This window comes from Oryx dammah, unplaced genomic scaffold, assembly GCF_014754425.2.
Source record: "Oryx dammah isolate SB20612 unplaced genomic scaffold, SCBI_Odam_1.1 HiC_scaffold_24, whole genome shotgun sequence".
NCBI classification, from domain to species: domain Eukaryota; kingdom Metazoa; phylum Chordata; class Mammalia; order Artiodactyla; family Bovidae; genus Oryx; species Oryx dammah.
The window spans coordinates 50,470,448-50,530,066 of record NW_024070208.1 but is presented as its reverse complement, the minus strand read 5'-3'; the positions used below and the strand labels follow the sequence as shown (position 1 = coordinate 50,530,066).

The 59,619-nt window shown below is 37.2% G+C and overlaps 1 protein-coding gene and 1 non-coding gene across 4 annotated transcripts; one reads left to right on the top strand and one right to left on the bottom strand.

Annotated features, from left to right (window-relative positions):
- Positions 1–5,430: 5,430 nt before the first annotated feature.
- Positions 5,431–54,761, bottom strand: UCHL3 (ubiquitin C-terminal hydrolase L3). 3 transcript variants are annotated; one of them, XM_040266877.1, is made up of 10 exons: positions 54,432–54,761; positions 54,306–54,317; positions 41,808–41,936; positions 39,193–39,349; positions 38,757–38,842; positions 36,874–36,921; positions 15,851–16,042; positions 11,319–11,394; positions 6,262–6,320; positions 5,431–5,652 (listed from the first exon to the last, which is right to left on the bottom strand). In XM_040266877.1, the coding sequence occupies exons 1-10, from the start codon at positions 54,471–54,473 to the stop codon at positions 5,569–5,571; spliced, it is 885 nt and encodes a 294-aa protein (XP_040122811.1). In that variant the 5' UTR covers positions 54,474–54,761; the 3' UTR covers positions 5,431–5,568. The 3 variants fall into 3 exon arrangements, with proteins under 3 accessions (XP_040122811.1, XP_040122813.1, XP_040122812.1); XM_040266878.1 differs by lacking the exon at positions 15,851–16,042 and having other exon boundaries at positions 5,436–5,652; XM_040266879.1 differs by lacking the exons at positions 41,808–41,936; positions 54,306–54,317; positions 54,432–54,761 and adding an exon at positions 41,029–41,093.
- On the top strand, positions 22,486–22,558 carry TRNAR-CCU. The gene has a single exon. It is a non-coding gene; the product is annotated as a tRNA-Arg (tRNA).
- Positions 54,762–59,619: the final 4,858 nt, after the last annotated feature.

Sequence of the window (59,619 nt, the reverse complement as noted above, 5' to 3'; positions counted from 1 at the left end):
GCAAAGAGTCAGACATGACTGAGCAACTTAGAATGTACACATGCAATGCATGTAAGGGGTCAAAATTTGAAATCAGAAGAAACAATGGGGGCTTCCCTGATGATACAGTGGTTTCACATCTGCCTTGTAATGCAGGAGACATAAGTTTGATCCCTGGTTGGGGAACCAAGATCCCACATGCTGTTGGGCAACTAGGCTCATACACCATCACAACTACTAAGCTGGTATGTCACAACTAAGACCTGAATCAGCTAAACAAATAAATATTTTTTATAAAAAAGAAACAATGGAAATGACAAAACTTATTTTCTGCTGTCTGAAAACTCAGTATATTCCACATTTGGTTTTTGGTAGTAATCTTGTTGAGAGCATAAGAAATCTAAGATTTTACTAGAGAATTTCATAAGATTAAAACATTACTAACATTTACAGGTGTACAAGTCCATCTAAATTAGCTCTAAAAACCTTTACAATGATTACACACTTTTCAGAGTGGTTTTACTTTAACTTCAGTCAGGGATTTTCATAATGTGCAGAGAATTTTAGACCAAAGTTAGTTTCCTCTTCAAGATATGAATGTGTATGTACATACATACATGCACATATGTGTATATATACATACATATATACACATATATACTTGTTAATTCCCAGATAATTTATATACACCCATGGAAATACACCTATATACATATACATATAAACTTTCCCTAGAAGAAATAACTTCTATAAAAAGAAAAGTATTTTTAAAAGTAGTTAAAAGTATTTTTAAAAGTAATTAAACTATGCCTCTTTGCAATTTTCTACAAGCATCAATATATGTCTCTTAAGCCTATAGATACTTCTTTTGAAAACTACAGTAGTAGTTAAACATTAATGGCTAAAAATCTCTTTTAAACTATATTATTTTCATTAAATGAAATAAACAGGTTTATTGCACACAGCTCAGCTATAACACTTAGCTAACAAGCTCTGTCTGTACACAAATCTAAGATGGACATTAAATGTAAATCAGATTTCTTTGTTTAAATAATTTTTACACTGAATTAAAGATACAATTTAATTACATATAATCTATAAGGTTTTCATTTAAGATATAAGGGCTTCCCCTGTGGCTCAGCGGTAAAGAATCCACGTGCAAAGCAGGAGATGGAGGATAAGCAGTTTCAATCCTTGGGTCAGGAAGATCCCCTGGAGGAGGGCATGGCAACCCACTGCAGTATTCTTGTCTGGAGAATCCTATGCACGAGGAGCCTGGCGGGCTACAGTCCTTAGGGTCACCAAGAGTCAGACATGACTGAAGCAAATGAGCATGCACACACACAAAGTTTGATTCAGCATAGAATACAGATAACTTTTGTTTTAGTCACAAATGAACACAAAATATTAGGAGTTAAACCTTGTAGAGTTCATAAATTTCCTCTGATTCATTAATTTAAAGCAAATCACTATGTCTAGTGAAAGGTGATGTTTAGTCAGCTCTTAAATGTCCACTGAGAAAAACATTTAAAGTTTCATTTTAATCTCACTTCCCCAAAACATATTATGGTCCTTAACAGCAACAAGCAGAAATGACTCATAACTAGACATACAGTCAACAGACACGTGAAGAGGTGCTCAGCATTGCTTGTACTGCTGTGCTCAGTCATACCTTACTCTTTGCGACCCAAGGGACTTTAGCCCAGGCTCTTCTGTTCATGGGAATTTCCAAGCCAAAGTACAGGAGTGGATTGCTATTTCCTTCTCCAGGGGGTCCTCCTGACCCAGGGATTGAACTCGTGTCTTTTGCATCTCCCGCACCGGAAGGCTGACAGGGAAATACAAATCAAAACCACGATGAGATATCACCTCATGTCTGTCAGAGTAGCTACCATCAAAAGAACCACAAATGACGAGTGTTGGTGAGGATGTGGAGAAAAGGAAACCCTCATACACTGTTGGTGGGAATGTAAACTGGTTGTAGTCTGGAATGTGCATATGGAAAACAGTATGGAGGTTCCTCAAACAATTAAAAATAGAACTGCCATATGATCCAGCAACTCCACTCCTGAACATATAGCTGAAGAAAACAAAAACACTAAGTCAAAAGATAAATGCATCCCGCTATCCATAGCAGCTTTATTTACAGTTGCCAAGATACGGAAACAACCAAAGTGCATATCAACAGATGAATGGATAAAGATGTGGTATCTTTACAATAGAATACTATTCAGCCAAAAAGAATGAGATTTTGCCGTCTGCAACATGGATGGACCCAGAAGGTATTATGTTTAGTGAAATGTCGGACAGAGAAAAACAAATGTTCTATAACTTATATGTGGATTCTAAAAAAATGAAACAAAGGAATGAATATAACAAAGCAGAAATAGATTCACAAAACAAACTAGTGGTTATCAGTGGGGAGTAGGAGAACGAAGGGAGGAGGGGCGAGATAGGAATAAGGGATTAAAAGATACAAACTACCATGTATAAAATAAACAAGCTCTAAGGATATACTGTACAGCACATGAAATAGGACAAATATTTTAGGACAACTTTAAATGGAGTGTAAGCTATGATTTCGAATCATGTTGTACACCTATAACACGCGTGCATGCTCAGTTGCTCAGTTGTGTCTGACTCTGCAACTCCATGGACTGTAGCCCACCAGAGTCCTCTGGATTTCCCAGGCAAGAAAATGAGAGTGGGGTGCCATTTCCGCTTCCAGGGTATCTTCCCAACCCAAGGATCAAACCCACGTTTCTTGCATCTCCTGCATTGTCAGGATCTTTACCACTGAGCCACTTGAGAAGCTCCATACACTTAAAACATACTGTAAATCAAATATAACAATAAAAAACATTGAGTTTTTAAAGTTAGTGTTCAACCTAGAAAACTTTGAGAAACTACATAAATTCTTGCTAATATGTCATTAACAACTAAGAAATTATATAGGAGAAACCCAGCAAGGCAGAGGCAGAACACTGCTTAGGAATGTTTAAAATATTTAAGATGATATACAAGACAAATGTGAGTACCAAATGCAAACAGTATAACAAGAAAAACAGAACACTTGGTTGTTATTGGCATGACGAAGCATCATCTCTATATACTATCCATTTACAGAACTGTTTCCGATTTTTTCTTCATCCTTACTGCCAACATTTCATTCAGGCCCTCTTCAACATACATGGGTAGTACATTTAATAGACAGGTCCAGAATGACTTATAGTCTATTTTTTTCTAATCTGGTGCTTCCCAAACTTATTATGACTCACTCAGGGATCTTAAAACACCGGTTCTGTTTCAGTCTCACAAGTTCCCCAGATAATGTTGATGTAACCACACTTTGAATAACAAAGATTCCATGTACTCAACATGCCTATTACGTCAAAAAAAGGGGGGAGGGGTCTTTTTTTTTGTTGTATCTGGTCTTAGTTGCAGCAGGCAGGATCTTTTACTGCAGCCCACTGGCTTCTAATCATGGCAGGCAGGCTCAGTAGTTGGGCATCTGGGCTTAGCTGCTTTGTGCCATGTGGGATCATAGTTCCCTGAACAGGGACTGAACCCATGTCGCCTCCATTGCAAGGTGGATTCTTAACCACTGGACCACCAGGGAAGCCCCTATTACTTTTCTAAGTTGTACCATTTGTTTAACGTATGTATTGCAAAATCACTACTACCATAGTGTTAGCTAACACCTGCATCGTTACTTAAAATTTCCTTTAAAATTAACTTTAATTGGCGTATAGTTGGTTTACAATGTTGTATTGGTTTTGCTGTACAGCAAAGTGAACCAATTATACGCGTACATATATCCACACTTTTTTAGCCCTTTTTTTGGCTGCGCTGTGCAGCATGCAAGATCTTAGTTTCCCAGACCAGGGACCGAACCCTGCCTTGGGAGGGCAAAGTCTTAACCAGTGGACCATCAGGGAAGCCCCTCTGTTTCATAGTTTTAAAACACCACTTATCTCATGTTACAGCCTCAGGAATCCACCCCAACTCAGTGAAGCATGTATAAACATCTACATTCAACTTTATGGTTCAGAACTTTATTTTGGATCAATTTGATCTGTTTCCTAACTGCTATTCTCATTCCAGTTCATTTCTGGTTTTGTTTTTGGGGGTAAAATACATATACAATGAAGTAACAATTCAATGAGTTTTGCTAAATGTATATACCAGTGTAACCAATATTTTCCTAAAAAGATGGACCATTACACCAACCCTGTGTTGATCTAACTCTACAAATACCTTTCCACCTTCCCCCTATCCTTTTAAGTTCCTTATTAAAAACACACCCAAATTTACCCAGATATCTCAATCTAAATTACTACTAATTTTAAGACCCTAGCCATCATCATTTGTCACTGAACCAAAGCAGTGGGCGTCTCACAAGTCTCTCTCCTCCTTTTCTTACCCCCTGCCCCCAATTTATTATCCACAATCAATGACCTAAAATTATAAACCAAATCAGGTCACTTTCCTGTGTAAAACTCTCCAATGGCTTACCTTCACTGCTGTGCTAAGTCCAAATGCCTTTTCCTGTATTCTTGTATCACTAAGCTCTCCAACTCTGACCTCATCTCTTGGAGTTTCCCCCTTATTTTCAATGCTCTGGTTATATGAATCTTTTTTTTTTTCCTGGTCCTAAAACCCAGCAAGCCTTGCCTACTTTAGGAACTCTGCAGTAAATAGTCCCTCTTCTCTTCCCCACCATCTTTCTATGACTAGCTATGTTTAGCTGCTCAGATCTCAACTTCAAATTTACCTTTCACGGAAGCCTTCTCTAACCACAATAACCTAAAGGATTCACTCAATCACTAACACAAATCCAACTTTTTCTGTATAGCTATTATTACTGGTATCTTATTAATGTGCTTGTGTGTGTGTATGTGTGTGTGTAGGTTCAGTTGCAAAGTATTGTCTGACTCTTGACAACCCGATGAACTGTGGCCTGCCAGGCTCCTCTGTCCATGGGATTTTCCAGACAAGAATACTGGAGTGGGCTGCCATTTCCTCCTCCAGTGGATCCTTCCTACACAGGGACTGAATCCGTATCTCTTGCCTGCGTCTCCTGTGTTAGCAGGTGGGTTCTTTACCATTTGAGCCACCTAGGAAGCCCCATTAATGTGCTTATCATTTGTTCTCACAGGAACATAAGCTTCATGACTATGGAACTTGCTATAGTGTTCACTGTTAACTCCAGCCCCCAGAACAGTATCCAGCTCATTACAAATAGATGATAATGTCTGGTAAATAAATATGTATGTTTGTACTGTGCATATGGAAATTGTGCCTGTGTACCAATACAGACTCTCCTATGAAATTTAAAGAGAAGAAGAAAGATATTGCTAGTCATCCAACAAGGCAAATCCTTCACAAGAAAGAAAGGGAAGAAAATAACTGCAGCTTTAATTTGGGGCAAAAAATAATATAAAACACAGATTAAGTCAAAGTTTAGTTCACATAAAGTTTAATCAGTCAAGTTAATGAAAATATCAAAATTTGTGAGTTAGTGTGTGGCAGAGGAAATTTAATTTTGTTGCAAATAATACAGTATTTGATGTTTCCATTCTGGATGGGCTATGCTGCAGAAAGAGCAATGGCATTGAATCTCAGTTCATCAGGGTCACGTTCCATAAACTTCTTGCAAACTTCTATGGCATCCTATGGGGAAAAAGGATACATAATCTTTCAGTTTAAAAACATGTGTTTTACTTACAAATGATAAAATGCTTCATAGCTTCCTAATTCATAGTAATTTTATACTGCAGACTTCTTCTCTCAAATGCAAAATAACTCAGAGGACACCAGAAAAGTGAATAGCTGGTGGCCTAATTTGCTTAGTACAAAAGTATGAGATATGCTAAGTGTTTCTTCTTAAAAGGCTTTTAAGAAGCTTTTAATCTGAAAATTACATGTTTCATAGATCTAAGCCATATAATTTTTTCATAAATTTAAAAATCTTTAAAATCAAGAAACAAATGATGGTACCTTGGATTTAATGAAACATGGAATACGATGTGCAATGCTTTCAATACTACTCTTGTTTTTTTTTTTCAAATTTGATACTTGTTTACACCAAGAGTTTTCCAAACCTCTTTCATTGGCTGTAGATTTTTAACACTAGTTCAAATTTTTCTTTTTGGATTTTTTTCCAGAAAGCCAGGACAAGAAGATATACAGAGAAAAGTTACACCGGTTCTCTTTAGAGATGTTTTAAAGATAATAAGAATATTAATGAACTGAAGGTGGGCCAACAGGTTTTACTGTTACCTCTAGTAAGGTTTCATCACTAGTTTCCCCATGGTTAATTGGAAATGGTTTTCGTCCATCTGTGGAAAAATAAACAGGTGAATGGTTAGTTGTTTGTATAGGATAATATGCTTTTTAATAATATGAACAATTAATGACATTTATTTCATTTAGAAATTTTTCCAGCTGACCCAGAAATATCCTTTATCCATGCTGTTTTGTTCTATGTGGGATCTAATCAAGAATCACATGTTTTATTTAGTTGTCCTATCTCTTTAGTCTCCATTAATTAAGAATGACAGGATAATGTATTAATACTTTCAACTTCCATTTTCCTCTTCCCATAGTGAGGCAAAAGTTAAAAGATAAAATAATATATCCTAGAACAAACCCTTTAAATGTGCTACATATGAATATTTTTAACACTAACGGTTGTTTAGAACGTTGCTTACACGTTTGAATGTCTAACTTCATAAACAGATGCTATTAGGAATAAACACTATTGGCTTTAATTTCCTAAAAAGAATACTCAAGACTAATGTCAGCTTTTTAAAATCAGAAATATAAGAAATTTCAGGACTTCCCTGGTGGTCCAGTGGCTAACTCTCAACATTCCCAGTTCAGGAGGCCTGGGTTCGAGCCCTGGTCAGGGAACTAGATCCCACAAGTTGCAACTAAGAGTTCATATGCTGCAACTAAAGATCTGGCATAGCCAAATAGACATTTTTTTTTTTTAAAGGAAATATAAAAAATTTCTTTCTTCACTTTAAAGCCTTCTGATAAAGGCTCCTAAGTAAAACTGACATTTATACCAATGAAAGGGAACCACTGCAAGGTTTATATATTACTACTACTAACCATGTACCAAGGTAGGAACACAAAATAACAATCTAAATAACCTAGGATTATTTTATTGAACACCAAGAGTATTATCACCTTGAATAAAGTAGTACTTTTGCAACACTATGAAAAAATGAAAAAGTTCAGAATTACATAAACTCATGCAAACCCAAAGTTAACTGATACTCTATATCCATAATTTCAGATGTTTTATAAGTGGCACTTCAAGTTCAAGCCATAAAACACAATCCCCTCTGTAATTTCATGGCTTCTAAACATAATAAAAATTTTTGAATCAATATGCATACACAGTGATAGACCTGGACTAAAAGACACTACTTTTAAAGAAAAATATGAGTGAAAATGAACCAGACAAACCAAAAAGCAAAACAGGACAGTTATTAAATCCAGAGAAATAAAAAAGTGGAAAAGAAAAGTACATTAACTATGGCTCATCTGAGAAAAACATTTCTGTAGTCATAAAAATCTAAACAACCATATACTGTATAACACAGGAATCTATGGTCAATATCTCATAATAACCTACAATGAAAAATAATATATGTGTGTATGTATAACTGAATCATCTTGCTGTAAGTAGATGATTCAGTTGCTGAAATACTGTAAGTCAACTATACTTCAATAAAGTATACATATTAAAAAAAAAAGAATCTAAACAACTGTAACAGCAGGAAAAAATAAGTATGTATTTTGTGATTTGGAGATAGAAGTAGGTAAAGAGTGACAAAGGAAATAGATTCTTATCTTCCTTGTGGGAGGCCAAGGAATAACAGTTAGATACTCTCCCTCTCCAGCCAGGATGAAATAATGTACTGGACTAGGCTTTCCACTGAAAACAACTAAAGACCTGGACAAAATACCTGAAACGGTTGTTTTATAGACTGGGAAATATGTAACTCAGAACTGTTAGGTAAGCCTAACAGTAATACTAGCTCTCTGCCAGTGCATGAGAGGAAGACCCAAGCAGCCTACAGCCACCTTAATTAGGAGACCAAAGCAAAAGAGGGCAGACTTTGAGGGGAGCAGAGTTCAAGTTGGCTGAGGCAGTTGGAATCCGCACAATGCCAGGAAGAAGGTAGCTACACACTTGGGAGAGCTCCGGCTATTTGTCTGGGCCAATCCAGGATCAGGGGGCCAGGTTGGGGCGGGAAGCAGTGTGTCTAGAACGGAGCTTTAGGCTGAGCAGCCAAGAGCTTGTTTATATATCAGGGAAGGCGTAAGTCAGAAAATACATAAAGGACAATGAGAGCTAGATTTCCCCTGTACAGAAAAGGAGTCACAAATATGGTAACACTAGCACAAAATGTATAATATTAGCTTAGAATTAGAAATGTAGATGTAAATAAACGCTCTTTAATATAGAGAAAACATATAATTGATTGTGTGTCCATGTATATTCTTATTCACACATAGGTGTCTATTTATATAAGACATACAAGTATTTACTAGCTCTGTCCTCTGAGAAAGCCTGAAAGTGACAGCATCTTAATAACAACGAGCACCCAGATCTTAGTTCTAATCATCATCTTCCAATAGAAAGAACCAGGGCTCCTTGGAGAAGGCTTAGGCATGGAAAATAAAAGATGAGCCAGGAAATGCTGTTCTACTCGAAAGTCAGAAAGAGCTCAAAGAATGACAGGGACAAATTAAAAGGACATATGCCAGGAACTACTTGAAGCCCTAAGGACAAGGACAGGATAATAAAAGAAACATGAATAACTCAGTCCCTTCCATTAGTTAACCTTACAATTAGGTACAGAATGGACATATTAAAGGCTATCACTACCCTCTGTTATATAATGGTCCTGCAGAGATTCACCTGTACCGTGTCTATAATCATACAGCCTTATTTTAAAAATTAAAGGTATTCAGAAGTAATTTTTTTCTTAAAAACCATATGCTGTTCTCTTAACCACTATTTTCTATGAACTAACTCAATACTTCCCTTGTTCAACATTCCTTTTAAATTAGGAATTTGCATCAGGGCTACCACCAATTCCCCTTGCAATGAGTCAGTAACTGTCCATTTTAATTTGTCTTGTCTTTATCCCTATCTTCTATGACATCTCAAAGATTCCCAGAACCCGGAAATTCTTTTAAACTCATTTGAAGAATGTAATTCCCAAAGGGCTCTAATTCTCTGTCAGCCACATTGATCATTCTTCCTGCTAAAGAATACTTGAACCAAACAAGACCTTAGTAGCTCTGCCTTTCTTTTCTGATGTTCTTACTTCAAGCCAATTTTAAGATCCATTCATGTTGATCTTGGCGTGCTACAAAAGAGAACCATTCCTGCATACGTAGCCAACCCTTGATATATGTGTTTCCTTCCACTGCCCTTTAGCCTCTGAGCTCAGAGAGCCAGCTCATCAGTCAAACTGGGTTTTCAGACAATGTATTCCTTCTCACTGAGATAATCACAGATTTTTTTCTTCTAAGTGTCTTTCACTGTTGTTTGTTCTATTATTAAGCCTCCCATTCTGAAAGTCACCATTACATTTTTATAATCTCTGGTTATGGGTCATATTTATCACTCTCTGGCCTTTCCTAAATCTATGAGAATGTGTCTGATCAGTCTCAGCACTCTCTTTAGACCTCCACTTCTACCAGTTATTCTTTAAAAGTATATATATATATATATATATATATATATATATAAATGTATATATATATTTATTATTTCTTTTGGCTGTGCTGGGTCTTCGTTGCTGTGTTTCTCTGGTGGCAAGCGAGGGCTACTCTCTAGTGGCAGTGCAAAGGTTTCTGCTGTTGAAGAGCAGAGGCTCTAGGATACTGGGCCTTCAGCAGTTGCAGCACATGGGCGCAGCAGTTGTGGCTCCCGAGCTTAGGAGCACAGGCTCGATAGTTGCGGTGCATGGGCTTAGCTGATCTGCGTCATGTGGTATCTTCCCAGATGAGGAATGGAACCTGTGTCTTCTGCATGGGCAGGTGCATTCTTTACCACTGAGACACCAGGGAAGGCCTACTAGTTATTCTTTAAGAGTGGAAACTAGCTTCCAGCAATTAGACATTTGAAATCCCCGATTCCTATTACATCTTATCTCTATGTAAGTTCCAGAGACTGAATTAAGAAAGCATACCTTCTAAATTGCCCCGCAGGTCTCTTATATACTCCCGTGACAATGACTTCATTTTAGCTTGATTTCCTACTCAAATCACTGTACTACTGTAGATCCACAGGGTTGTACGCTTCTTTCCTTTCCTGTCCCCTTTAACAGAGCCCCTTCTTTTAAATAAAGTATATGATTCTGTTGCTGTATTCCAAATATAAAATCCATCTAAATTTTATGGATCACGTTTACAGTCACACTCAGAGTCCTTTCTGAACTTTTCTGTCTTTATATAGGAAAAGGAAATTGTGAAAGTGTAAAGTTAATATTTAACAGCAAATGAGAAGAGAACTAAAAATCATGGTATCTAGAAACTGAAAAGGACTTCACTCTTTTGTTTTCTTTATTTAGTCTTTTTTCTAATCTAAGAAGTTTTCATAGAGGGCTCATAAGTACCGTAAGTATTATGAAAGAATCATAACAAGCTTATTCTGCTTGAATGACCCTATTAAAATTAGAAGAATCTCCAAATAGTCCCTGAAGTAGTCCATTGATAGTTACACTTTTAAAAGATAAATGCAGGTATAGGCCAATATCAAGTAATTAATCATAGGGACTTTGACACATGCCTGAAGGAACTGTTGCCAGAAAACACAGATTCCTGTAAAGTCTTTTGAAAAATCAGATATGATACAAAAGGATGTTACAAAAGCTTAAACACTAGTGATACTCATTGCTGAATACAAACAGTAACCATTATGAATAATAAACTATGTTTTAAAACTAGTTTCAGGATCAAGAAACTAATTTTAAATGGTCATCCAAGATGTTGCTGATACCAATTCAAAAATTTAGTAAAGAATTCTGAAGTGATTATAGGAGTTTCCTATAATAATTTTTACTTGCCTGTTTTACAAAGGTGGTTGCAAGCTTTCTTGAATTATATTAATAAGTCACTTGAACAACAAAACATTTTTACTTTTTCTAGTAAGAAATCTTAAGCGGAAAACTGTTATTATGCCAACTCAGTGCTGAAAGGTAATCAATTTAAGTGAACACAATAAATATCAACAGTCATGTTTTTTATAAATACAGATTTTCCCATTTACTATTTTTCTCCCCAGGATAAATTAAAATAGTTCTTACCTAATTCATAGAGATGCCCATCTACATGAACTAATGCAATAAAATGAAGGTCTACTTTTTCATCTATATTTGGTGCCTAGGAGGGGAAAATACATAGTACGTATGTTAGCAGTCAAAACAAATCAATCAATTTACATGTAAACACATATAAATAATATTAAATGACATGAAAAAACATTTATAACAATATGATTCAAGGCTTAGTCTTTGATATGGTGGACAGAGAGTGAACATGCCTACATTTATAACAAATGTGTTCACCCATCAACAAGAAAAACACTGACTCAAAGTACATCTCTCTTAATCTCAACTGACCTAAAAACCTAAGGTTTTGTTCACTTTGGAAGCCTCAGCCCCTAGCACAATGCTTGCTACACAGTAGACATACAATGTATATTTGCTAAACGAAATGAATTCATGAACTAATTTGTCTAATTCTTGAAATTTGAATAAACTTTTTAGAAGTTAAATAACATAAAATGAGTTGAAGAAACTCTTTTCAAGTTAAATTTGAAGACATCAAGAAAGTGAGTTGTTTCCCTTAATGATTTAACCTTAATAATCTCATTTTTTGAATAATGCAATATAGACTTAGAATATTTTTTATTCATCCTAGATTCAAAAAAGTATATTCATCCTAGATTCAAAAATCTAACTGGTTTGAAATGTAATATAATCACTGCTAAATTTTAGAGGTAAGAGTTTTAAAGAGGCATAAATCAAATTATATCTCATATCATTTAATATCCAGTAAGTAACACAAAGTATAGGACTGATGCTGAAGCTAAGGCTCTAATACTTTGGCCACCTGATGTTTAAGAGTCGACTCACTGGAAACACCCTGATACCTGGAAAGATTGAGGACAGGAGAAGGGGACAAGAAAGGACGAGATGGTTGGATGGTATCACCAACTCAATGGACATGAGTTTGAGCAAACTCCAGGAGACAGCGAAGGACAGGGAAGTCTGGCGTGCTGCAGTCCATAGGGTTGCAGAGAGTCGGACACAATGACTGAACAACAAGGAAAAATTAACTTTCGCTAACTTTATTAACTCAAATTTTTATTTTTTACCCTCAAATAATTATATAATTTTAAGTTTTAAGTAATACAAAGTTTTCAAATACAGAAATTGAAAGGTACAGAATAAACACTGCTAACCTGGATTTACGGGGTGGGTACTTATTCGTGTCTAACTCTGTGACTCCATGGACTGTAACTTGCTGGGCTTGGACTGTAACTCTGTCCGTGAGATTTCCCAGGCAAGAATACTGGAGTGGGTTGCCAATTTCTCCTCCAGGGAATTTTCCAAACCCAGGGACTTAACGCACATCTCCTGTGACTCTTGAATTGACAGGTGGATTCTTTACCACTGAGTCACCTGGTAAGCCACCTTGGATTTACTGGATGCTTCTAAAAATATTCACAGATAGTGACTCATCTAAGCTCACATTATTCTTCAGAGGTTACTTCCCTCAAATTGCGAATGGGTGCAACACAACATACATTGCTGTGGTAAACTAGCTCTTCTTAAATTTGACTTAGAGCTGAAGATTTCCACAGTTGGTAGGAATCACAGTTATATAGGATTACTGTTGTTCTGATACTAGACTGCTCTTGACTGCAGCCCCATTTGTGACAGCCGCGCCAACAACAGGGAAATGCCACTAAGTTTTCAGGCAGCCCATTCCAGTTGGACAGTTTTGTTAGAATTATCCCGCCTACTGAGGCAAAAAATGTTTCCCAGTATTTTCCACCATCTTAAAAAAGACTAATCCCTCTTGAACATGGTATTTCTCCAAACACTTAGATAGTAATAATGAGTTCCCTTATTTTACTGGTCAGAGAATCAAAAATTTTAGTGATCCCTCAAATCTAGTACACCCATTTTAGCAATGACCAGAGAGAACCCAATTTTTCAAGGGTAAATCTTGGCAATTCTACAAACTATAAATTCAATTCTGTACAAAAACACTAAAAAGAATTCCTTATACAATCAAGCCCCAGGAAAGGGGCTTGATTTACTCCTTTTAAGACACAATTCTCCAATAGGACATCAAGTATTTTAAACCTTTAAGCTATTATGTTTTTTAAAATTATCACTTATTTTCACACCATCTCTTGAGAATAATATCTCTTATATACTAGCTTCTGTTTTTCACATTTTGTCAGTAAATACAACCATGCCAGAGATAAAAGTAATACAACTGGAATCAGAGACCCGACTATGTACTCAACCCCCCTGAGCACTGGGTTTCTTACCCGTGAAATGAAATTCATGAAAGTACTCTGTTAACTGTCACATGCCATATAAATACTATATATTATTATATTAACACTACATTATCACAAATGTAAGAAATCACTAAATCTAAGTGACTCAAAATTGTGAGTCATTATACCTTTTATCCAAAAGTGCATACTAAAAATCCAAACTGCTAAAGAAGGCATGAAAAGTCTTAAACCATTATAAAAGATAAGAAATGCTCAAAACTTCTACCCTTCCCACAAAACTTCAGTACCTATTACAAGCCTTTTCCCTTGGTCAGCTTCAATTAACCAGGGTCTGAAATCTATACTTATCCAATTGCTTAAGCAGTACTCCACTAGAAGCAAGAACAATCAGTAAAAAATTCCAGATTAGATCATCTTTGCCTATGTTTTTATATATTATTTTTACAAAGTTTCTTAACTTAGAACACACTTCTTACTACCATGAAGAATCAAAAAGTGATGTGACAAATTAATTAGATAGAAAATTAAATACTAAATAGAAATTTAAAAACTAAACAGACATTTCAAATTATAACAAATAGCTTAACTTTAATTTATAATTGTGGCACTAAATATATACCAGATATTGTTCTAAGCACTTTATAAGAACTGACTAATTAATAGTCATATGGACCCTATGAGGTAAGTAATATAGTTACATCCACTGTACTCTCAATCGACTCACAGAAGCATTAAGTAACATGCTCTAGGTCACAAAGCTAGTAAGTGATAGAATCTGGTTTCAAGTCCTGGCAATGTCATTCTACAATACACATTCTTAGTCACTAGGCTATGAAAACACTTATGAAGTTACAAAGCAATGATTAATATGGAGCAAACATTAATATTATGTAAAAATATAAAACTGAAAATGTCAATTTTTATGACATGTTCACTTATATTTAGAATATTTTTAAGTACAAAGGAATTTATTCCTATTTAGAATCAATTGTGCCCAAGTAAGAATTTATAAATTAGGGTTTTACTCTGATCATCTGATTCACTTGCATCTCTTCCTATTGTGCCAGTGTATGGCACGGTAGGAAAGCAATAAACATCAGGTGGATAAATAAATAAAAATGACAAATGCACATTTGTGACCCAATGAGGACAATGAAATAGAGACACCAGTCTGTTGATGAAAGGCTATTTTGGTGACCATACTGGTATCTGATGGAAGATGTTTAAGGAAAAGTGCCAAGACTCCACTTTCTAGGAATAGCTCTAAAACAATAAATAAGCAGAAGGAAAGAATGTTTGACACCAATTTTTAATTTATTTAAGCATTAAAGTGTGTATAATCAGACTTCCTCTGGCTTCAAAAGTCACAATGATTTCCTCAAGTGTTAAGTTTCTTATAAATGCATGGCATACACCAAATCTTTCAGATGTAGCATTTCTAGGTAGACTCTGCTCATTCCCATTTTCTAAAACATCAGAAAGACAAGAGCTATAGTTGCCTAATCCTGCATTTTATTTCAATTATGAAAATTATTAGAATTCCATCATCAACCTCAAGATTTAAGATAATTAGCACAATTACAAGAACAAATGTACTTTTTAGCAATTTGCTAACATTACCAACTTAAGAAGGAGAAATTGTGAAATTTGTGGGAATTCTATATCAGTTCACAAGAAAATTTTCACCTCCTGCTTGAGAAAAGATCTTCAGAAACTGAATAGGCAGGGAAGACTGAATCAAGATTAAACCAAGTACCTGAGCCACCTCAGGGAATAAAACAGTTTAGATGAACACCCTACACCATGAAGGATTAGATTAAGGACAGAGTAAGTAAAAGTAACCCCAGAGCATGACAAGAGACTAAAGTCATGTTCAGAAACATGAAAAAAAAAAATAATAATAAAGTAAGAGATGGCAAAGAACTCAGAAGGTACACAGCATTTGTTGACCTGAGTCAACTAAATGAAACTGGAAAGATGAAGGGTAAGAGAATACATATTCACTTGAACAACTGACCAGAACTTAAACATTATCATGAATGTCGATCAGCACTCATCAAAAGACAGGCACCTTTATGTTGGCAGGATATGGAGTGGAAAGATGGATGTTCACCAAGGCACTGGTCAAAGTCAAGCTGAACTGCAAAGCATAGAGGTATGCTTGCAATCTTATCAGGGGAGAAAAAGCTCATGGCTGATGAACCAAGAGAAAAGCACTCTGAAGACTGAAGAAATTTAAGGGAAAAAATGGACTACCCCTGTCACTGGAAGAAGAGATGGAAGATTGACTACACTTACAACAGAATGGAGACCCAAAGATGGCAGACGTAAGAAGGGTCGCCAGCGACGAAGACGGAGAGATGGACTGGTAGCCTTTGCAGGGCCTACATGGTTACGTTTGACCCAGGGCAGGGATGCATGGTGACACAATGATGAGGCCTTCGTTCTGCAGTGACTAGAATGAGGCTGTGATGAGGATGGCGAGGAGGACTACATAATTAAAAAAGAGAACACTTTACTTAGACCACGTCACTGGGACGTCAGTTATTCTTAAAAGCAACGTATGGTCAGACTTCGATTTATATGGTCTAGTACCTTTTAACCAATCATAATCTAGAAAAGGATCGTAAATGAACATTAGTTAAAGGCATATAAAGTGGAAATACATAACCACAGTATCAGGTTATATTCCACAGCTTCTATTCAATACACATCTAAAATATTTACATATCCTCATTTCTGTAGCACAGATTCATGGAATTACTTTAAAGCCACTAATATGGAATTATTACAGCAATTTCTTTTAAAAAAGAACACACACACAAAACATGTAACACATACAAAGAATTACATGTAAAAGAAAACTGCATGGTGATAGGCACTGGTAAAAGATTTTCTTAGAAGGAATAAGTGATAAGAAAAAAAAGCCACTTCAAAATCCCTCAGAAACAGGATGCCATGCATAAATTATCCTCTTACTTATGCTGACAAGTTAAATAGAAACTACCATGGCTTATTAGCCATCTTCTAGTTATGAGGACTTTCCTGGTGGCTCAGACAGTAAAGCATCTGCCTACAGTGTGGGAGACCCGAGTTTGATCCCTGGGTTAGGAAGACCCCCTGGAGGAGGAAATGGCAACCCACTCCAGTACTCTTGCCTGAAAAATCCCATGGACAGAGGAGCCTATTAGGCTACAGTCCATGGGTCACAGAGTCATACACAACTGAGCGACTTCACTTCAGTATTAGTTAAAATATGCATCATTTATCTTGTGCCAAGCATCCTTTTAAGCACGTTACATGAATTAATTCATTTAATCTCCCAGTAACCCATGAGATAGTTGTTATAATTATTTTCATTTTACAAAAGAGGAATCAGGACAAAGAGGTGAAGTAACATAACCCAGGTCACACTGCCAGGAAGTAGCAGGGCTGGGATTCAAATACAGGAAATCTGGTTCTAGAATCCAGTGATCTTAATCACCAGGGTGTACAGCCTAAGTGGCCAAGAAAAAGATTTTAACACTAATTTATTAGACTAGTTTCCTAGGTATAATCCTCTTAAAGTTAGATTTTTGGGAAACATCCTACCAAACACTACTGTACCACAAAAGGCAAACTTGATCCAAGAGTTTCCCATGAAATGTACATGCTGAATAGTAACTAACTTATTCATGGTAATCCAAATGATAATTTGACAACTGTTACCTCCAATGAATGATACCAGTACATGAAACTAAGTTTAAAGCAGTATGATAAAGTTATAGTCACTAACAACCATAGTGAGAAGTAAAAAGGGTAGTGGTATAAATTCCCTGGTGGCTCAGAGGGTAAAGCGTCTGCCCACAATGCGGGGGACCTGGGTTCAATCCCTGGGTCGGGAAGATCCCCTGGAGAAGGAAAAGGCAACCCACTCCAGTACTCTTGCCTGGAAAATCCCATGGATGGAGAAGCCTGGTAGGCTACAGCCCATAGGGTTGCAGAGAGGTGGACACAACTGAGCGACTTCACTAGTGATAATGGGTTTCACTGCTGCTGCTGCTGCTGCTGCTGCTGCTAAGTCACTTCAGTCGTGTCCGACTCTGTGCGACCCCATAGACAGCAGCCTACCAGGCTCCCCCATCCCTGGGATTCTCCAGGCAAGAACACTGGAGTGGGTTGCCATTTCCTTCTCCAATGCATGAGAGTGAAAAGTGAAAGGGAAGTCGCTCAGTCATGTCTGACTGTTCTCGACCCCATGGACTGCAGCCCACCAGGCTCCTCCGTCCATGGGATTTTCCAGGCAAGAATACTGGAGTGGGGTGCCATCTCCTTCTCCCGGGTTTCACTAACCAAGACTTATTCTCTTAAAGAAAATGAAGGGGTTTTCTCTGAACGATTTCTAAGATTCTTTCAACCCTGAAAATTCTGATCCTACTTAGCACTTTTGATCCATGTAAACAAAACAAGTTAAAGCTATCATTGTGATGAGGGTTTTAAACTTGTGTGTGAACATTTGAGCTGCTCATAATAAGAATCAATCAGTTAGAAATATACAAATGAATGCTTTACTTGGCTCTTCATGGGAACAAAGGTGTATATAATAAAGTGTCTGCTCTCACAAACATAGTCTGAGGGCAACACAGAAAGCCCAGACAGGCTGCACACACAATAGGCTGCATTACTAGTATTTATTGAGTGCTTACTGTGGTGGCTCAGACAGAAAAGAATCTGTCTGCAGTGTGGGAGACCCAGGTTCAAGCCCTGGGTTGGGAAGATCCCCTGGAGGAAGGCACAGGAACCCACTCCAGTATTCTTGCCTGGAGAATCCCATGGACAGATTAGCCTGGCAGGCTATGGTCCATGGGGTCACAAAGAGTTGGACATGATTGAGCGACTAACACTCAATTTCATAGAAATAAAAAGAGTATACAGGAAAACACCTAGATCTACCGATGACATTTTATCCCAATTTCCTTTACCATCTGTGCCTACACTCTCTCTTCCTGTCTCTCTACACAGTTCTTTTTCTTTCCTGCACCATTTGAGGGTAAGTTACATATATCATGGTCTTTTACCCTGAAATTCTTTTATCTAACAGCAGTTATCATCTGCAAAATTTCACATAGATATGAGCTGAGTTAGGATGGATGTAAGTTCAGGGTCACATTAGACTTTAGTCTAACCTTTCATCCATGTTTTGTCAGTTGATCCATTCATGTCCCTTGCAGCATTTTTCTTCAGGATCTAATCTGGGAGCAGGTACTGAATTTCTCACGTCTTGTTAGTATCCTTTAAGGAGGCAGCTCCAATTGCCTTGATCTTTTATGACATTAACACACAAACCCTTCCACCATTTTTTACATAAAAATTCCTTTCCAATCCATATCCCTTTTATTTCTTTTTCTTGCCTTACTGCATTGGCTATAGGACCTCTAGAATAATGAATTTCACTGATTTTTAATTTCAATTATTTCTTCCTTCTGCATGCTTTAGAAAGTTGCTTTTTTTTTTTTTTTTTTTTGCTACCTTAAGGTAAAAACTTAGATCACTGACTTGAAGACTTTTTCTTTTCTTCTATAAGCATTTAGTGCCATAGACTTTTCTCTAACCCCTGCCTTTTCTTTCCTACTATAAGCACTTAATGTTACAGATTCTTCTCTAATTCCTGCTTTAGCTGTAACTTGTAGATTAACATATTTAAATTGCTTTCACTCAAAATGTTTTCTAGAAAATAAATTTATGGTTAACAAAGTAGGGAGGGATAAATCAGGAGTTTGGAATTGGCAGACACAAACTATAAAATACTACGTATAAATACAGATACTACATATAAAAAAGGAACAGCAAGATCCTACTGTAGAGCCCAGGGAACTCTATTCAGTATTCTGTAATAAACCATAATGGGAAATAGTTTGAAAAAAAATAAATGTGTAACTGAACCACTTTGATGTACACCAGAAATTAACACAGCATCATAAATCAACTAATATTCAATTAAAGTAATATTTTTAATATGTTTTCTATTTTTCTTGGTGACTTCCTCGTTGATTTACGAGCTACTTGGAAATGTGCTGTTTAGTTTCTAAATATTTGGAATATTTAGATACTTTTATTTGCTAGATACTTTTTATTGCTATTAATCTCTAATTTAATTCCCCTGTAGTTAGAAAACATTCTTTGTATAACTGAAATTTTAAAAATATTTGCCAAGATTTTGTGACCCAGAATATGGTCTATCCATGTGCACGTTTAGTCATCTTTTACAACAACTTAAAAAACACAATATATATTTACCTTTACTTGTTCCATTGCCAGTGCTCTCATGTGTGCCTCCAAGATGTAGTGCAGGTAAGCTCGTAATGAATTCTCTCAGTTTTTGTTTGTATAAAAGACTTTCTCCTTTTTTTTTGTAAAATGATTTTGTTTCAAATACTTCTTTTAGCACTTTAAAAATAATTTCATTGTCTGGCTCGCATAATTTCTGAAGACAAGTCTGCTGTAATTCTTAACTTTGTTACTTTGTATCTAATGTATTTTTTTCCTCTGGCCACATTTAACATTTTCTACTTATCTGGGGTTTCAAGCAGTTTGAATATTATGTATCTCGGGGTGTGTCTGTGTGTGAATATTATGTATCTTGGGGTGTGCGTGAGTGTGAATATTTTGTATCTTGGTGTGTGTGTGTGTGTGTGTGTGTGTGTGTGTGTGTTTTGGTGGGTAGAGGTATTTATCCTACCTACTGTTCTCTTGAAGCTGTGGTTTGATGTGTTTAATTAATTTCTATAAAATATTGGCCATTAACGTATTTTTCTTCTGTTATATGCCCACTCCTCACATTCACCGTTCTCTTTTGCGTCTGATTTTACTTATACATATTAGATCACCTGAAACTGACCCACGGCTTTTGGATGATCTGGGAGTTTTTTTCTTGTTTTTTTTTTCCCCTCCATGATTTTTTACTTTCATGATTCAGTTTGGGTAAATCCCAGAGTTTACCCAAACTCATGTCCACTGAGTCGGTGATGCCATACAACCATCTCATCCTCTGTCATCCCCTTCTCCTCCTGCCTTCAATCTTTCCCCGCATCAGGGTCTTTTCAAATGAGTCAGCTCTTTGCATCAGGTGGCCAAACTATTGGAGCTTCAGCTTCAACATCAGTCCTTCCAATGAACACTCAGGATTGATCTTTAGAACGGACTGGTTGGATCTCCTTGCAGTCCAACAGACTCTCAAGAGTCTTCTCCAACACCATAGTTCAAAAGCATCAATTCTTTGGCGCTCAGCTTTCTTTATAGCAACTCTAACATCCATACTTGACTACTGGAAAAACCATAGCCTTGACTAGACAGACCTTTGTTGGCAAAGTAATATCTCTGCTTTTTAATCTGTTGTCTAGGTTGGTTATAACTTTCCTTCCAAGGAGTAAGTGTCTTTTAATTTCATGGCTGCAATCACCACCTGCAGTGATTTTGGAGCCAAAAAAATAGTATTCGCACTGTTTCCACTGTTTCCCCATCTATTTCCCATGAAGTGATGGGACCGCATGCCATGATCTCAGTTTTCTGAATGTTGAGCTTTAAGACATCTTTTTCACTCTCCTCTTTCACTTTAGTCAAGAGGTTCTTTCATTTTTCTTCACTTTCTGCCATAAGAGTGGTATCATCTGCATATCTTAGGTTATTGATATTTCTCCCAGGAATTTTGATTCCAACTTGTGCTTCATCCAGCCCAGCGTTTCTCATGATGTACTCTGCATATAAGTTAAATAAGAAGGGTGACAATATACAGCCCTGCCGTACTCTTTTCCCTATTTGAAACCAGTCTGTTGTTCCATGTCCAGTTCTAACTGTTGCTTCCTGACCTGCATACAGATTTCTTAAGAGGCAGGTCAGGTGGTCTGGTATTCCCATCTCTTTCAGAATTTTCCACAGTTTGTTGTGATCCACAGTCAAATGCTTTGGCATAGTCAATAAAGCAGAAATTTCACAATTTATTTTCACATTTACTTCACATATTTCCTTCTACTTTGTTCAGTCTATTGGCAAACCCATTAAAGGCATTCTTTGTCTCTGGTATTGTGCTTTTTCATTTCTAGATTTCCACTTGATTCTTTCTTATAGCTTCCAATTCTGTTGATATTCCCTATCTGTTGGTACCTACTGTCTACCTTTTCTACTTGAGCCTTTAACATATTAAAATAAACTGCTTCCCAGGTGGCACTTATCATAAAGAATCCACCTGCCAATGCAGCAGACACAAGAGACACAGGTTCGATCCCTGGGTCAGGAGGATCTCTGGAGTAGGAAATGGCAACCCCATCCAGTATTATTGCCTGGAAAATCCCGGGGACAGAGGAGCTTCACGGGCTACAGTCCATGAGGCTGCAGAGAGTTGGACACAACTGAGTGACTAAGCACACGCAGCAGTGACTAGTCACACTAGTTCATAGGTGAACATGTTCATTAGTCAACAATATTAACAGCTAACACTGAGTGCTTACCGTTGTATACCAAATGTTCTATATAGATTCTTCCAATGATCCCACTAAGGTAAGAAATTACGATCATTTCTATTTAAAGATGAAGATATGTGCTTCCCTGGTGGCTCAATGGTAAAGAATCTGCCTGCCAAAGCAAGGGATATGGATTCAATCCCTGATCCAGGAATATCCCCCAAGCCATGGGGCAACTAAACTTGTATGCCACAACTATTGAGCCTGTGCTCTAGAGCCTGGGAGCTGCAACTACTGAAGCTGTGTGCCTGAGAGCCTGGACTCCACAACCAGAGAAGCCCCTGCAATGAGAAGCCCGCACACTGCAACTGAAGAGTAGCCCCTGCTCGCTGCAAACAGAGAAAAGTCCATGCTGCAACGAAGACCCAGGACAGCCAAAAATAAAAAAATAAATAAAATTATCTTAATAAAAAACCCAAAAAATTGTTAAGAGGAACTTCCTTGGTGGTCCAGTGGTAAGGACTCCGTGCTCCTAACGCAGGGGGCTCAGATTCAATCCCTGGTCAAGGAACTAGATCCCACGTGTCGCAGCTAAGAGCCAGTGTTAAACAATGTGTTTTGTTTTGTTTTGTTTTGACGAAAGAAAAACTGTTAAAAAACAATAAAGATGAAGATACTATTTTTTCCCAAACATGATCAGATTATCTGTGGGTAATTTTAGCCTTTTTTGTTCATCATGTTTTCCATTTACAAGAGAGGAATGAATGAAAGATAGGATATGTTCAAAAGCACAACCTCCTGAATAAGTTTCATACACCAAAGTTCAAGAGTGTATGCATGTATTTCTACTTGGCAAGTATTCTACAGTATCAAATACATTACTATATTATGACTGTCTTACTTGTTAACTGCTTTGTGATGCACTTTGGAAAATCTTTTATCTACTATCATATTGCTAGCATACTAAGTATTGTTTTTGTCAGTAAATGACTATGTTGAGATGTTAAGCATTCAGTTCAGTTCAGTCGCTCAGTCGTGTCCGACTCTGCGACCCCATGAATCACAGCACGCCAGGCCTCCCTGTCCATCACCAACTCCCGGAGTTTACTCAGACTCACGACCATCGAGTCAGTGATGCCATCCAGCCATCTCATCCTCTGTTATCCCCTTCTCCTCCTGCCCCCAATCCCTCCCAGCATCAGAGTCTCTTCCAATGAGTCATCTCTTCACATGAGGTGGCCAAAGTACTGGAGTTTCAGCTTTAGCATCATTCCTTCCAAAGAAATCCCAGAGCTGATCTCCTTCAGAATGGACTGGTTGGATCTCCTTGCAGTCCAAGGGACTCTCAAGAGTCTTCTCCAACACCACAGTTCAAAAGCATCAATTCTTCTGCACTCTGCCTTCTTCACAGTCCAATTCTCATATCCATACATGACCAGTGGAAAAACCATGGCCTTGACTAGACAGACCTTAGTCGGCAAAGTAATGTCTCTGCTTTTGAATATACTATCTAGTTTGGTCGTAACTTTTCTTCCAAGGAGTAAGCGTCTTTTAATTTCATGGCTGCAGTCACCATCTACAGTGATTTTGGAGCCCCAAAAAATAAAGTCTGACACTGTTTCCACTGTTTCCCCGTCTATTTCCCATGAGGTGATGGGACCGGATGCCATGATCTTCATTTTCTGAATGTTGAGCTTTAAGCCAACTTTTTCGCTCTCCTCTTTCACTTTCATCAAGAGGCTTTTTAGCTCCTCTTCACTTCTGCCATAAGGGTGGTGTCATCTGCATATCTGACGTTATGGGTATTTCTCCCAGCAATCTTGATTCCAGCTTGTGTTTCTTCCAGTCCAGCGTTTCTCATGATGTACTCTGCATATAAGTTAAATAAGAAGGGTGACAATATACAGCCTTGACATACTCCTTTTCCTATTTGGAACCAGTCTGTTGTTCCATGTCTAGTTATAACTGTTGCTTCCTGACCTGAATACAGATTTCTCAAGAGGCAGGTCAGATGGTGTGGTATTCCCATCTCTTTCAGAATTTTCCACAGTTTATTGTTAAGCATTAGAACCAATAATTTTAAACTTTTACTCATAGTTATTTCTATTGCTTAAAGCTATAGGAATACAATATATACAAATTTTCTCCAATTGTACAATTTATAAAGATAATTTAACTCGTAATACAGACATAATAGTGTACATCATAAATATTTCCAATTCCAATGAAAAGTTTATATGATAATTCACAAAGGACTTTCAAGTAATATTATTTTAAGAGATGAAAAGACTTTGATATGAAGACGCTATTAAGCCATCTTAAACTTCATAGGCTCTCTCTTAGAATTACAAAGATTAAAGACATAATTCACCAACTTTTACACTGTAGTATTACTTAAGCAATTGCATTGACAGCTAAGTCAGCTTTGCTTTCAAATATAAAAATTTAAACTGTGAGTAGAATCTTCAGAATAAATATTCAATTTCCTTTCCATACTAATTGGAAAAGATCAGACACTGACAACTTATTCTTGAGTCTTTCAGAAGATTTTAATTAAGAGCTCACTTTCTGGAGCATCTGAATAAAGAACTCACTTCCTCAGTTTTTCAGCTCTGGTAGAGGAATCCGTAATTGTAAAAAATTATGTACTCATTAGAATTATCAATAATATCAATGTCTGCCAGAACATTAACACTGAACCCATGCCCCCTCTGCTTACTGTGGGGGTTTGCAACAGTACAATGTGACTTCATACATACCACTGCCCATGCAATATAAACCTATCTCTTCATTACAATTTGGAAAATCCCAGAATAGCCTTTTCAGAAACCCTAGGAATTAAATGCTTTGTTCCCCATAAAGAACTCTGAGTTTAACAAACCATTTCTGCATAAACAAATTAGGTATAGACTTTCGAGGTTTTAATTTAACCATTCTGATTATGACTTAAATCCTCTTGAGTTTTAAAAAAATTACAGTTAGCTATTTGGATACAGTCCATAAGCATCATGACTGTGTTAGCACTTTTCAGAGGCACAAGGGCTCAGCTGACTTGCCCAAAGCATGTAAGTAGTGACCAAAGGCAGAGGCAGAACCCATGACTCTTGACTCGTATTTCAGTGTTTTCATCACACACAAATCCACGCACCTGTCAACTGCTGACTATCTTATTCGTAGAGGCAAATCTATTACTATCTCTATCTGTATTCCCAATCAATGGCTCAAATCTTTCTATTTCAAACTTAATGTTCAGTTCAGTGGCTCAGTCGTGTCCTACTCTTTGGGACCCATGGACTGCAGCATGCAAGGCTTCTCTGTCCATCACCAACTGCCAGAGCCTGCTCAAACTCATGTCCATCGAGCCGGTGATGCCATCCAATCATTTTATCCTCTGTTGCCCCTTTCTTCTCCTGCCTTCAATCTTTCCCAGCATCAGCATCTTTTAAAATGAGTCAGCTCTTCACATCAGGTGGCCAAAGTATTGGAGTTTCAGCTTCAGCATCAGTCCTTCCAATGAATATTCAGGACTGATTTCCTTTAGGATGAATTGGCTGGATCTCCTTGCAGTCAAGGGACTCTCAAGAGTCTTCTCCAACACTGCAGTTCAAAAGCATCAATTCTTCGGCACTCAGCTTTCTTTATGGTCAACTCTGACATCCATACATGACTACTGGAAAAAACCATAGCTTTGACAAGACGGACCTTTGTTGGCAAAGTAATGTCTCTGCTTTTTAATATGCTGTCTAGGTTGGTCATAGCTTTTCTTCCAAGGAGCAAGCATCTTTTAATTTCATGGCTGCACTCACCAACTGCAGTGATTTTGGAACCCAAGAAAATAAAGTCTTCTCACTGTTTCCATTGTTTCCCCTTCTACTTGCCATGAAGTGATGGGACCGGATGCCATGATCTTAGGTTTCTAAATGCTGAATTTTAAGCCACCTTTTTCACTCTCCTCTTTCACTTTCATCAAGAGGCTCTTTAGTTCCTCTTCGCTTTCTGCTATTAGGGTGGTGTCATCGGTGTATCTGAGATTACTGATATCTCTCCCAGAATCTTGATTCCAGCTTGTGCTTCATCCAGCCCAACATTTCACATGATGTACTTTGCATAGAAGTTAAATAAGCACGGTGACAATATACAGCCTTGACGTACTCCTTTCCCAATTTAGAACCAGTCTGTTATTCCATGTCCAGCTGTAACTGTTGCTTCCTGACCTGCATACAGATTTCTCAAGAGGCAGGTCAGGTGGTCTGTTATTTCCATCTCCTGAAGAATTTTCCATAGTTTGTTGTGGTCCACACAGTCAAAGGCTTTGGTGTAGTCAATAAAGCAGAAGTAGAGGTTTTTCTGGAACTCTCTTGCTTTTTCTATGATCCAGTGGATGTTGGCAATTTGATCTCTGGTTCCTCTGCCTTTTCTAAATCCCGCTTGAACATCTGGAAGTTCACAGTTCACATACTGTTGGAGCCTGGCTTGGAGAATTTTTGAGTATTACTTTGCTAGTGTGTGAGATGAGTGCAATTGTGCAGTAGTTTGAACATTCTTTGGCATTTCCTTTCTTTGGGGTTGGAATGAAATCCAATTCTTTTCCAGTCCTGTGGCTACTGCTGAGTTTTCCAAATTTGCTGGCATATTGAGGGCAGCACTTTCATAGCATCATCTTTTAGGATTTGAAATAGCTCAACTGGAATTCCATCACCTCCACTAGCTTTGTTCATAGTGATGTTTCCTAAGGCCCACTTGACTTCACATTCCAGGATGTCTGGCTCTAGGTGAGTGATCACACTGTTGTGGTTATGTGGGTCATGAAAGTCTTTTCTGTATAGGTCTTCTGTGTATTCTCACCACCTCTTCTTAACATCTTCTGCTTCTTTGGTTCATACCATTTCTGTCCTTTATTGTGCCCATCTGTGCATGAAATGTTCCCTTGGTATCTCTAATTTTCTTGAAGAGACTTCTATTCTTTTCCTCTATTTCCTTCATTGATCACTGAGGAAGGCTTTCTTATTTTTCTGTGCTATTCTCTGGAAATCTGCATTCAAATGGGTTTATCTTTCCTTTTCTCCTTTGCCTTTAGCTTCTCTTCTTTTCTCAACTATTTGTAAGCCCTCCTCAGACAACCAATTTGCCTTTTTGCATTTCTTTTCCTTGGAGATGGTCTTGATAACTGCCTCCTGTGCAATGTTACAAACTTCTGTCCATAGTTCTTCAGGCACTCTATCAGAACTAATCCCTTAAATCTCTGTCACTTCCACTGTGTAATAAGGAATTTGATTTAGGTCATACCTGAATGGTCTAGTGATTTGCCCTACTTTCTTCAATTTAAGGCTGAATTTTGCAATAAGGAGTTCAAACTTATAATTAGTTCAGAAAAAACAAACAAACAAACAAACAAATACCTGAGTCTTAAAAGGTCAGATTACTTTCCCCTCACAGTTAATGTGTATGTTAATGAGTCAATTACTCTATAAACTGTTTAATAACCACAAAATTAGAAATGCCATGGAGACTTAAAAAATATTTCAAGCCTTTAATAAAAATATTTTCTTTCGAGTGTGTGATTTAAAAAGTCAAATTACTTTTCCTTCAGTTAGTATACATGTCTCTGTGAGCATGAAAAATTAAGAGATTACTCTTTAAAGTACTTAACAATAACTAAAGAATTAGAAATGCAATAAATGCTAAAAAGAAATGATATGGACCTTTTAACAAAGGGGGCAGAGGGTCGGACTAATATTAATTCCCTATTAAGAAATCAACTGATAGTTATCTTAAGTGCTTAAATCTAAATTATTCTAAAATGTTAAAATAAAGTAAGTAGATTTTTGGCTTACACCCAAAATGTTTTCCCATTTAAAAGGGCAACCCATTATTAAGAAAAATATCATTATAACCATGTAATTTCCTAAATATAAAGGGATCATTGGTTGGTAGACACTTTAATGACTATTTTCCAAAATATACATAACATAATTAACAAAAGACTGGTTAGTTTATGGGTAAGATTTTAGGTTTAACATAGGGAAAAATCTACTACTGACTAAGAGCTAACTTAGCTATAAGGGCAACAAAGAACAAAGTATTCGGCACAATGCCCAACAGTCATTTATAATTCGTTACATAGTGGTATTAAATTATTTGCTGTATCTAACCTTGCTTTTAGGACAAACAAACTAAAAATTTAAAAAACTTAACTTTGTTTTTGTTTCTTTTAGCAATTTTGATTCACCAATACATTTTGTTGCCTTAAGAGCATGGGCAGTACTTACAAGCTGTGTGACTTTGGCAAGTTAATAATTTCTTAGTCTTTCAGTCTGTAAAATGGGATAGTATATAACTTTTGGAACTGAGATTAGAATAGGATACACACAGTGCTGATTATAATGCCCACCACTTAAGATGTATTTAGTAAATGGTAACGATCGTTATAAGAAGACAGACATACTTTTAAAAGCAATGAGATTGAAGAGAATACTTGGAAAATGATATGTATGTCAGCAGTCAATTTTAATTGCATTCACCCATAAATGACACAAGAATAGTCATGACTGATACTGTAACATCCCAAAGTGATTCCCAGTGTTTCCAGCAACCCTAGGTATCTCATGGTGAGAATCTTTTGGCTTGAATACCTACCCACTAAATCACACTTTTAATTGACTTGTTGATAAAATATGTACTTAATCGTGAAATTAAATTTAAGTTATTTCCAGAATATGACATGTCCTTTCAAACTTTAAAGATACCACTGAGTCTAAAAAATGGCACATGGAAAGGAAAAAAAATTAGGAACTTCTCTAGGGCTGCCAAATGCCATGAAAATAAGTAAAATTATAAAGATGGCCATATGTGTATGAGGGTATATATACATACATAAAACTTTAAAAGTTTAGAATCAAAATTATAAATTAATTCCAAAGGGATTCCTGTAGACTTGAATAAATTTTAGTGTAATATATTGAATCACACTAAATTTGAGGTACAAATTTAAAATAGATTAATTAGATTCATGAAAAAAATGCAAATTTCCTACAAAGTATCCATGTTCAGTTGGCAAAGAGGTCAAAGTGAAACATGGGCTAGATATCAAAATACACAAAATATGACTACTTGTTCCATGGAAAAGGGCAAATGTCTTCATTTTGCTCACCTAATAAATCAAAATATCCACAGATTTCTGGATATTCTTTAGAGATTTGTTTCTCTTACTGGTTTAACAACTGTATTTTCTTACTTCCATTTAAAATTATCCATGTCAGAAATCCCTATCAATATAATGACCTATATATATTACATTAAACTCAAGCTTAGTTAAGCTGACCAGACTAAGTCCCAGAAATTCTTTATTTTTTTTTTACAGTTTGAGAGTAGCTCCAATTAAGACTCTTACTGACTACAAACAAAAACAAATAAATCTCAAAATAACTGTTTGTTTTGGAAAGCTGAGGTTTAAAATCAAACAAACAGAAAAGCCCCCCATCCTCAAATACAACTTCAACTCTATTTTTATTGTTGAAGACATTTTTAAATAGAAGAGTTACTTCTAGTCAGGTCTGGAAGAGTAAACTGACCAAATTCAATATAAGTTCAGTACAAGAACTTATGGTTGATTAATCGTGTCCGACTCTTTGCAACCCCATGGACTATAGCTTGCCAAGCTCCTCTGTCTATGGAAATTTCTATGCAAGAATACTGGCATGGCTTGCCATTTCCTACTCCATGTAAGAACTTAAAGTAATAATAGTAATATATCTCCATTTCCAAAGCCCTGATACTGGAGAAAAAAGATGATGATGCAGAAAGCATAAAAAAGAAAAACAGACTACTTTAACTCATTTGAACAAAATACTTGATAACCTAAAAGAAAGGGGGAAAAAGTGTAAACAGGACAGAGTAGTAACAACATTCTGACCCTTTTCATAACAAATTTAATTTACTTAGCCATCGTCTATTTTCAAGTGACATTAGATAAAGAACTGATTACATGTATGGAGGCACAATATCACTGCGTGAAAACAAAAGACCAGAAAAAAGAACCATTTCAATATTTCCCCCCACTATGACTAATTTTAATTTGTACTTCCACCTTCAAATTTAGCTCTCCCAGTCATCCCCACACATAATCTAAACTGGCTTCAATTTAGTAATAATGTACCAAAAAAATGATAACAGAAACAGAGAAAAAGGCAAAAGAGTACGAAATTACAAGTTCCAGAGCATTTTTCAATTTTAAGAATGACATAAAGTTCATGTTTGAATGGAATAAAGAAAATGGGATATGGCAAATAAATGGGGGGGGAAAGAAAGATCAGAAAGATGCAATTTCAGATTTCTTGACAAAACTATCCAGCTTAAAATGCATGATACTTTTCATCAGAACTTCATTTACTGTTCCCATCTGATTCTCCCAAGACAATCAGGTATTTAAATTGTACATTATATAAGGACTCAATTTTTTCCTAATATTTTCAGTTTTTTTCAAAGTCAAGGAAAGAAAATAAATCCCTAAAAAAGGAAAATAAATGTAAACAACTTGACTCTTTGTAACTCTAACATAATCAAAATAATGAAAAACTATACTTCAGAGTAAAATGAAGTCAGGCAAATAATTCTTAAACATCTAATGAAGAAAAAACTTGACACAGTCTCTTCCTGCATTGCAGACAGTCTGCACTGACTGGGCCAAAAAAGCCAACTACATACACAGACACACACAATTTATCTTAAATTGTGTATACATATACCTGAAATCAGAATTTACCCACTGTTTACCCAATAGTCAGAAAAAGCTTCTAAGACAACACTAACCAAAATAAATGAGTCATTTACAATTTAATTTCATGGTTGAAATTCATTTCAGAAACTTTTAAAACAGATCTTCAAATGATCTCAGCAATCAACCATATTATTTCCCTCTATTAAACAAGCCAAAACTTAAAAACAGAATTCAACATGGGCAAGAGCTAATTTTGAGACTATCTCCACTGAAATAAGAGATCCTTGAAGACACAAATTGCATCTTACTTATCTCTGTATATATAGTTTCTAGTACCGTATTTGGCATAGCAGGTGCTCAAAAAAATCACTTGGTCAATCAAATGAAAGAAAGACAGTGATTTCATATTATGTAACAAGAACTTTAAAAACATTATCTCTTTGACTCAAGGTAATTCTACTTACAAGAAAGAACCTTAAACAAAGGACCTAGAATGAATAGAAGAACAAACAAAGATATTCAATGAAGTTATATTTTTAGCTTAAAAAATTGAAGATAATGTAAATATCAAAAGTTAAGGAAACTAGAAAGTAAATTATGATTCATTCACATGAGAGTACACTGCCATGAGGAATTATTTATAAAGAGGGTTTTGATGAAATAAGAAAATACTCATGATAAAATATTAAGAAAAAAATCCCACAAGTGTTTGATCCCAACTGTTTAAAAAAAAAAAAAAAAAACCTAAGAAAAGATGTGAAGGAAATAAACACAAATATTAAAAGCATTTTTGCTACATTTTCCATATTGGCCAGTTTATTTAAATACATAGATAAAGCAACTGTGCCAGTTTCTATTATTTTTCAATATTACTATGTATTTGTATGGAGGTTCCTGGGCAATACAATAAATTTGTTTTTTTGTGTGAAAAGTTAAACAAACAATAAATTATCAGGAGATGTCTACTCATACCTGGGCTGTCTCCTAAACTAATATGGACAAATCACAAACGTTAGAAATTGCTTTACCCATGAAATAAAACTGGAGTTTGAAGGCAAATGAAATACTCTTTTGGATTTTTATTTTCTTTCCTTTACATTTGACTTGCAAGTTGTTTCCATTATAGCATCGCTGATATTTCTTCACAATTAAAAAAACACTTTAATCTCCTCATATCCCACTGTTGTTCTTTTATTTTCCCAATCTCAAGTGAAACATGAAAGCAGTAACTTTCAGTATAAGCTAATGAAGCAAAAATGAGGTGGGGCTACTGTCCAAATTTCTGGATTAGCCAAAGTCTGCTGGACAATCATGATGGGATGAGAAAAAACACACAAGTAAACAACTACTCTGTGGCTGCATGTTATGGCCTATCTTCTGAAAGGACCTTTACTGATGTCTCAATTAGTCTATAAATCTCTGCATGCGATAAGGTTCCTACCTACTCCATTCCCATGAAAATGTTCTGAAAGAGAGGATCAATGATGTTGATTGTTATTACACTGCTATCACGAGCTCTTCTTCTACACACTCCTTTAACATCCAGGTGCCCTAGGGGTTTATTACGGTTCACACTATTCTCCCTCGGTAGAATTCTTACGGTTCTAACCACCTCCAGACAAGATACGGGGTTGGTCAAAAAGTTCGTTCAGGTTCTTGCATAAGCTATGACAGAAAAACTTGAATGAATTTTTTGGCCAACCCAATACAAGACACCAGGTATCTCCCTGGAGCTTTAGACTCCACATTCAATTTCTACACAGGTGACCCATTAAATCACTTTAAACTTGATATGCTGAACACTAAACACACCACCTTTGGTGACTTGGTGTTGTTTATAGAATTCAAGCCAACCCTTGATCTGGCTTCACTCTATTATTCAGCTTCATCCTCTGCCATCCATATTTGTTTTTCTGAAAGCCTAGTAAAATAAAATTACTACCTAGTATTTATTGAAGGCCCATTAAATACCAGGTACTATTCTAAGCACTTTGTATGATTAATTCATGAATCTGCACAGCAATTCCATAAGATAGATGTTATTATTTTCATTTTATGTTGAGGAAAGTATCTTGCCTAAGCTACTACATCCTGTGCTCCTTATTTAATACTGTGCAATTTTTCATAAATGCCTCTATACACCAAGCATTGTCCTGGAGATTCAAGGTAAATATGACAAAGATGACCCATATCCTCATGGGATTCTTCTAATAAAAATATGGAATAAACAAACAAACAAAAAAGTATTGTAGACTTTAAATCCCAGGAAGAAAATCTAAAGGATTTTATGACAGAAAATTCACTGAGATGGTCCTACTTAACAGTAATGAAAGAAAGCCTCTCTGAAAAATGACTTTTAAGGTGAGACCTAAAGGATGAGAGGGTGTCAACTGTGCAAACAGGAAGGGATAGCCAGACAGACTGGACCCTTACAAAGGACAAAAATGGTGTTAGGGACTGAATGGCATTCTCCTGAAATTCATATGCTGAAGCCCTAATCCCCACTGTGATTTTGCTTGCAGACAGGGCTTTTAAGGAGTGATTAAGGTTAAATGAGGTCATAAGGCAGAGACCCCAAACCTATAGAGCTGGTATCCTTATGAAAAGAGGAAAAGACATTAGAGACTTCTCTCTCCAAGTGCACAAAAAAGAAAAGCCACTTAAGGACACAGTGAAAAGGTACCATCCGCAAGGCAGGAAGAGAGGCCCCACCAGAAACCAACCTTGATGGCACCCTGATATCGAGTTCCAGCCTACGGAACAGTGAGCAAATAAATTTCTGGGACTTCCCTGGTGGTACAGTGGATAAGAATGCACATGCCAATGCAGGGGACAAGAAGATTACAGAGCCACTAAGCCCGAGAGCTGCAGCTACGGGACCTGTGTGCCTAGAGCCTGTGCTTCACGAGAGAAGCCACTGCTAGCTGCAACCAGAGAAAGCCCTCGGGCAGCAACGAAGATCCAGCGCAACCCAAAATTTTAAAAATAATAATTACCTAATTTAAAAAAAAAAGAAAGAAAATAAGCTTGCTAAGTCATCCAAGTCTATGGTATTTTGTTATAGCAGTCCAATCAAACAAATACAAATGGGAAAGACAGACATGCTTTGTAGGAACTGACAAAAAAAAAAAAACAACAGTGTACTGGAATATAAAGAGCAATGGAGATAATAAGATGTCAAAGACTCTTAGGTCCACAGATGGTAGATGAGAAATAAAAGATCATAAAAGCTGTCCCTAGTGCAGGAGTTTTAAGCTGGCTGATACTAAAATTCAGAAATGTACGGTATGGGTTTTTGTTCTCTCAGTGACTGGGAGTCACTGACATATAATGACTAGAATATAATAATCTATATTCCACCTTGGAATGCATAAAACAACCCCTACAATAAAGAACTGAACACTTCACAAAATGTTAACATTGCCCTGTTGAGGAATAGTGGCTAATAGTATGTTTGGTTTTCTTAGGGACTACAGAAGACCAAGATTTAGCCTTTTTTGGTAGTTCTTACACCACTAAGGATAGTTTTGAGCTAATTCTGGGGAATTAATAAATATGTGTTGTGCCTATGCACCAGGAATGGTGCTGGGTACTCTGGAGCATACTCAAAGGAATCCAACAACAATTCTAGGTCTAAGGGCCAGAGTCAGGAGATATGACACCACATTTCAGAGCATATAAGGCACCACTGGCTTGAAAACGTATCAATTTATGTACCACTAAAGAAGGTAATATCACCAAGTAAATTATGACATCAATGGTAAGATACACCATAATTTTAGAGCTACTGAAATATGAAAAAATACACATCTTAAATAAATGAAAAGGAATATGAAAATAGCTAAAATGCAAATAGTAAGAGTCATATAAAAAAGCCCATAGAAGGCAAGAAGTTTCGGTCTGGAGAAAAAGACGTGAACATCATCTAAAAGGAGGTATTAAAAGTCGTAATTTGGATAAAGGCCAAAAAGAAGGCAAGAAAGGGTACTGTAAAGACAACTTTTAAAGCAAACATGTATTAAAGTATTTAATTGCTTTATTACAAATCATGGTTTTCATATTTTATGATAATCTCATGCTGCTCTTCATCGCACTGCTAATTTTAACACTACAAATTTACCAACAAAAAAGCAAAGCACACTGAAGATTAAGAAAATGCTCAAGATCATATCGTTGTTGTTGTACAGTTGCCCAGTCATGTCTGAGTCTTTGCGACACCATGGGCTGCAGCATGAGGTCATATAAAGCAATACAAAAAGCAGACCGTCCCATTCATTTCAAACCTGGTGGTGAAATCACCTGGACATGCCCTTTGGGTGTGTGCATAAACTTAGTCAAAAAGACAATGGTTCAGAGGCCTCCTGGTAGCTCAGTTCCCCCACTTGCTGCAACTAGAGAAAAGCCCGCATAGCCACAAAGACCCAGCACAGCCAAAAATAAATAAATAAAATTTAAAAAATAAAAAGCAATGGTTCACACCTTTGAAAGAAGAACCTGAGAGCAACCCAGAAGGTATAATATAATTATAGGGACATAAATTCCTAGGTTTATTTATGTTATTATAAACATTCACAGTTAACAGAGCTATAAAAAACTGAAGTCATATCATAGTATCAAACTGTTTTCTCCTTCAAAAAATTTTTTTTGAAGATCATGGGAATATTTATGTTCAAAACTCTTAAATCAGTAATTTTTAAGTATTTTTAAAGCATAGAGGCAATGTTATCTTTGTAAATGAAAAAGCATGGTTCCAAGTCACACATGGGATAATAAAGAAAAAAGTCTATAATTCTCTGGTGTTAACACTTAAATGTTTTATAAATACACGAAATGACTCTAAGTAAATTTTATTCATTTTGACTGAAAAACCTGCTGATAAACCTCTCCCAAGAATGGGAGAATGAGGTTTGTAGGGAAGAAAAAGGAGAAATGGAAGGAGAGAATGAGGGAAACCCTCAGGAAAAAGAGACCCTTGTGAAAAAAGGGGCAAGAGAAGCAGCAGAAAGGTGACTAGCTCAATAAATGACTAGCTAACAGAGTAGAGATGGTAAAGTTCATTACATTGCCCAGAACAGACTTCCCAAGTAAAGAGAATCTTGCAGTTTTTTGCCAGAAACTGAGCCATGATGATGCAGAGTACATCATGAGAAATGCTGGGCTGGATGAAGCACAAGCTGGAATCAAGATTGCTGGGAGAAATACAAATAACCTCAGATAGGCAGATGACACCATCCTTATGACAGAAAGTGAAGAAGAACTGAAGAGCCTCTTGATCAAAGTGAAAGAGAAGAGTGAAAAAGCTGGCTTAAAACTCAACATTCAGAAATCTAAGATCATGACATCTGGTCCCATCACTTCATGGCAAATAGATGGGGAAACAATGGCAACAGTGACAGACTTTATTTCTTTGGGCTCCAAAATCACTGCAGATGGTGACTGTAGCCATGAAATTAAAAGATGGTTGCTCCTTGGAAGAAAAGCTATGACCAACCTAGACAGCATATTAAAAAGCAGAGACATTACTTTGCTAACAAAGGTCCATCTTATCAAAGCTATGGTTTTTTCAGTACTCATGTATGGATGTGAGAGTTGGACTATAAAGACGGCTGAGCACTGCAGAATTGATGCTTTTGAACTGTGGTGTTGGAGAAGACTCTTGAGAATCCCTTGGATTGCAAGGAGATCCAACCAGTCCATCCTAAAGGAGATCAGTCATGGGTGTTCACTGGAGGGACTGATGTTGATGCTGAAACTCCAATACTTTGGCCACCTGATCCAGAGAGTTGACTTATTTGAAAAGACCCTGATGCTGGGAAAGACTGAGGGCAGGAGGAGAGGGGGACGACAGAGGATGAGATAGTTGGATGGCATCACCGACACAATGGACATGGGTTTGGATGGATTCCGGAGTTGGTGATAGACAGGGAGGCCTGGCGTGCTGCAGTTCATGGAGTTGCAGAGAGTGGGACACGCCTGAGAGACTGAACTGAAGTTTAGGTTCATGGTTGGTCAACACATATTCTTGGGCTACTTCGTGACTACTTTTACATAAGCAAATGCCCTCAAAAGAAAAAAAAAAGTCCAAGCAATTTTCCAAAACTATGTGTCATACAACAATACTGTGATTAAACTCACACGTGGCAAGAAAAGTTTTGAAAAATGTGAAATACCTCAGTCTGACCTTCATGGGCACTGGTCTCATGAGTAACTCGAATGGCCTGTAATAAGAATATAAAGTATTAATAGGAAAAAATGATTATATTCAACTTTTTGAATGAAAACAACAATGCTAAATTTTAACATCTAAGGTCTTGTTAAGAAACAACAGACGGGAGGAGATTTCTGGAACAGTTTAACACTAAATATTTAAGAATGACTTCTGAGTAACCAAATGAATTGCTTTGCTTTCCAACCCACAAATCTCCAAAGCCTCAGGAAACTGAGTATCTGCTTATTTGCAATTGCCAGTGGTAAGTGGGGGTTATTTACGTTGTTTAACTGTTAGAACTAACATTTAACACTTTATTCAACTGAGACTAGAATGAAGTAAGCATCTTACAGATAGAGACTGAAAAAGCTTAGCTCATCTGTTTCTCCAGGTTACATGCTATTATTCTGCAGCTCTAGCTCTATTTATGCTTAATCATGCAGCTTCAGTCAGCACTTTAGAAATGTGGAGCAAAAAGCATGCATTTATCAGAAGCTAGAGATTTCAGGTTCCTGAACTTGAAAGAAAAATGCTCTTATACTATCCACTATTAGCAAAGATGAAGAGAAATGGATAAAGAAGTAAATTACAGGTGAAAGTACAACTTTTATGAGTGGCAATTTGGCAATAATATCAAAGCTTTAAAAAAACATGCAATCTGTTTGATCTATCAATTTCTTTTCTAGTTTATATATTTAATTATAACTCTACATAATAATATATAACAAATATTTGCAAAGATTTAGCTACAATGTATACCTTGCAGTATTTTTTCAAATGGTGCAAAAAGAGGGAAAAATATTAAACTTCTGACAATAATTTATTAGTTAAATAAAATACTACACAATGGAAAGCTAGGCAGCCATTAAATGATGATGTCAAATATATACTTACTGGTATGTAATACCTTTGTGATAAGTGAAAAAAGCAAGGTATAAAACAATATTACAGTGTGATCAAACTTTGTGTGTATACTTATATAATCCCTATAAAAAGTATTAATGGTGGCTACCTCTCACTGGTGGGATTATTGGTGACTTTTACGTTGTTTATTTTTATGTAAAATAAAGATGTTTCATGAGATCTGCAGGTTTTTTATCTGCAGGTTTTTTAAAGAAAAGTAACTTAATCAATGTATATGAGAATGCTAAAAAAACATAATCAAATCAATGGATTTACTGGGCTCAAACTCTGCATAACAGATTGTTTTAGCCAAGTAATTTGTACACAATACTGTTTACAGTTTCAAAGAATGTACAATCCACTTAATAATGTCAATAAAAAGTAAAAAGCCTTCAAAAGCAAAATAGATTTCAAATATAATAAATGTAAATACCACTCTAAAATAATTCTATGATATGGTATAATCATTTACAACTAGACTATGTGGCCTATGTCCTCACACATGAAAAAAATATTACTATACTGATAAAATAGCTAGACAATGTTCTGACATCTGCATTAAACCTTTGTTTTTTCCATTCATTTGTCTTTAGCCTTGTTCCAAATTCCCAGTGAAAGACACACAGGGTATTCCCAAACACGTATTTACCACAGGAAGGGAATGGTAAGGAATGGTCAACTATAACATATTTTATAAATTTGTAAATCAAACTGCCTTTTTTCTCTCATTCAGCTCTGCACATAGAAAAGAAGTGACAATTTATCAACATTTATGGTTATTTCAGATAATGTTACCTGAAAAGTACAAAAGGCCTTTTTTAATGGATACGACCAAATCCTTAATTGCTCAAAACTGTAGTTTCAAGACAAACTCCCAAACAGAATCTATAATTCCACAGAACTTTGCCTACAAATGAGAGCAAGGCAGAAAAAGGTACCGACGTCATAGTTCTCCAGGTATCTGGCTCGTTCTTCAGGGCTCATTGATGCAGACTCCTCCAGGAATTTTTTCAAGGTTGATCCAGATTCTGAGAATTTTAAAGATGATAAAACTGAAAAGGCCTGGTATCTCAAAGAGACTGAGACATGAAAATACTAGAAGCAAGCTAACTATTTTTCAGGTTAAAACCTTTTCACTGGTAAGTAAGGAATAAGATAAATGAGAGGGCTTAAACCTCTGTTTATCAACCATATAGAAGAATCGGAAGGATTAATATTTTCCCTAATAGGAAATACGTACATTCCCATTATAAAAGAAAGAAGGGAAGAAAAGCTTTATTTACTACTTCGAAGAAAGAACTACAGCACCACCTACTGCTCAATAAGTTAACTTACAACTTATGGAGGGGGAAGAGAGCAGTAATGAAAAACTGTTTACCAAAGTGCATCTTGTCTTTATTGTTGGCAATAGCATGGATTAGTCCAATTGTCCCACAGGCATTGCTGATTGTTTGCTTCATGAAATATACTGACGATGTAACATCTTGTCCCCGAGATTTTATTTTTTCCTCTTCTTCTGTTCTGAATACTTCATACTATTTAAAAAAAAAAAGGTCTACATGTAAAAAATAATAAATTAAAAGGACTCTAATGTAAATTTGGAAAAACTCTAGACATCAGTGGAGATATAGTTAACATGGCATATCGTAATGCAACACTATAAAGCATTTTAAAAAGAATAAAATGGATTTACATATTCTGACTCAGAAATCTGTCCATTATTATAGAGTGGTTTTAGGTTAGTATATATTATTATGATTCTCAATTATGTTTTAAAAATATTTATATATGTATTGAAAAGTGATAAATGATATAAAAAACGTAACAGAGGTTATCTCTGGGCTAAGATATTACTGGAGAATTATTTCCTATTTTTCACATTTCTGTATTGTTATACCATATTAACAAAATTCATACTACATTTATAAGCATATGCTATTCATAACATTAACCATTATCTATAACAACTGACAGTAAAAACAATACAGTACAATTAGGTCAAAAGTGTGTGCTCTACATCTGACTGCCTGAACCATTATAAGCTGTGCAACTCCAGCAAGTTATTTTTTTAATTGTAAAAAGCATTAAAAATAGTGAGGTTAAAAAATGAGTGGGGACAGAATAAAACGTTGTAAATCAATTATACCTGAAGAAAATGAATTTTTAAAAACTGAGTGAAGAGAAGGAAGAGAATAGAAAGATAATTCATTGTTTTGATGTTTTACTGTGATTTTCAGATTCCAACAGAGTAGGGAGTCTTACTACAGCCCACAAGCAACAGGCCACATCTGGCCCACTGGCTGGTTTCACAGATAAAGTTTTAGCTTTGTATTGTCTATGGCTGTCTTTATATTAAAAGGCAAAGTTAAATAGTTATAGCAGAGATTATTAGGCCTGCAAAGTTAAAAATATTTACTAGCTGACCCTTCACAGAAAAAGTCTGCTGACCCTGCAATAACAGAAATAAATGATGTCTATTAAAAACCCATAATTAAGGAACTGCTTTTAACAACAAATACACCTATGCCTTAATAATTTCTGTGAATGTGCTTCTAAATCAAATTTGAAAATAATATTTTCTGAATAAATTCTGAACCATTAATTCAGGCATATAGCCCAACTGATAAAATCTGAAAGGTTCAATATAGAAAGGTCTTGTGCTGAAATGTTTATACACTCCTTCAGTTTAGCCTGTTATTGTTGTCTAATATCAATTCTCCTTGGTGACAAAGCAAAATGAGATTTGATAACTTCTTTGATTCAATGTTTAGAAAAAAATCCTGAAATGACACAGAACAGGTATAGGAGAAAAGGAAAAGCAGTTATGGCAGACTACAGTGAAAACACAGAGTCAAGAGACAACAAAAATATTAATATGAGAGAGAAATGAATTTATAGCTTCTTCAGCTGTGATTCATTGGCTGGTAAGCACTACAATGAAGCATATTTAAAACACTGTAACTGACTTTATTTAAAGCATAATTAGGTATCCATGACAGTTCCCTTTCTATTAGTATGCTGAAGCCATTCACAACTGCATAATCAGTTTCTACATTAAAACATTTTATAGCTCCTAAAATATCCATAGATATCCTCTGTGACTTTATTATGTCACTTATTATGAGCTAAAAGAGGGATCTACCAAATTGTAAGAGAGACCAAAAAGTGGCAGACGCCACTATATTCTCTAATATAAGTAAGTATAAATACTTACTCATTTCTCTCACATCTTCCCAAGCATTTACTTCATTTTTTACAATGCTGAGCTCATCCTATTATCTCGAAGTTTAAAAAGAAACATCAGAAGGCTATAGTCTCAAAGTCATTTTAAAATGAGCTTAAAATTTCTGGCTCCATAATACGAACATCTACATGATTATCATTCTAGAAGAAAGGCTGAAATAGAGAGATCTGAATTTGGATACAGAGATCTAAGAATAGCTATTTAGAATCCCCAACACATTCTAAATCTGCCGATTAAACTGTATTTTAAGTTTAAAGATTTCCACCCAAATCAAGTTTTTTCTGAAAATAATGTAAGCCATGTCATTAGTTATATTTACCTCCTTAAAACAAAGATTTGTTTATACATATGCGTGTTTAAAAAATTTACATATTTTATATACAAATTTTCACTAATTTGAATAGATATTCTGTATTCATATATTTTCTACGATAGATTTAAGATTATCCATTTCTAAAGTATATACATCAAAATGTGATTAAATATCACATCAAAACAGGTGAGATGCCTGTTTAAAAAAAAAAAACTATCCAAGTTTAAAAGACTAACCCAGGGCTTCTCTGTCAATCTACAAATCAAATTCTAAATACATCTCTTTAATAAAATTACATTTTTAAGATGTCCCCATTCCTAGATTTCCTCATTTTATCCAAGAATAGAGTTATTTATTCTTAAAGAAGAGTATAGGTTTAACTCAACATTGAAAAAGAACTCTGCATTTCCCAGAAACTCTCTTAGTTAACAATTACCTTTTCTGTAATAGGGAAGAGAAGTAAAACTGCGCACACTGGTCTTGGTACCATGCTAAGGAGTTCAGGATCCATTCCATATACATCAACAAACTGCCAGTTAGGATGCAGACCTAATTGTTTGAGAAACTGGGAAAAGAGGAAAAAAATAGGGAAAGTTTTTTTAAAAACAGGGAAATAACCAGTGTACATACTATGTATCTGATGTACAAAAGGGAATGGAAGGTACAAATATTACTGATGTTCAGTAAGAATAAAGTAAAGCAGGTTCTTCATGAATTATTTGAGAAGAGAGCAATTTATTCATTCACTTAACAAACACTTGAAATGTATAACATATTAAGCAAAACTCCTTGCCCCCACCCCCAAAATCCATTACTTTGGGATTGAACAGTCAGGACTTCACCAAACATATACAAGGTGGCTTGGCTTATATCTTAAAACTCATTCTTAACATTTGATTTTTTTTTAATTTAATTTTTTTTTACTTTATTTTACTTTACAATACTGTATTGGTTTTGGCATACATTGACATGAATCCACCACGGGTGTACATGAGCATTTGATTTTTAAGGAAATGCATCTAAGTTCTAGTACATAAAGACTTATTTTAGTAGTAAATCAGCATAGTTTATCCTAATTATAAAAAATGATGCCTGAGGCTAAAAGACAAATGTTAGATCGATATCACAAGTTTTATCAATGAGCAAAAGAGTATATAAAGCCAAAAAAGTCCAAGTGCATTGTGTGAATACCAGAAAGTGCTTGATATAAAGTCACCTACTGGCTCTCTGACTTCCAGTACACAATGACACCTACTCAGCTTCACTGTCCCGCTTACATTTGATAAAACTGTAACAAAAGAGGAGTGGTTTCTTGACTCTTGGAGAATTCACAGGGAAATAAAATATCAGACCCTAATCTACTGCAGAGAGAAAAAGAACATAATAATGAGAACGATGTCAATTTCACAATAAACTCATATGTCTGTATGGAATGAAACTGATGATTTTAAAAAGTGCACCATCACAAAATAAATTTTACATGACAGAAATAAAGGAGCAGAGGAAACAGGAAATGTATTAAAAATGCATCATTATACCCTACCTCAAGAATACATTATAGTATCTACTGGTTTAACATTATGTGAGATTTAAAAATAAAAAAGTGCTTTGGGTATTTCTCTTTGAAGAACAATCACAGGTACTTAGATGATAATGAGACTTTGCAAAACCAATGGAAGCCATGCCCTGTTATATGAACAGTGTTAGTCATCTCACAGTCAGGTTCTCCAAGAAACGACTTTCCTGATGAAAGGATGACCACTGTCCACATCCCTCCATCTCTTGGCTTGTAGAAGAAACACTTCTTATTGATAATATGGTTGGTCAAAAATAATGTCCTTGATATGTTTAATAAGAAACATACTGAATTTAAAAACTTCTCTTGGTAGAATGTGCTCAGTATCCATGGATTCATTAACATGCTCTGCAACAGACTGGGGCCAGAGAAATCAACAGACTCCTTTAGCTAATACCAATTCTTCATCTGATTCTTATTCATGATTCCAGACTTTAATAAAGTTCAATGAAGTATTCCAAATTACTCCCTCTCCCTCCTCCACTGTCTCTGAAATTCTTAGTCTATGCCCTCAATATTCAATTCTATCTAGAAACCAAAATTGACTGCAGAGCCCAGAAAAGGAACTATGTCTTATTCATCTTTTTAATCTCATACCACAGACAGTCAAGTTATATTTATGGAACCAGCAACAAATTTGTTGAATTTGTTGAAAACTGTATCTCTATTTTAATCTAGTCATCTGTATGTCTGCATATGTCTGTTAAGCTGTGTTAATAATGAATATTTAATATATATTTGGTTTCATTTGTGGCAAGTTAAAGAGGTAGGAAAGATACATTTGGCTTCTAATCTGAAACTAGGCATTTATTTTATCAGCGCCACACACTCCAGATACCAAATACTGTCTGCACAGAACTGACAGCTCTAAAAGGCACATTATCAAGGAAAAGTATCATAAACCCTCATAAGATAATTTAAATTTATTGGTTAATTTTATGTAACCCCAAGTCATATTGCTATAAAGTTAAAAAATAAAATGTACATGTAAGACAGTAAATTTTCACATCTGTGCTGTAAACAGACAGGAACAATTAAACATTTTAGTGAAAAAAATCTGGACAGAACTGGCCAATTACCTTGAAGTTGTACACTTATTCCATGCCAGCCAAAGCTAAAGAGTATAAATATTACCAAGCTCCAAAGGCAGCAGGTTGTAGTGAGAATGCTAAGTACTGGACTGAAGACACATTAATGATTAAATATATTAAAATGATTAAAATTTAACTGGAATCATATTTCTCCTTAACTTTTTTTCTCATAGTTAATCAAATAAGATTGATAAAAAGTTCAATTTAATATATATGAAGTAAATCAATGCGACCTTTGTTGCAGATATTGTTATGAGTCAGACTCGCCCAGAAGTCATCACAAGCACAGAAAGAATGCTATGTTGTGTTTAGTCGCTCAGTCGTGTCCGACTCTTTGCAACCCCATGGGCTGTAGCCAACCCAAGATCACTGGAGTGGGTTGCCATGCCCTCCTCCAGGGGATCATCCCAACCCAGGGATGGAACCCAGGTCTCCCCGCATTGCAGGCAGATTCTTTAATGTCTGAGCCACCAGGGAAGCCCAACAAAAAGAATAAAAGCATTTGTTTACAGTAACTGCCTCTGGGCAGCGGGGGGGGGGGGGGAGTGAGGAAAAAGGAATTCAACTTTAACCTCTCACTTTTTAAATAACAGAGGTATCCTACTTCTATTATCAAAAAAAAAAAAAGAACCTACCTGCAGTGTGATAATCAAAAACAGAGAAAGATTTTAAAAAAATTCTCTAAATTAGTAAATATTAACAGCAACTAGAGTGGACAGATTCAACAAATTTGTTGCTGGTTCCATAAATATAACATGAGTGTCTGTGGTATGAGATTAAAAAGATGAATAAGATGAACTCAACTTTTTGTTTTCCAGTATTTTTAAAAAGTGTCATTTTTCCAATAGGTGGATGTAGTTTCTTAGATAAAATCTACAGAACTGATACACATGTATCTTCTTTAAATTTACAAAACTGAGAGAAAACAAAATACCAGTAGTAAAACTACTCCAAAAAACTCTCTTCAGACTACTCACAAAGTATTCCACGAGCTATAGGCACTTGCACAGACCTCTGTACACAATTATTAATAGAAAACATCCTGTTTGTATCAAGTATAATAAAAGGATTTATAACCACTGACATTAGTCTTCTGGCTTGTTTAAACACTGGATAATAAAATAACAAAAAATTCTGACTGACTAGCTCACTAAATCTTCATAATGCCACTAATGTTTGGCTTATCAAGAAAAATAATTAATAAAATAGATTATGTGCCCCCAAAAGATCTTGGTTAACTCATTCTCTTTAGTCTTTGGGCCAAGGAGAGTATTTCCACTAGCTGCAGAGTTCTTTAAATTATGTGTCAACATTTTTAGAGAGTATCCTGTAACAGAAACTATCCTAGGAGCTTTAATGCACTTCACTTTTACCGCAACTGGAAAAAGAGGTTTTATTACATCCTTTCACCAACGAGAAAACTGAGCCTGGGAGATTCTGTGACTTTGCAAGGTCATGTTGCCAGGACTGACACACACAGCTCTGGATGCTCTGGTACTTATTTACCTGTCTCTCACGGCTTGAAGTATCTTTTCGTACTTGGTTCTCTAACCATAGCCACAATGAACTCTCCTCCAGTTCTCGAAGGGTTGACAACCATCATTTACCTTGTTTTTGCACGTGAACTGGATGGACTTTTCTCTGTCAGAAAAACTGTTAGTCTTTCCTTGTCATTTTTAATGAATTCCTTATTCTATAGGTGACAGTCGGGTTAGCAAAAACTCTGATTATATATATGTAAAAAAGAGAGAGAAATTAAATCTACCTTCCTTTTAAGTCTGTTCCAAAGCCACTTGCTCTGATCTCTAATGGGCAGTTCAGGACAGCAATATATTTATTCTGCCTCACTACTAATTTACTAATCTTTTGGGTCATGACAGAAATTATACTTATCCAGTAATTATGTGATATCACCACTAGTAAAAATATATTAGTAGGAACTGCTGGATGTTATTAGGACTAGGAAAATAACCAAGAGTTAAATGAGAAAACAATGGTTCCTAAAGTCTGGAAATGAGTAAAATGAATTTTAATAGGTATTCAACAAACAAAGAATAATAAAATTAGTTAAGTACAGAATGGGAAAATAGTAAAAACATTTTATGTGGGGACTCGAAAAAAAGGGAGTTTAAGTTTACGTCACTGCAGGCTCAGTATGGAGTTACTACACAACTGTCAAAATAATGACGCAATGTTGATCTGCTTTAAAAGTTGGATTACTCAGGATAATGTAGTAATCCACTATTTCAACACAGACTGTGCAGAGTGAAATATGAATCAGCTCTGAGAGGCCTATTTTATGAAGGATGATGACAAACAGAAGCAGGATCAAGGAAAGGTGACCAGGAATAATAAGTTTTTGGAAGACATCACAGCTGGAGAATCTGGGCATGTTCTGAGAAGACTTAAATTATTATAATCCTTTTCCCCAAGTATTTTCAGTAATATCACAAAGGAACAATTAGATTTATTCTGCATGATTTCAATGGGAGGATGACAGACAACTGGAGGAAGTTACAGAAGAGCAGATTTTGTTTCAAGATAAAGAAATATAACTCTTCTAATTATGTATTATACATTATTCTCATTATAATAAAAAAAGACTAAACCACCTTAATGAGATAGAATACTGTCACTGAAATATTCAAGCAAAAGATTCATGACCACAGTAAAGGTAATCTTAAGAAAGATTTTCTGGAGCACAAAACCAGCTATATACAATTTAGCCATTCCTCCACCCAATAACTATTTGTTGAGAGCCCTCTATGAGCCACACACCACTCTCAGTACTTCAGACTTGTCCTTTCTCTCACAGAACGTACATGCTAGGGGTGGGATACATACAATAAACAAGCAGACACAAAAACAAGATAATTTCACAAGGTGATTAAGTATTATGAAGAAAATAAAACGAGATAACTTCAGTGGAGACTCAGGCTGGGGGGTGGGAGGAGGAAGGGACATTACCTGAATAATCAGGAAAGACTTATTGAGGAGGTAACTTTAATATACAAACAAGAAACAATCAGCCATGAAATGACCAAGATCGTAATGATTCAAGCCAAGGATGAGCTATACGAAGACTGAAGCAGTAACAGGCTCGGCACTCAAGCGTTGCAGCCCAGCAAAAGTGGGATACAGGCAGACAGTACCTCCCCATCAAGTCAGAGTAGGCAGCCTGAATGTATTCTAAGGACAAGCGGTGGAAGGCTGTTTTGTGTTTTGAGTGTTTTAGGCAGGGAAACACAAATTGTGACTTGCATTTTTATAAAATCTCCTTGGGTAAACACTGGGAATGGATTTTAGGGTGGCATATGGAGAAGCTGAAAAACTAGTTAGGAAGATATTGCATTGTTCAGACTGAGGTTCACAGTGGCTTGGGATGCAGCAGTAGAAATGAACAGAATGGGCAGACTTGGGATAGATTCTGAAAAAAGTCTACCAGAATTGCAGATCATTGGATATGAAAGGTTCAGTTCAGTCGCTCAGTCGTGTCCAACTCTTTGAGATCCCATGAACCCCAGCACACCAGGCCTCCCTGTCCATCACCGTCTCCCGGAGTTCACTCAGACTCATGTCCATCAAGTCAGTGATGCTATCCAGCCATCTCATCCTCTGTCGTCCCCTTCTCCTCCTGCCCCCAATCCCTCCCAGCATCAGAGTCTTTTCCAATGAGTCAACTCGTCTCATGAGGTAGCCAAAGTACTGGAGTTTCAGCTTTAGCATCATTCCTTCCAAAGAAATCCCAGAGCTGATCTCCTTCGGAATGGACTGGTTGGATCTCCTTGCAGTCCAAGGGACTCTCAAGAGTCTTCTCCAATACCACACTTCAAAAGCATCAATTCTTCGGTGCTCAGCCTCCTTCACAGTCCAACTCTCAGATCCATACATGACCAGTGGAAAAACCATAGCCTTGACTAGACGGACTTTAGTCGGCAAAGTAATGTCTCTGCTTTCGAATATACTATCTAGGTTGGTCATAACTTTCCTTCCAAGGAGTAAGCATCTTTTAATTTCATGGCTGCGGTCACCATCTGCAGTGATTTAGGAGCCCCCCAAAATAAAGTCTGACACTGTTTCCCCATCTATTTCCCATGAGGTGATGGGACCGGATGCCATGATCTTCGTTTTCTGAATGTTGAGCTTTAAGCCAACTTTTTCACTTTCATCAAGAGGCTTTTGAGTTCCTCTTCCCTTTCTGCCATAAGGGTGGTGTCATCTGCATATCTGCGGTTATTGATATTTCTCCCAGCAATCTTGATTCCAGCTTGTTTCTTCTAGTCCAGCATTTCTCATGATGTACTCTGCATAGGAGTTAAATAAGAAGGGTGACAATATACAGCCTTGATGTACTTCTTTCCCTATTTGGAATCAGTCTGTTGTTCCATGTCCAGTTCTAACTGTTGCTTCCTGACCTGAATACAGATTTCTCAAGAGGCAGGTCAGGTGGTCTGGTATTCCCATTTCTTTCAGAATTTTCCACAGTTTATTGTGATCCACACAGTCAAAGGCTTTGGCATAGTCAATACAGCAGAAATAGATGTTTTTCTGGAACTCTATTGCTTTTTCCATGATCCAGCGGATGTTGGCAATTGGATCTCTGGTTCCTCTGCCTTTTCTCAAACCAGCTTGAACATCAGGGAGTTCACGGTTCACGTATTGCTGAAGCCTGGCTTGGAGAATTTTGAGCATTACTTTACTAGCATGTGAGACGAGTGCAATTGTGCGGTAGTTTGAGCATTCTTTGGCATTGCCTTTCTTTGGGATTGGAATGAAAACTGACCTTTTCCAGTCCTGTGGCCACTGATGAGTTTTCCGAATTTACTGGCATATTGAGTGCAACACTTTCACAGCATCATCTTTCAGGATTTGAAATAGCTCAATAGGAATTCCATCACCTGCACTAGCTTTGTTCGTAGTGATGCTTTCTAAGGCCCACTTGACTTCACATTCCAGGATGTCTGGCTCTAGATGAGTGATCACACTATCGTGATTATCTGGGTCATGAAGATGTTTTTTGTACAGGTTAGGAAAAAAGAAAAATTCATTTAATCCTTACAATTTTGCAAGATCGGGAGAGGTGGTGAGAAACTAGGGCTTCCCAGGTGGTGCCAGTGGTGAAACACCCAGCTGCCAGTGGTGAAACACCCAGCTGCCAGTGCAGGAGAGACCCAGGTTCCATCCCTGGGTCAGGAAGTTCCCCTGGAGAAGAGACAGACTACCCACCCCAGTATTCTTGGGCTTCCCTGGTGGCTCAGATAGTAAAGAATCCACCTGCAATGCCAGAGACCTGGGTTCGATCCCTGGTTTGGGAAGATCCCCTGGAGGAGGGCATGGCAACCCACTCCAGTATTCTTGCCTGGAGACCTCCATGCACAGAGGAGCCTGGCAGGCTACAGTTCATAGAGTTGCAAAGAACTGGACACGACTGAAGCGATTTAGCACCCATGAGAAACTAAGACACTGAGGTACAAAGAGGTTAGATAACTCCCCATGATCTCAGAGCAGAGATTCAAACCAAAGAAATTAAAATCAATACATGAATGGCCTCTCTAAATTAGTATAGAGGTGAAGAACAATCAATGACATTAACTTGAGCACTGGCTAAATGGCACTACCCTGAAAAGACTGGGGAAGCAGATTTGGAAGAGAGATGAGAGGATGTAAATCCAGATTTCTTTTTCAGCCGTGTTAAGTTTGAGACACCTATGTCTAAATGGAGATATCAAAGTGGTGGCTGAATATATTAGTTTCCAATCTGTACAGAAATCAGGACTTGGAGGAACATGGGATCAAACATGTGACAGCTGGTGATATTAATGCTCTACAACAGAAAAGATTAGCAATCTAGACAAGGCTCTGAGGAACTCTTCAGAAATTGGAAGGGAGAGAATCCAGCAATGGCAAATCTAGGAAGCAGTCAGAGAAATAGGAGGTAAGCAGAATTATCACAGAAGCCAATGGAGTGGGTACTCTACCAAGTGTTGCTGAGAGATCGAGAAAGTGGTGAGAGTAAAGTGAATGCTGGATCTGACAAGGTGGTGATTAGCAAACTTGAGAAAAGTAGTTATTGTGAAATGGTGAGGATAGGAGTGAACACAGGAAAAATTTGCAGATAAAAGCAGCAAGAGCATCTGTGGACAATATTTTTGTGGAAATTTTACAAAGAAGGGAAACAGAAAGGAGACAGTAGCTAGAGGAGGACAGGTTAACAAGTATGTTTTTCCCAAGAAGGGAAACCCCAAATAACAAATGTTTGCACGTTCATGGCAACTATCCAGCACATGACATCTAATTCTCTTTCCAACACTATGCAACTAAACTAAATACAATAATAAAGTAAATTTCTCTTCCTTCAGCCTCTTCTTGGGCTTCCCTGGTGGTTCAGCTGGTAAACAATCTGCCTGCTATGCAGGAAACCTGGGTTCGATCCCTGGGTTTGGAAGATCCCCTGGAGAAGGGAAAGGCTACTCACTCCAGTATTCTGGCCTGGAGAATTCCATGGACTGTATAATCCATGGGTTGCAAAGAGTCAGACACAACTGAATGACTTTCACTTTCTTTCACTTTTGGCCTCTTCAGTAAAATTCACAATTAGGAATATTTCTAGGAAATTGTCATATCAGAAATCAATGGGTCTAAAACACAACAATAGTCAAAATTATAAACTGTAGCCATGTAATACTCAAATCACAAAACATAATCAAGATAAAAATCTAGTGTGATCATAAAAGTAAATGCTATGATTACCTATAGCACAGAATTGTCTTTGTAAAAAATGTTATAATTCCTGATGTTTAATTACTTGTAACTTTACACTGGCCTCAAGCTATCAGTTCTGTAAATGCATATATAAACAGAATAGAGCTAAGTTTTTTAAATGATTTTTTTCTGTCATTGAACTGATTTTATTCTAGGTAAGTTCTACCTAGAGTAAGACAAAATATCCTGAGAAGAGATTGATAGCACAGTAAGCAATAAAAGAAATTACTACTTACCACACCTACCAAGACAGGTGGTTACCAGTTAATGTGCAACAGTTAATAATGATCTTCATATAGTTGACATGTGTTAATCATTCTTACACAAACTAGTCAACATTAAACAGTGTTTGCTGACACTGAGCACAATGCAACCACCAAATGGTAACAGAGTGAAACCGAGATAAATAAAAGGCCTAGGGTTCCATTAAACTGAGGAAATAAGAAAAGGTGGGGATGGATATGGTTGTTGGGATTAATCTGTGGCTGTGAGTTAATTCAATTTCTATTCATTTCTAGATTCTCAGTTCTGCCACTAACACAAAGAGAATAAAGAAACAACTACAAAAATTTTGGTTAAAACTAATCACTTTTTAGATACTTGTCCATTCTCCCACTAAATGTGCATTACTTCTTTAAATAATAAATTTAAAACAAACGTAATCACACCAAAGCATGCCAGAAATTGTACAATCATATACTAATAATATCTTTCTCTGTTTATGTCACTCAGAATGGCCTCCTGTCACCATTCAGGGAAAATGTTTTCCCTGATGGTCTTCATCATTGTACCATTAATTTTCTCGACTGCACTTACAACAATCGCTGTTTTCTTTTTTTTTTTTACTTACTTGTTTATTGTCTGTCTTCCCAAAGGACTGAAAAGCAGAAAACCATAAACATTTTCATCACCAAATATAACCAGCTCCTGCTCAAATACCTGGTATTCCAAAAGGTGTCCCCCAAATATTATTTAATTGATGTGAATAAGTGAAATGGTTTCATAGTCTACCAAGATCTAAGTTTCCAATTATAAAAGCTTCCATCTTATTAAGGTAATAATATTGTCTAAAAATGATTGTTTTTAAGTCTGTTGATAGTTAATAGTGAACCAGCTTTACAATACCAGAATAAACAGTTCTTAGGATATACTATCCTTTTTATATATTGCTGCATTCTCTTTGCAAATATTCGGTAGAGGATTTCTACATCCATGTTCATGAGGGATATTAGTCTGCAGTTTTTCTTATTATAGCTTGCCTGGGAATGCTGGTCACAAAATGAGTTGGGAAGCGGCCCCCCCCACTTCTATGTTTTTGTAGGACTGGTATTATTTCTTCCTTAAATGATAATCTTGAGAGACAGGGAAAGCCATTTGAGAAAATTCAACATTGATCCATGATAAAAAAAATCTCAGCAAAATCAGAACAGAAGGGAAATTCCTTAACATGATAAAAAATATCTACCAAACCCCTACAACTAACATATCTAAAGACAAAAGATCAAATGTTTTCCCTCTAAGATCTTGAACAAGACAAGGGTGTCCTCTCTCTCTCCATTCTACTCAATTTTGTATTGAAGGTCCTAACCAGTGCAACAAGAAGAATGAATAAAAGGCATTCAGACTGAAAAGGGAAAAATAAAACAGTCTAATCACAGAGAATATGACTGTCTATTTAGAAAATCCCAAAGCATCTACCAAAAACAGCCTTTATAGTCAGTGAATTTAGCACAGAAGTAGGCTACAAAGTGAATATGCAAAAATAAATTCTATTTCTCTATACAGCAATAGACAACCAGAAAATAAAATTTTAAAACAGTATCATTTACAGTAGTGTCAAAAAGTCATTAAATACTTAGGTATAAACAAACAAAAAGTGCAAGACCAACATGCTAAAACAACAGACTACTTTTGAAAGAAATCAAAGACGACCCAAACAAATTATGACATGCACTATCTTCATGAAATGCAAAACTTGAAACTGTTAAGATGTTTTCTCCAAAATGTACCTATAGACTTAGTTATACATTCACCATCAAAATCATAGCAGAATTTTTTGTATAAATTTCTTACTTTACACAAATCTTTCCATCAGCTTTTCAGCTGATTCTAAAATTTATACTGAAAGACAAAGAAGCTAAAACAGCCTAAACAATTTTGAAAAAGAGTGAAGTTTAAGAATTCATACCATTTATTTTCAAGACTTACTGTAAAACTACAATAATGAAAACGGACACATGGCAAATTGATTTTTCACTAAAGCTATAGAAAAATTGAGGGATTAGGTCTGAAAGATATATGCTTCTTTCCTATGGCACTAAATCAGAAGTTGGAAATACTAACTTTTTTGGCCTCAAGATTTTTCTTAACCAAAGCATCAAAATGTTGTAGGGGGGGAAATAAACAACAAATGCCAAAGGGGGTAAAACAAAAGAAAATTAACACTGATTGGAAACGCCACCTTAATAATAACATAAAAGATATATGCTGTGTTCCAAGCTTTGTACATTTCTAGATTAGTAAATAAACAAAAGTTGAGGGACGAATGATCATTTCAAAAATGCAAAACAAAGCTGAATTAAAAAATAAAGGGTTTGTTGACCACCCTGAGATAAAGCATTCTATCTGCTTTCTTTATATAAGGAATTTTCTATAACCTTTCAAAACCAAAAACTAACGAAGTAACAAAAATAATGAATCATTATTCCTTGGTGATGAACAGGAAGGTTAAGGAGGTGGAAAACTGTACCATATGATAAAATAAAAGAGCAGTAAAAAGTAAACCTGCTGTTGAGAATGAAAAAGAGGATAAGACAAAATACACCTAAGCAAATAAAAAGTTTATACCTGGTAGTATTTATTGTCCTTTTAATCGAGTGGCTGGGAGAGGTTCCCTCTTCCCTCCCCATCCAACACCCAAACGAATTTAAAGAGTTGAAGGTGGCAAAGATGACGTGGGAACTGAGCTTTCCTATGGCATAAAAAATTGAATTCCACTTTTAAGGAACTGGAAGAGAAAGGGGGTGTGGTAGTAAAGAGAAGTTGACTTGATGGGGCAAGAGATGACTGGAAGATGGTTTCACGGAGCAGGTGGCGCAGGAAATTACAAGGACTGGGTGGGCGAGTTTACAAAGCTTAGAGTCAGGTACTGTAGGGAAATTAGTCACCTGGAACGTATAGGGGTGGGACAATTATGGATTCGGCACTAGCAGGAGGCAGGACTTAGAGGGAAGAGAAATAGGAATACAGGGTGAATGTTCCTCAAACCTCTGACCCCGAAATCCCAGGAAACGTGATGACGGGGAATAGGACCAGAGACAGCTGGGAGCATCTTTCCAGGAACCAGGTGGGATGGAGGCGGCCATAAAAAAAAAAAAAAAAAGCACGCCTAAAGCTGAGCAAGAGGGACTCGCACGAAGTTAAATCTCAAGACTCCAAGGGAGTGCGGGGCTGCAGGCAGCCAGGGAGGGCTCCCAGGTCCCGAGCGACAAGACACCTCACTCACCTGGTTGGTGACCTGAAAACGAAACAGAGAACACGATTTAGCGACAAACTGCCCGGGACGAGCTGCAACAGCCCGGTCCCCTCCGCCCTGCCATTGGCCTTAGGCCGAGACCGGAGGCGCACTCACCTCGGGATTGGCCTCCAGCGGCAGCCAGCGTTGACCCTCCATGGCCGCTCCGCCCGGCCCCTCTCCAGCTCTGACAGCCGCCGCCGTCGCCGCCGCCGCTTCCGCCCCCGCGGCCCTGACCTGGGACTGTCCAACCTGCGCCCCCTGGGAGGGGTGTCCGAAGACGAAGAAAAGTTTAATGACACACTAGGTCCTTGTTCGCTCCCTATAGAACCATAATTCAAGGCTTAAACTTTAAGTTAAGAAACAATGAGATATTAAAAAACGTGAGCCAGCTTCCTATTGCAGAAGGGAAAAGAATCTTAGCTCGCTCCACAGCTCGCTCCCCTCACGCTTGGACTCTTCCGAGCTCTAGGGTCCGCTCGCGTGCCACGCATGCGCCAAGCGCGAGTTTAGGACCGCGTGCTCGCCGGCGCCCTCTCATTCCTGCAGTCAGCCCGCGGCGCTAGGGGGCGTGCCGCTAAGTCCTATTCATTGAGGGAGGAGCCGGGCACTGCCCACCAGGAGGCCCCACAGCCAGAGGGAGACGGAGTCATGCCAAGAAGCTCCTTTACCACTGTACAGAAGTGATGTCTTGGCCTTGCCTCCTGTTACGGAGTGGGGGATATTTGTATGTACCTACTTACTCGATGGACGTGAGTTAGAGTCAACTCCGGGAGTTGGTGATGGACAGAGAGGCCTGGCGTGCTGCAATTCATGGGGACGCCAAGAGTCGGAAACGACTGAGCAATTGAACTGAACTGAACACAGTTCCTTTTGACAAAAAATGTCGAGTACCTATTATGAATCAGACTCTGTAACTAAGTGTTGGATACAATAAGCTGAGCTTATCATAGTGTGAAAGAAGTGGGCAAAAGAACGAAGAATCACAGTACATGTGATAAGTGTGTGATAATGTTAGCATAAGGTGGGTGAAACTACAGAAAAAGGAGGTTAAAGGGAGAAGGGAGTGTCCAGAAGGCTTCCTGGAGGAGGTGGACAGCTGGAGTGAGCCCTTAAAAAAGTAGATGTTAGCCCTTCAGAGAGGAGGGTGCTCTGAAGAAGGCAGAGTGTGCAGTGTGGCTACATACAGAGCCTCCAAGACTGAAGGGCAGTGGTTAGAAGTGACGCTGGAGAGGGAGGCAGGGACTTCCCTGGTGGCTCAGATGGTAAAGAATCCGCCTGTAGTGCAGGAGACCGGGGTTGGATCCCTAGGTCTGGAAGATCCCTGGGGAAGGAAATGGTAACCCACTCCAGTATTCTTGCCTGGAGAATTTCATGGACAGAGGAGCTTGTCGGCTCCAGTCCATGGGGGTCACAAAAGAGTGGGACAGGACTGAGTGACTAACACGTTCACTTTCAGCTGGTCCAAACAGCAGGGCGTCATCCTGAAAACAAGGGGAAACCTCTGAAGAATTTTAAGAAGGATTTTCATCTCTCTTTTCGGGATGTTAATTCCGTACGGCCTGAAGTATTGTCTTTTTTTTTTTTTTTTTTTAATTCTTCACATTGTTTTCCCCAAAGCCTAACCCAATGCCTGGTACACAGTAGATGCCGAATAAATATTTGAGGAATGAATGGAATAATCAGATATGCAGAAATGCTATTTTCAGTAATGTGGGAAATTTGTCAGAGTAAAATGATGAGAGACTTAACTAAGACAATAGCCATGGAGACGGAGGGGCAGACACAGATTAGAGATTCTGTTGGAAGGCGGTATCCTTCTGTTGAGCTGTGGTTGTCATTGATGACACCAGAGATCTGACCTGGGATAGAGTGTATTACTGCTGCACCCAAGAGATGAAAAGCAGGAAGATGAGCAGTTAGGGGAGTGGGGAAAAGATTATTACATTGAGTTTGCCTTGCTTGGGGAACTTCCAGCTCTCCCACTTATGTTCTCCTGGCCACCATTCTTCAACTTCCAAGGAATTTCCAAGAGTCCCCATTCTCCTTAGCTATCTGAGAGACTGTTGCTATATCCACCCAGCTGCGAGTTGTTAAATCTGAGATGCCCAGCTCATGACGAGCAGCCACAGTTGCATCATCACTTCAGTTGCACAGCCAGGCTCTTAGTGGCACGCCAGGGGCTGTTTGTCAAATGACTTGTTGTCAGGGGAATGATGTTGCTCCGGAATCATGAGGTCCTGCTCTCTGACTCTCCTTTTATGGCTTGCCTAGGACGCCTGGCAGCATGGACCTCTCTAGTGCCATTGGATCAGCTGAGACATAGGGTCAAACAGAAGGCAGCTTGCATTCCAGCATGGACTTGCTGCAGAGTATTGTCTTGCTCAGGGACGTATTCCAACTGGCAGCCAGCATATCACCCATAAATGTGTTACACCTGTATTCCCAAATGAGGCATTTGCTGCCTCCAAAAGCCAGAAACCCACCAAGTGCTCCGTTTTTGCCCGTTAAGAGAAATTGCAGGGTGCAGTAGCCAATCCTTCACCTTGGTGAGGTTGTCCTCTTATGCCCTAGGCCTTTGGACCCATAAAAACTTCATGTAGTGGCCTCTGAAGTTTGTAGGATTTAACTCCCAGCCTCTGGCATGCATGCATGTATCCATAAGGCCAGTACTTTTTAAACTTGAATGTGCATACAAATACCTGGGGAATATGAAATGCAAACTTTGATTCAGTGAGTCTAAGATGGGGCCCATGATGTATTATTGGCCCCCATGTTTGGGCATTTTGTTTTTGTTTCTTTAAATGGAAGTAGAGTTGCTTTACAATGTTGTGTTCTGTTTTGGTGTACAGCAAAGTCATTCAGTTATACATATATGTAAGGCCCCCATTTTAAAATTCTTCCTTTATCTTCCTTTATACCCTTTGCCATATGACATTGAAGTGTTTTCCACTAGGAGCAAAGTAGTATCAATTCTCATTATTTGTAGGTTCTGTGTTTTGGTTTATCTATTTGTCTACATTTATTTGTAACCCCCACATCGCTATGCATGTCACTTTCAAGGTCATTTACAGACATGCCTGGAGTAGCAAAAATATTGAGTTCCCAGCTGACGTCAAGCAAGTCTGTCCTCTGCCATCTTGTTTGAAGTCTTGTATTGGAAATGAATCCTTTATACAGTAGTCTATTTAATGCCATGTATGTATATATTTGCAATTTTGTGCTTTTTGTTGATGATTTCACTGTGTAGAAAGGCCCTAAGCATTGTGCTCATGTGCTGTTTTGTATTCCCACACACAGGAAGACTGTGATATGCCTTGTAGAGAAAATACATATATTAGGTAAGTTCCTTCAGGCATGAGTTATAGTGGTGTTAGCCCTGGGATAAATGTTAGTGAATCAATAATATAGATTAAATGTGGTGACTTTAAACAAAACTATACATAAAAATGTATTGATTGGTTGATTAAAATGTGACCAGAGGCTCACAAGAACTTGTTCCCACGAGGAGCAATGGTTTGACATTTACTAACTCAGTGTTTGTGGTTGCTTTATAATGAGAATCAACTGTATATCTCCCTACTTCTTGACTTTGAGTTCAGCCATGTGCTCTGTTATAGTCAATGAAGTGGAGAAGAAATAATGGTATTCCAGTTCCAAGTCCAGGCCTAAATAAGCTTCTGCTTGCTGTTTGTACTTGTATCGTCACCTGGAGCAGAATAAGCTTGGGCCAGCCTGCTGGTTCCAGGAAGAGAGTAATAGACACTTGGAACACAGCAGAAGCACCTCAGCTGAGCCCAGCCTCGTTTGGCCAACCCACTGCTAACCCCCAAGACATGTAAGCTAAATAAATGTTTGCTTGTAATATGACATTGGGAATTTGTGGTGGTGATGGCCCCAGGGTTTATACAGCAACACCTAATTGCTAGATCTGCCCCAAATTTTCATACTCAAATTCAAAGGAGTAACCAGGTGTCAGTTTATACAGCTGCCCCAAATTCAAATAACCAAATAAAAACATGTAGTTGGTACCTCCAAAAATTTTATTTCCAACATGACTATACTCATAGTCTCATTTTTCCAGCAACTATTACAAATTCAGCAGCTTCTATTCAAACACATCAGGAAGTTTTTGGCAAATTGATGTTTGATGTCTTAATAAAAGTATTTGAGACCCTAAAACTGCTCTTATTTTGTCAAGTTCTTTCTTGTATTCTGAGGGATCTGGCAACTTCTCCAACCTTGAACGGAAATAAGCAAACTTTTTTTTTTTTTTTAATTATTTTTTTAGTTGCAACATGTGGAATCTAGTTCCCTGACAAGGGATCGAACCCAGGGCCCCTGCATTGGGAGTGAGGAGTCTTAGCCACTGGACCACCAGGGAAGTTCCCAACCTTTTTGTTTTATTTACTTAAATCTACTCACGTTTTTGGAAATTGTAATTCGGTTGATTTGTAAGAAGACGTGGAATTTTGGTCCTTCTTCCAATAACCAATATTTGCCTTAGTGGTATAAGTTTACAACCAACCTACTGTTCTCTTTCCTGCTTGGTTCCATTCCTGGTAGCTTTCTGTTATGCAAATCACAGCATAATCTTTCAAAAGACATTTCACATGGCGTTTGAACATAGTATGTACACAGCCAACAATACCCATAATTCAATAGAAGTGTTGAATGGCTATAACCGAGTTAATGCACACACCTGCAAAAACAGCTGAGTCACACCTGCTGCCTGGCTATCTGCCATTGTAAGGAACCATCTGATGGAACATGCAGTATGATTTCTGAGGAGTCAAATGAGAAAAATTATGCAGCTAACAATTGATGAAATCCGGGATTTCAACACCTGACTTAATCAAATAAGGTTGGCAAAACAGTCATAACTAGCCCAGGGAATCTTCTAAGACAAGGTTCCACCCGTCTTTCCCTGGAGCTATTGCAGAGGGTGTTTCTCTGCACACCTGTAACTTATTCATGGCACACCACTATGATTACTGTCTTATATTATTTATCCGAGTAGGAATATGTCCAGCTTTCTTTATGTGTAGAGACCCTGTCATCTGCCTTTAGCCTGTGTTTCATTGCCAAGCAACCATCCTAAAACATAGCCTTTTTGCAATACTTAGTTCAGTTCAGTTCAGTCGCTCAGTCGTGTCCGACTCTTTGCGACCCCATGAACCACAGCACGCCAGGCCTCCCTGTCCATCACCAACTCCCGCAGTTCACTCAGACTCACATCCATTGAGTCAGTGATGCCATCCAGCCATCTCATCCTCAGTCGTCCCCTTCTCCTCCTGCCCCCAAT

Excerpts from the sequence above, each read along its gene's own strand:
- UCHL3 (XM_040266877.1), bottom strand. The coding sequence starts at position 54,473 with ATGGAGGGTCAACGCTGGCTGCCGCTGGAGGCCAATCCCGAG. Across the intron at positions 39,350-41,807 it reads TCTTCCCTATTACAGAAAAG|TATGAAGTATTCAGAACAGA; the intron begins GTAATTGTTAAC and ends TTTTTTAAATAG. Across the intron at positions 6,321-11,318 it reads TGGGCATCTCTATGAATTAG|ATGGACGAAAACCATTTCCA; the intron begins GTAAGAACTATT and ends ATTTTTCCACAG.